Source organism: Euphorbia lathyris, chromosome 1, assembly GCF_963576675.1.
Source record: "Euphorbia lathyris chromosome 1, ddEupLath1.1, whole genome shotgun sequence".
NCBI classification, from domain to species: Eukaryota; Viridiplantae; Streptophyta; class Magnoliopsida; order Malpighiales; family Euphorbiaceae; genus Euphorbia; species Euphorbia lathyris.
This window is the reverse complement of record NC_088910.1, coordinates 27,976,556-28,048,644: the sequence shown is the minus strand read 5'-3', so window position 1 is coordinate 28,048,644 and position 72,089 is coordinate 27,976,556. Positions and strand designations below refer to the sequence as shown.

General features: G+C 36.3%; 1 protein-coding gene across 1 annotated transcript; it reads left to right on the top strand.

Moving 5' to 3' along the window:
- The first annotated feature begins 28,565 nt into the window (after positions 1-28,565).
- On the top strand, positions 28,566-29,790 carry LOC136225102 (carboxylesterase 1-like). The gene has a single exon (XM_066013410.1). The coding sequence runs from the start codon at positions 28,658-28,660 to the stop codon at positions 29,627-29,629; it is 972 nt and encodes a 323-aa protein (XP_065869482.1). The 5' UTR covers positions 28,566-28,657; the 3' UTR covers positions 29,630-29,790.
- The last annotated feature ends 42,299 nt before the right edge of the window (positions 29,791-72,089 follow it).

Sequence of the window (72,089 nt, the reverse complement as noted above, 5' to 3'; positions counted from 1 at the left end):
ACAAAATCTAAGGCAATTACCCCATGTTTCAAGAGTTGTCTTAATGCACTATGTCTAATGCGAATGTGTCTTTTCTTTCCGTTGTAGACACTGTTTTTTGCAGTACCCATGGCTGCCTGTGAATCACAATGAAGTGAGATAGGTGCATTAGATCTCCCCCACAATGGGATATCTGCCAATAAACTTCTCAACCAATCTGCTTCTTGACTAGCTAGTTCTAGTGCTATAAATTCTGATTCCATGGTTGAGCGTGCAATACAGGTTTGTTTACATGATCTCCAAGAGACGGCACCACCACCCAAAACGAAAACATAACCATTAGTGGAACACACCAAATCATTTTTGGATGACCAGAGAAGAAATATTGATTGGTGATGAAAATCGTAATTGTGTGTAAAAACTATATTTCCAGAAACTCTTTTTATTGAAGTTGAAAAACTGAACGTTGTAGTGGGCAACGTTGTGGAGAGAAAAACGTAGTGTTGAGTAAGAATAGGGATAGTGGAGATAGACTTGTAACTTCTTTAGAAATAGTCAAAAGGTTTAAAATATTAAAAGGCCAAAAATAAAATTCGGGCCCAGTCCAGTCGGGCGGGCGGGCGTCGCGCGAACGAACGAGCGAGCGCGCGCGTGTGGTTTATTTTGTAAAACCCACTTAACACAATTTAATAACACATAAAGCCCAACCCAATTTAAACCTTTCAACTTCCTCACAAGTTTCCCATGTGGGATACATAAAGTAGCAAGAGTAGTGGCAAATGACTAAAAGGCCATTTTCCTATTTCCCTTAAATCTCCAACAATAAAAAGAGTTTCTGGAAATATAGTTTTTACACACAATTACGATTTTCATCACCAATCAATATTTCTTCTCTGGTCATCCAAAAATGATTTGGTGTGTTCCACTAATGGTTATGTTTTCGTTTTGGGTGGTGGTGCCGTCCCTTGGAAATCATGTAAACAAACCTGTATTGCACGCTCAACCATGGAATCAGAATTTATAGCACTAGAACTAGCTAGTCAAGAAGCAGATTGGTTGAGAAGTTTATTGGCAGATATCCCATTGTGGGGGAGATCTAATGCACCTATCTCACTTCATTGTGATTCACAGGCAGCCATGGGTACTGCAAAAAACAGTGTCTACAACGGAAAGAAAAGACACATTCGCATTAGACATAGTGCATTATGCTTCTATTAAAAGGTTAAAAAATATGCATGTTATTGAAATTGTTAATTCTGAGCACGAAAGAAAATGTTCTATTTGTGTAGAAGCTAAATTTGCCAAAAAGCCTTTTCTATCTGTTACTAAGAGAAGTACTGAATTGCTTGAATTAATTCATTCTGATCTAGCTGACTTTAAGAATTCCATTAGTAGAGGTGGTAAAAGATGGTATATGACCTTTGTTGATGACTTCTCTAAATACACCAAAGTATATCTTTTAAGATCAAAAGATGAGGCTGAAAGTATGTTTCTAAAATATAAAATGGAAGTAGAAAATCAGTTAGATAGAAAAATAAAAAGGCTTAGATCTGATAGAGGTGGAGATAGACTTGTAACTTCTTTAGAAATAGTCAAAAGGTTTAAAATATTAAAAGGCCAAAAATAAAATTCGGGCCCAGTCCGGTCGGGACGGGCGGACGTCGCGCGAACGAACGAGCGAGCGCGCGTGTGTGGTTTATTTTGTAAAACCCACTTAACACAATTTAATAACACATAAAGCCCAACCCAATTTAAACCTTTCAACTTCCTCACAAGTTTCCCATGTGGGATACATAAAGTAGCAAGAGTAGTGGCAAATGACTAAAAGGCCATTTTCCTATTTCCCTTAAATCTCCAACAATAAAAACTATATTTCCAGAAACTCTTTTTATTGAAGTTGAAAAACTGAACGTTGTAGTGGGCAACGTTGTGGAGAGAAAAACGTAGTGTTGAGTAAGAATAGGGATAGTGGAGATAGACTTGTAACTTCTTTAGAAATAGCAGATTGGTTATCGTATTGCTGAACAATAAGGGACATAGCAGGACCGTTTGGGTCGACAGGGGGATCAGAAAGAACAACATAATCAAGGTCTAATTGTTCAAAAAATATAAGCATTTTCTGAGACCATCTTTTGTAATTGAGACCGTCTAATGGCTCTAATTTTGAGAGATCGGGAATATTTTTCGAGATTAGAGCAGACATGATGACGGACATAAATAATCGTTTTCAAATTGTAAGTACAAAAGAGGAGCAGAATAACTTACCGGAATGCAAACGCTGTGTCATGGACAGAACCACTGCGTTGAAAACGATTACGGCAGACTCTGGTGCAATCTGGAAGTCCGATCGTCAACCAAGGTTAACACAGCAAGCGCCGTCCTAGTGCACTCTAGGGCGAAGCTTTGGAACAACAAGTTTTGAATGCCCAGAGAAGAAATATTGATTGGTGATGAAAATCGTAATTGTGTGTAAAAACTATATTTCCAGAAACTCTTTTTATTGAAGTTGAAAAACTGAACGTTGTAGTGGGCAACGTTGTGGAGAGAAAAACGTAGTGTTGAGTAAGAATAGGGATAGTGGAGATAGACTTGTAACTTCTTTAGAAATAGTCAAAAGGTTTAAAATATTAAAAGGCCAAAAATAAAATTCGGGCCCAGTCCAGTCGGGACGGGCGTCGGGCGAACGAACGAGCGAGCGCGCGCGTGTGGTTTATTTTGTAAAACCCACTTAACACAATTTAATAACACATAAAGCCCAACCCAATTTAAACCTTTCAACTTCCTCACAAGTTTCCCATGTGGGATACATAAAGTAGCAAGAGTAGTGGCAAATGACTAAAAGGCCATTTTCCTATTTCCCTTAAATCTCCAACAAACAACATTCATGATTGAGAAGACAATTTGATGAATTATTTCTCAAATTGACCCAATTTATAATGTTAGGGCTAAAATTGCTTTTGTCTTCCAACGTTAGGGGTAAAATTGCATCATTTTAGACATAAGAGGTAAAATTGCTTCTAACCCAAAACGTTATGGGTATTTTTGCACCTTAACTCATAAATAGATTGAGATGTATATTTTATTGCATAAAAATTTAAATCAGAATATAACCCTAAATCTTAGGATTTAAGATGAGTTTACAAATCTGCATTAAAAAAAGTTCAATTTTGATAGAAAGAGTTTACACCAACAATTCCAAAAGAATGGGGATCTTGGCTCAAAGCGTTGACCAGATAGTCTGATGCCAATGGAGCTGAACGTTGGCTCAAAAACCTTAGGAGATTGATTCTGAAAGAAAATAGACAAACGTTTGGCAGCGGAAATATAAAAATTTTAACCTATTTCCTTTAACCAAGATCCGTTCATCGTTATTTCATATAAAGAGGGATAGAAGGAAATACCTTTTGATGTTCTATCTACTGTTGCAATCGAAGTGCCCTCAACTCTTATTCCGAGTTCACGAGCACAAAACAAAAACACAATTCAAACAAAGTTAGAACTCAACCGTATAATAGCAACCAAAGTAGATTGCCTCTAATTAATCAACACAAGATCAAAGAGTAAAGGAAAGAGAAGAAAATCAATTGATCGGAAGCAAGCAGTGAACGATGATCCACTATAGTAGGGGGTCGAAATTCACTCTCTCCGGGATAGCTAGGGCTGGCCGAAATTTACAATAAGGGGGGTATATATAGCCTCTTCCATCTAAACCCTAGTCAGATAGAATTAGGTTAATGAATAAGAATTTAATTCGGAATAAAACTCTTATTGTTATTATCTATAATTATATTTAAATATAAAGATAATAATAACTTATTAATAGGATAATAATAGAAGCAATTTAATCTCATTAAACCTCCTAACTTATTTATCCTATAATTAATTTAATTCATAATCATAATCTAATTATAATTGTTTAAATTAAATTAATTCCTTTATGTGTTTATAACACATAAATCGCCCCCCCCCCCCTATGCTACCGGGGCTTAGTGGACTCAGTTGGGCTTCTGTCAATTAATTAACATTTGTTTCTCTTTTGGGTTCCAAGTCTTATGTGTGACCCATTAGGTTCTTATTGCTTCTAGCCGTATACAATCATTAAATTACTTTTCTCAGAATTATATTTAATCTTTGTATAACGGAATGAGTACACGAACTGTGATTGGCAGATCCGAAACATTCCCCCAGAGCTATAAGAAGACAGGTTGATTCTGTCGTTGACCTTTCCGTATTAGTTGCAGTATAATTCGATCCTTCATCAACTACATCCTTGAACAGAATCTTATGACTATGGATAATGTCAAGTCATATATAGCGAGACGTTCGTTTTACTTGTACAGGCCGAGTTAACTCCAATTAGATAGGTCAAGTGAAATCTGCATTTTAAGTCTTAAGCTATCATCTTGCAAAGATTTAGAGTTAAGTCTTCCACAAGCGATCCTTGGACGTATCTCTCATTTATCAGGAGTGACAAATGCTCAATCCAATGTATAACTATCCTGCAATTACTTCCTATGATACCCAACGTCTGCCGTACACACCCAGAGTCATCCCTATTATGGATCGTGTTACAACAGGATCAAAGCATCACAATGCTTAATCCAGAATCACTAATTAACATTCCTTTGAGTCTTAGGATTACTTATACTTATTAATACCAATGAGATGAACAAATGACAAGGATAAATCTACCCATCATGTTATCTCAAGTCGGGTCCCCAATCCCAATGAACTCCTTTTATTGGATCCATGTAACTGTTCAGATATCTGCATATCTGAAGCTTGTGAGATCAGCTCTCTGTCTCGACAGAAAACATTGTTACATGCAAGTCTCAACAGTGTTGTGTCAATCCCTATTCAAAACATATCACTTGACTTGGGGTGGCTTTAAGTTTATTAGTTTATTATAATGTTTCGTCTCACTTCATGCTTGTATGAACACTTTATAATCACTTTAAATAAACTCAGGGATTTCCTTTTATTAGACTTATTTAGTTCTTTAAAAGAGGTTACAGTTATGAAACCATATCTTATTAAAACAAATGACATAAAGAACAATTCATTTACATTAGGTTTATATCCTAGAACAATTGTCTACAGGACACTAAACCCCAACAGATTCGACAATCATTAGCATGAAATTGAGTGCTAAAATTGTGGCTAAGTCAAAGGCAACAGATGGGCACAAATCTAAAAGTGATTATATGAGACCAACCTTAAAGGAATTTTCCAGTTCTCTTATGAGAATTAAAAATAATGAAGACTCACATACTGATGAGTTGTTGCAACTAAACAATGTCATCCTTCTAGATACTGTCCACCTATGTCGGAGTGGTCTCTAGAATATGCTCTGATGATCAAGTTAGTAAATAGGTGATAGAGGGAGAATGTGCTTAGTAGATTAACGGAGAGAGAAAAGGATCCATACTTAGATGTCGGTTACTCATATTTGGTTCAGTTCTAGGTGAACTTTTTTCCCTTGTACCAGCTTAAGCAGGAGATGAATTTTAGGTGCTAACCTTTCCATCCATGTCGGTCTTCTTCTTAGAGATCCACCTGCACCCAATGGGTTTTATCCCTTCGGGTGGATCAACCAAAGTCCACACTTGGTTAGTGTACATGGAATCTATTTCATAATTCATGGCCTCAAGCCATGCTTTAGAATCTGGACTGGTGAGAGCCTCTTCGTAGTTTTCGGGTTCGTCGTCTAACACGGGAACCTCATCATCATCTCCCACTAGAAAATCGTATCTAACTGGGAGTTCACGAACTCTTTGTGATCTACGAGTAGGTGGTGGCACTAGAGTCTCATCTAATGGGACTGCTTCGGGTTCACTGGTGTTTCTTCTTCTTGAACTTCATTAAGTTCAATCATGCTTCCCTTTTCTGTTTCTTCGAGAAACTCTTTATCTAAGAAGGTTGCGTGCTTGGATACTATTACTTTCTGATCATCTAGCTGATAAAAGTAATACCCCATAGTTTCCTTAGGGTATCCTATGAAGAAACATTTATCAGATTTAGAATCTAGTTTATCTGATGCTATGCGTTTTACAAATGCTGAACAACCCTATATTCTCATAAATGAGAAAGTAGGTTTCCTACCAATGAACAGTTCATATGGTGTGGAACTAGCAGATTTAGTTGGTACTCGATTTAGGGTGAAGAGGGCAGTTTCTAAGGCATAGCCCCAGAATGTCTTTAGAAGTAATGCTATGCTCATCATAGATCGTATCCTATCTAGTAGGGTACGGTTCCTCCTTTCGGATACACCATTGTGTTGTGGTGTATAAGGAGGTGTCCATTGTGAGCATATCCCACATTCAGTTAGATAATTCAGAAAATCATCCGAAAGATATTCACCACCTCGATCGGATCGAAGTATCTTTATTTCCTTTCCTATTTGATTTTCTACTTCATTCTTGAAGCATTTGAATTTCTCAAAAGCTTCGGACTTGTGTTTCATCAAGTAAACATAACCATATCTAGTATGGTCGTCTATGAAGCTTATGAAGAATCTGAATCCTCCTCTTGCTTGGACTGACATAGGACCGCATACATCTGAATGTATTAATCCTAGAGTGTCTGATACACGCTCGCATTTATTGCTAAAGGGTTTCTTTGTCATTTTACCTTTTAAACAGGCTTCGCGTGTTTCCAATGATTCACAATCAATTGAATCTATAAGCCCATCTTGATGTAGCTTAAGCATGCGTCTTTTGTTTATATGGCCTAAACGACAATGCCACAAGTAAGTTGAATTATCTAGCTTATGTCTTTTGGTATCAATTGTGAATACAGAAATTTTATCATCTAACACATAAATCCCATTTAGTGATATTCTTGAAAAATAGAAAATCCCATCTTTATAAAACTCGCAATGTTTGTTCTTTATTGAAATATGAAAGCAGTCATCAACAAGACAGCTAATATAAATAATGTTTCTAGACATTTCTGGAACATACAAACAGTTCCTTAATTCTATTACAAGCCTAGAGGGCAAACTCAAAGCATAATCTCTAATAGCGAGCGCAGAAACTCTTGCTCCATTTCCTACTCGCAAGTTTATGATTCCTTTCTTCAATTCCTTAGTCCGTCTAAGTCCCTGCATATTTATACAAGTATGAGATCCACATCCGGTATCTAATACCCAAGATTCATACTGTGAAATTGTATTTATTTCAATATAGAACATACCAGATGTTGAAGTCCCGGCTTTTCCCTTCTTGAGGGTGGCTAGGTACTCCAAACAGTTTCTTTTCCAATGCCCGTCTTCACCACAAAAGTGGCACTCTCCTTTGGGCTTCTTCACTTCCATCCCCTTTCCACTGGTGAGCATGGCCCCCTTGCCCTTCTTGGGATAGATAGGATTGGGAGGGTTCCCTTTCCTCTTCTTTGATCCCTCAATAGCAAGGGCCGGTATTCCCTTATTTTCCTTCGTATTGGGCTCGACTGTCTCGAGTATATTTGTAAGTCCTTCAAGAGAGGTTTGCAAGCTATTCACCTGGTAGTTCATGATGAACTGTGAATAACTCTCGAGGAGGGATTGAAGAAGCAAGTCCACACTTAGTTCATGATCCATTGCATCTCCAATACTAGAAAACTTGGTAATAAGGCCAATCACACAATGTGTCATTATAGATGTGCCCTCCTGCATCCTGCATCGATATAACTGCTTCGATATCTCGTAGCATTCGCACCGAGTTTGATTCCCAAACAACTCTTTCAGGTGAATGATGATGGAATAGGCATCCATCTCCTCATGTTGCATTTTCAATTCCGATGTCATCGATGCAAGTATGATGCATCCCGCGTGATCGTGATCAGCCTTATGCTTCCGGTAAGTATTGATCTCTTCGATGGGAGCATCATCAGCCGGGGTAGGGGGTATCGATGTATCAAGTACATACCCTATCTTATCGAACTTCAAAACAATTTTGAGGTTGTGATACCAGTCGGTGAAGTTTGTACCGTTCAACTTATTATCGGTAAGTATATTTTACAGATTGGTTTTAGTCATGATTTTAGGAGTGTTTTAATTTAACCTGAGAGTGAGAAAGAGTAAACGTATGTTATTCATTTGCTTTAAAGTACATCAATCTAAAATTATAGGTCTTTTAATTCATTTTAAATTGCTCCCACTATTTTCCCAAATTAATAGCCCTCCATATTAATTCGAAGAATTTCACAAATCCTTTAGTGAGCTAGGATCCTAACTCCTGAAATTTCACCTTGAGTTTACTCAACAAGCTAGCATCATTTGTTAGGTAGATTCATACAATCAATCACATCAACAATACAATTCCTAGGTTATTGGGTTACTAAGCACATTAGTAACTAATATGTTATTCATATTAATCCCAACCATATTGCCCATTAGTTTATGACAACATGAGTTTACCCATCCAATTATCATAATCTAATTTAAGTATTACCATATATTCATGAAAAATCGATTTTCGATAATCCAGGTGTTACCATAAGATCTCGAGCTTGAGTTTACTCAACAACCCAAAGGCCCCCAGTACTGCCGGCTGAATTATAATATTAGGGAGGGACAAACGATTTTAATAACTTGCTTATTTACTTAACTTTTAATTAGTGAGGGATTTTTATTTTAAGTCTCATAATCTAACCTAGTCTTGATTTGCTTTAGCATACATCAGACACATACATTGGCGTTATGGATATATTATTTAAATTATTCTGTTGAGCCAGAAACGGAATAAAAGGCCAAACCTAGGGAAATACTAACTATTACATATTTCTCTTTAGGTCCTCCGTCTTCTCCATGGCGCCTCGAAATTACATCAATATTAATTTCTATACTACTAAAGAAAACTTCAATTAACTTGAAGGGAATTAGATGAGAGGAGAAATTACAATAGATAGTAGATAGGCAGGACACGCATGTCCTATTTTAAAAATACCAAAAGACTAAATAGAGGGTCCAAATATGTCCATAACTCCAAACATACATAGACTCAATTGAATAAATTTAATTGGTTGATTACATAAAATATTTATGTAATATTTAGGTTAATCACATTAACTTGTCAAATTAACTTTCATCCAATTTTAATTCTATCAGTTTCGTATCTTCTATATTTAATCTAATTAAAATGTAACAATTACATGTTAGATTAATACAACCATACAAAAACTTTTGTTATGCATATCCCGGTTATTTTATTTTAATTCATTTAACATCTTTGATTTACAAATAAGTAAAACAAACTTTTAAATAAATTCTTTTATTCGATAATCAAAACAGAAAACTATTTATTTCTGAAACTCATATATATATATATATATATATATATATATATATATATATATATATATAAACTAATTTTTATTTTAAAACAATTTAAAAACTAATACGCCCTCGGGCCGGGCCCGTGACGGGCCCGAACACATGGCTGCTGCCGTTTGGCAGCAGCCATGCGTCTGGCCCGTCAATGCCTTGCGGTAGCGGCGGCCAGGCATAACCCGGTTGATGCCGCGAGGCAGCAACCGTGGAACAGCAGCTCGGGTTGCGCCTCGCGACGTAATTTTTAAATATAATATATATATATATATCAGTTTTAAAACGGTTTTAAAACGATTTTCAGAAAATAAGAAAACCTTTTAAATATTTTCTATTTTATCTTTAGAATTAATAAAACTAACTTTTATCAATCTAACTATAAAACTAATAGATTTTGTTATAATGATTATTTATCAACCAAAATAATTAGGAACATATGCATAATCAATTTTAATTAACAATTAATTAAAACTTATTTATCTTTAGAATTAATTAATCAAAACAGTTTTGTTAATTAACCTAACAATAAATATTTATTCAATCTGATTGAAAAACCTTTTAATTTTCATATATGAAATAACGGATATGACGTAGGCTCTGATACCACTGAAGAAAAATAGGCAAACGTTTGGCAGCGGAAATATAAATATTTTAACCTATTTCCTTTAACCAAGATCCGTTAATCGTTATTTCATATAAAGAGGGATAGAAGGAAATACCTTTTGATGTTCTATCTACTGTTGCAATCGAAGTGCCCTCAACTCTTACTCCGAGTTCACGAGCACAAAACAAAAACACAATTCAAACAAAGTTAGAACTCAACCGTATAATAGCAACCAAAGTAGATTGCCTCTAATTAATCAACACAAGATCAAGGAGTAAAGGAAAGAGATGAAAATCAATTGATCGGAAGCAAGCGGTGAACGATGATCCACTACAGTAGGGGGTCGAAATTCACTCTCTCCTGGATAGCTAGGGCTGGCTGAAATTTACAATAAAGGGGGGTATATATAGCCTCTTCCATCTAAACCCTAGTCACATAGAATTAGGTTACTGAATAAGAATTTAATTCGGAATAAAACTCTTATTGTTATTATCTATAATTATATTTAAATATAAAGATAATAATAACTTATTGATAGGATAATAATAGAAGCAATTTAATCTCATTAAACCTCCTAACTTATTTATACTATAATAATTTAATTCATAATCATAATCTAATTATAATTGTTTAAATTAAATTAATTCCTTTATGTGTTTATAACACATAAATCGCCCCCCCCCCCACCCCCCATGCTACCGGGCCTTAGTGGACTCAGTTGGGCTTCTGTCAATTAATTAACATTTGTTTCTCTTTTGGGTTCCAAGTCTTATGTGTGACCCATTAGGTTCTTATTGCTTCTAGCCGTATACAATCATTAAATTACTTTTCTCAGAATTATATTTAATCTTTGTATAACAGAATGAGTACACGAACTGTGATTTGCAGATCCGAAACATTCCCCCAGAGCTATAAGAAGACAGGTTGATTCTGTCGTTGACCTTTCCGTATTAGTTACAGTATAATTCGATCCTTCATCAACTACATCCTTGAACAGAATCTTATGACTATGGATAATTTCAAGTCATATATAGCGAGATGTTCGTTTTACTTGTACAGGCCGAGTTAACTCCAATTAGATAGGTCAAGTGAAATCTTCATTTCAAGTCTTAAGCTATCACCTTGCAAGGATTTAGAGTTAAGTCTTCCACAAGCGATCCTTGGACGTATCTCTCATTTATCAGGAGTGACAAATGCTCAATCCAATGTATAACTATCCTGCAATTACTTCCTGTGATACCCAACGTCTGCCGTACACACCCAGAGTCATCCCTGTTATGGATTGTGTTACAACAGGATCAAAGCATCACATTCCATCATCCAGAATCACTAACTAACATTCCTTTGAGTCTTAGGATTACTTATACCTATTAATACCAATGAGATGAACAGGTGACAAGGATAAATCTACCCATCCTGTTATCTCAAGTCGGGTCCCCAATCCTAATGAACTCCTTTTATTAAATACATGTAACTGTCCAGATATCTACATATCTGAAGCTTGTGAGATTAGCTCTCTGTTTCGACAGAAAACATTGTTACATGCAAGTCTCAACAGTGTTGTGTCAATCCCTATTCAAAACATATCACTTGACTTGGGGTGGCTTTAAGTTTATTAGTTTATTATAATGTTTCGTCTCACTTCATGCTTGTATGAACACTTTATAATCACTTTAAATAAACTCAGGGATTTCCTTTTATTAGACTTATTTAGTTCTTTAAAAGAGGTTACAGTTATGAAACCATATCTTATTAAAACAAATGACATAAAGAACAATTCATTTACATTAGGTTTATATCCTGGAACAATTGTCTATATGACACTAAACCCCAACAGATTCGACAATCATTAGCATGAAATTGAGTGCTAAAATTGTGGCTAAGTCAAAGGCAACAGATGGGCACAAATCTAAAAGTGATTATATGAGACCAACCTTAAAGGAATTTTCCAGTTCTCTTATGAGAATTAAAAATAATGAAGACTCACATACTGATGAGTTGTTGCAACTAAAAAATGTCATCCTTCTAGATACTGTCCACCTATGTCGGAGTGGTCTCTGGAATATGCTCTGATGATCAAGTTAGTAAATAGGTGATAGAGGGAGAATGTGCTTAGTAGATTAACGGAGAGAGAAAATGATCCATACTTAGATGTCGGTTACTCATATTTGGTTCAGTTGTAGGTGAACTTTTTTCCCTTGTACCAGCTTAAGCAGGACATGAACGATGTTCGAGGCAAGTCCGTCCTGGACATGGGTAGAAGGGGCGTCTGCCTAAAGGTCAATGAAGGGAGAGGCTTAAAAGTAATATTTTTCCTAAAAAAAATAAAGGTTTTCAAATCTCAAAAGATGTAGTGTTTATAGAAATAATTCTAGGCCTAAACAAATCTAGGGCACTTAGGGGCGCAAAATAACATTTTTATATAAAAAAAATACAAAAGATGCAACGATAATAATTTATAATCCTTAAGCCTAAACAATAACAACACATAATTTGATGACTATATTTTCTTATAATAATTTTTTTAATGATGTAGATGTTTTTTAGAAATGGAAGTATTGCAAATGACTTTCTCAAATGTGTTGATGTAGATGTTTTTTCTACTTGTACTTATATATTAGGGTCCTCATTTTCTACTTTGCCCTTAGGCCTCTAAAATCTCAGGATCAGCCCCAGTTCGAGGCGACTACGAAGGCTTTGTTATTGCACCTTGGGCCTTTTAGGTTTATGTGGCATGCTCTGTCCAACAAGTCATGCTTGAGATTTGGGCCTGTTGGAAATTAGGCTAAGGTATAGCAGCGGAAATATAAAATTTTTAGCCTACTTCCTTTTAACCATATGATCCGTTAATCGTTATTTCATATAAAGAGGGATAAGAAGAAATACCTTTCGATGATCAATCTACCGTTGCAAACGAAGTGCCCACAACTTCAAAAGATATGGAAACTGTTTACCAATCTTCCCCTATCCGAAACAGACCTTCCAGACCTCCGAACGACAATCCCTTCGGTGGAAGAATATGTCTAGAAGCTACTGTCCAAAAATCGCGACGATCCGACGGTTCAATCTCCGGGAATCCACGAAATAGCGAACTGACCTGATGTATGTGAAGAAAAACGAATTTCTCCCTTTTGTTTGTTTTTCCTTCTTTCATGAACACAGTGAGATTAATTTAGAATCAACCGTATGAGATGCAACCAAAATAGATTGCCTCTAATTAATCAACACAAGATCAAAGAAAAAGAAGATAGATGAAATTAATCGATCGATGGAAGCCGTATGAATTCTTGTCCACGAACTAGGGGAGTCGAATTCTCTTTCTCTCTCTAAGCTAGGGATTTCGAAAATCACTAGGTGGGATTAGGGAGCATTAGTCGAAATTCTCATGTAGTAGGGGGTATATATAATCACTTGTATCTAAACCCTAGTTAGATAGGAATAGGTTACTTAATAGGAATTCAATTCGGAATAGAATTCCTAATTATTATCTCACTATATATCTAATATATCTAGGATAATAATAAATAACCTTATTGGATAATAATAGGAGTATATTAATCTAATTAAAACTCCTAACTTAATTATCCTTTAATTAATTTAATTCACAAACCTAATCAAATTAGGATTAATGGAATTAAAATAATTCCTTATTATTTCGCCCCCCCTTCTAACTAAATGGGCCTTACTGGGCTCAATTGGGCTTCCATCTATTAATGACATCCATCTCTCTTTTGGTTCCAAGTCTTATGTGTGATCCATTAGGTTCTTACTACTTCTGGCCGTATGCAACTATTAAATTAATTTCTTCAAGAATTATATTTAATCTTTGCATAACGGAATGATGTACTGAGTATGTTATTGGCAAGTCTGTAATCATTCCCCCAGAGTCCGTTAAGAAGACAGGTTGATTCTGTCGTTACCTTTCCGTATTAGTTACAGTATAATTCGATCCTTTATCAACTACATCCTTGAACTGAATCTTATGACTATGGGTGATGTCAAGTCACATATAGCGAGACGTTCGTTTTACTTGTACAGGTCGAGTCAACTCAAATAGATAGGTTAAGTGAAATCTGTATTTCTTACTCTTAAGCTATCACCTTGCAAGGGTTTAGAGTCGAGTCTTCCACAAGTGATCCATGGACGTATCTCCCATTAATCGGGAGTGATAAATGCTCAATCCAATGTATAACTACCCTGACATTACCTCCTGTGACACCCAACCTTTGCAGTTCACACCCCAGAGTCATCTCCGTTAAGGATCGTGGGACCGCAGGATCAAAGTCTCACATTCAGTAATTCAGGATGACCAATTAACATTCCTTTGAGTCTGAGGATTAGTTATACCTATTAATACCAATAAGATGAACAGGTGACAAGGATGAATCTACCGATCCTGTTATCTCAAATCGGATCCCCAATCCTAATGAACGACGTTTCACCGGATCTATGTAGCTGTCCAGATATCTGTATATATGAAGCTTGTGAGATCAGCTTTCTGTCGGACAGAAGACATTGTTACATACAAGTCTCAAAAGTGATATATCAATCCTAAACATATCACTTGACTTGGGGTGGTTTTAAGTTTATTAGTTTATTATAAAGTTTTGTCTCACTTCATGCTTGTATGAACACTTTATAATCACTTTAAACAAACTTACGGATTTCCTTTTATTAGACTTTATTTAGTGCTTAAAAGGGATTGCCTTTATATAGTTATAAAATATATATCTCATTAAAAACAAATGATATAAAGAACAATTCATTTACATTAAGTTTGTATCCTAGAATAATTGTCTATAGGACACCAAACCCCAAGAGGGCCCATATGCTTTAGTGAAAGTTCCCCCTTTTGGTTAGTACGAGGCACTTGGTGTGAGTCTATCTTGGAAGGGGGAGGGGTTGGGTCTTCTTTAACCGTGTTGTTTTCATGGCTCTAGGGATTGGGTTCTCGAGGCGATTGTGGAATGTTGAGACTGTTTTTTGTTGCTTAGTGTTTTTTTTTTTCGATTAATACACGTGTTTCCCACATATGGGTGTGGCAGGTTAACGATTTATGAACTCTCTGTAGACACATGTTTTAAGTGTGGTAGGGGTAATAATGGATCCTTTAGGCATACTAGTTACTTTTTGAGACACTAGTTGTCTCTATTTAATGGATGCTAATGTTGAAACACAATTTCCACATTGATTTTGATTATGACAAAAATATTAAATTAAATTAATATCTCCATAATTACTAACACATTAAAATAAAATGTTGATTTATTTATACTAATGTGTTTGTTGAAGTGTTTGATAATATAAGCTTTAGTTCAAAGAAATTGAGATTAGGCCTTAAGGCCTAAATTCAAGCCCACTTCACAAAGGAGTGTGAAACAAAGCTTGAGCCTAACCCTTAGAAGGATCCAGAAGCCTTCCATTCATCTCAAAGATAAGATCATTTCCGAAAGACAAGAATCAAGCCACGTTGGACAAGATCAACAATGTTGGACAAGACATAGTTGACTTCTGTACAATGCCGATAGTAGATAAGGAAAGTTTCAGAACCAACAAACGGCTTGTCTCCTGGTCAACCTGAAAACTCTGCCTGATTTGGTTAGATCAAGAAGTCTGCCTCTGACCAACTCTGGAGCACAGTGCAACAGACAAAGACAACGGTAAATGATAGAAGATCATTGGCTGTTGACACTGGCCTCTAAGTACTGAAAATGATAGTCGAATGTTTTCCCTCTCAACGGTTATTTTGAATTTCGAATTCAACCAGCCTCAAGTGTCAATTATAAAAGGCCTCTCATTTGCGACATTGAAACTTGATCTTCAATGCACAAAAACTCTGAGTGATCTTTCCTTGAAGTTCCAAGCAAACCAAAGCAAAGCAAGAACTGTTTACACACACCTTCATATTCTCTTGTGTAATCTTTTCTTTAAGCTCATTCAAAGTGTTCTTAGTTTAGAACAAAATTATCAATTCTTTAGAATAGTTTGGAAGCTCTGTTTGTTCGGTATTTAGCAAATAGAGTTAGATAGTTCGGAGTGTAGGATTATAGAGGAAGGTACTCTGTAATTGCACAACAACTATTGTAAAGGTTTGTGCTCTACCAGAAAGAGCTCAGTAGTGGATTAAAGCTTAGAAGATGAATTCCGGGGACTAGATGTAGGCAGGAGGCCGAACCAGGATAAATCTGCTAAGTATCATTCTCTAACTCTTACTCCTTATAACTACTTGCATTTAATTCAGAACCATTAAGCTAATCAGAGTTATATCTTAAACGTGCAAAGTTCGGAAGTCTCCTAAGCATTATCTTCCGAACCAAGGACAAAAGCAATCTTAGTTGGTAATAAACTAAAGTTGCCTCTGAACCTTAATATTTGCACTCTGAGTTGTGCTGCTGTGGTGTGAGAAACGTTTTACACTTAGCAAATTTTTCAAAACTGTAATAATTCCATTAATCCCCCATCTGAAACTAATTCTCACATAACTAAGGGACCAACAACTAATAAAGGTGAGTTGGTCTTTCACGACCACTTATAATTAGGCCTTTTATTAACTGTGTTGATTTCTCTCTCTTGTGGTTTAAATTTTATTCTTACAAACTTTGTTCTGTATTTAGGAGTGTAGTGTCATCTTCATTTTTCTGGTGAACATTTTGTGACATGTTTTTGTAGTTTCTTGGGAGTTTTTCTAAAGGCGACTCTAAGGTCAGTCCCCTTCGCTTTCTTCTCCGTATTGCTTTTGTGCTCATCACCTACTTCTTGGTCCCTACAAATTTACACCAAAATTTTAGTACCATGTCTAGTATCCAATACTATGATGTAAGAAATAGACTAACAAGTTTTATAACGAAGATACCTGAGTCAGAGGTTGGGCCTCCATTCCTCCTTTTGCCCTTTTAGGAAGACATGACAGTCTCGTTTCCAATGCCCTATCATGTAGTAATGGAAACAACCTTTGTCCTCCTTAGACTTCCCTTTGGGCTTTGAAGGAGTTTGGTGATCTTCCTATTGGGCTGAACGCCCCTTTGCCCTTCTTGGGGGAACACTTTAGCCTTATACTCGCTCTTTCCATATGGAGCATTACCTCTTTGCACCAGTATTACTAGAGTTGACTTTTTGATCGATTATTCAGATGTATTGAGCATCCTGTGGATCTTAGCAACAATCTTATCCATCACTGACATGTTGTAATTCGTGATGAATTGATAAAAAAAAGTGTCTTATAAGCACCTAAGAATGAGATCAATAGTTAATTCCCTAGAGATGGGCTTCTCAAGGGTATCAATATACCCTTTCATCTTGAGTACATGAGCAATAATAGGAGTTCCCGGTGTCATCTAGTAGGAATTAAGAGTCTTGGTCGCTAAGAAATATTCTTAACTAGCCAAGTCCTAGAACATCTCCTTGAGATTTACCACCATCACATAGGCTTTGGTCTATGAACTACTTCTGCAGTTTTAGGACCATTATGACCGGCATGAAGCTGGTCATATATGTGGAATACTTCCTATGCAACTCATAGGTATCCATAGTGGCTTGGGTTGCATTTCGGGCCGGTGCATTTGGAATGGCCCAGTCCGGACATATTCCTTGTGCTCTTGAATGAGAACTATCCTCAGGTTACGAGCCCAATCATGGAAATTGCGATCGTTCAGTTTGTCCTTCTCAAGGACAGAACGTAGGGAGAAAGAGTTTGTGTTTGCCATTTTTATGTATGGTTTGTTTTTATCATGCCTTTTTAGGTTGAAAAATACATTTTTTTAATACAAAAACTGATTTCTTAGGATTTAGCATATGTAGTATTTGATTAAGGTTTGGGAAAAATTACCTTTCACTTTTGGTGGAGCAATCAGAGTCCTTGAACAAGACATGCGAGTTGAAAAATGAACTCACTCTACTTCGTCACTTGCGGAATGAGAACTACTTCTTACAATCGTCGGAATCAATTCCACGTATCCGGATCAACCATTATTGGCCGAATATGCAGTACAGGGGGCGACTTTTTCTTGAAAGAAGAACAATTTGTTTCCTTTTTTTAATAAGTAAATGTGGAGGCTTAAAACTTAAACTTAACGTGGGTTTAAGTCCAACTTAACATTTATATATTTATTAATAGAAATAATTAATTAGAAAATAAAACCCTAGTCTAACTAGGTTAGGGCGGAGGGCGGCACATGCTAGACTAGGTTAGTGAAGCCTTTTCCACCTGATCCACTATCCACTCGCTCAGTTTTGTCCCCATCAAATATGAGACAACAATATGTGCAGCACCGACGACATCCAAGCTCGAAGACATCGGGGAGGCAAGTTCCGTCATGTATGATATGTCCATATCATCAATGGATTCTCAACTCCAAGCTCAAGAGGTTCAAGACGGATATTAGCCAATCATGATTCTTGTGAAAAAGAAGTGGCAATTCAATTTATTTCTGCCAATCAGTAGCTCAAAGAAGTTTATTAACAACGGAAGTGAAGTCACGAATTCATAGACGGAGTTAAACCAATTTCAGCAAGCAACAGATCTATACGGATACAAATACGATTCAACTACAACATTTTTCAGGAATAAACTCAAATAAATTGCAAATCAAGATCGATTTTCATACAATTTAAATAAAATGGCAGCAACTATTTTGTTTAACTAAGCAGGATAAATTGATTGCAAATTGATCCTAGTTACGAACGAAAATAAAGGCAGACACGAGCGTACTCAGCATCAACAAGCATAGCGTGATTGACGAGAATTTCAGCAGCAGCAAAGCATATCAGTCAAAGACGAAGCAAGCAAAAAATCTAGATTGCAATATCAGAAAATGCAGCAGCAGATTAGCATGTCTTGTAATTCAAAGAAAAATTCAACAAGTCATCCAGAAATTCCATCACATACTGTCGATTTTCATACCAAATTTACATCGGTGATCTTTATTTTCTTTCTGAATGAACCATCAGAAATCATGTGTGAAAATGACGAGGAAGATGCAAAGAACATAATTTCAGCTTCAACAAAATCGGTCCTGACGGGTAAAATAAAAAAAATAAAAAAAATAAAAGACTTATTTTATATGCAAAATTTATTTTCAAAACTTTTACACATAAAATAGGGGGGCAATTGTCGGGGGGTAATTTAATTTTTATATTTTTAGCATATGTTATAATTTTACTCTATATTAAGATCAAAAACTAATTTTACTCTATAGTTTTTTTTATTTAATTAAATTCATCTATCAACAAAATAAAAATGTGATAAAAAAATAGAAAATAATATCAAAAGATTATTATAAAAAAAGAAAATAGAAATAAAAAGAAAAGACAAAGAAATAATAAAAGACCTACCCTTACCTAAACTTTTCCCTACAAAAAAAAATAATAAAAATCAGGGGCAAATTTGCCCCATTTTTTCAGCAACCCGTCCAGCAACTTCGACAATGAAACGCATCCCGAAATAGCAAGATATCGGACAACCATTTTTTTTTCAGAAAGTTCGGGATGTTGGCTTTCCGGAATGTCCAAAACGGAGCTGTAACGAAGTCGGTAATATTTTTCAAAGAGCATTAATGCAGAAAAACGGGTTTGAACTTGTCTACCTATTTCAGAAACATATTTCACGGCATTACCTTCATTTTTCCAACTCCCAACTCACCCATTTTCTTTTTTTAACTCATAGGAAGGTAATGGGATCATGTATGAGAAATTTAAGGGCCACTAACATGAGATTTGTTGCTCAAAATCCTATAAATAGAGCTCAACTCTTTCATTCCAATCCCCACTCAAAATCAATCAAACACGGAACAACTCAATTTGTCTCTCAAAATCTTTGCCAAAATCGGCCATTTTATCAATCCTTAGGTTCGTAACAATCGTTCTTCAGTATCTAATTAGTTTAAGCAAGCTCTCAATTTCCAGAATTAGTTCTTTAATCTTCAATTCCTCAACAAAGCTTCCAATTTTCAGAAACTTCAAATCCAAAATTCTCCTAGTTTAATCAATCAATTCTCAAATCGTTTTTTTGCAATCTCTTAGTTAAGTCAGTAAGATCATTACCCAATTCTCGATTCAAGCTCTCTTAGTCTAAATCAAATTTCACCATTGTTATATTCTTCAAAGCTTCAAGCATTTTTCGTGAAACCGAGATCACCGAAACCCAATTTTTGAGTAATTCTTAGTTTACACACCTATTCTAAATCATGTTTAGAAACTTTTTATTGATCTCAATCAATTAAAAAGACCGAGAAACAAGCTTTTGAGTTTTTCATCATTGAAGAATTCATCAAACAACTTTTCTGGTGAGCCGTATTCCAAATTTTATTTCGAGTTCGTTAGCCAATCATTTTATCTCAAATTAATTTTAATCTCCTTATTGACATCAATTCTCGATTTCTCAATTTTTATTTCGTAAAAACGACCCCCCTACAGCCTCTTTAATCGTCTTTAAAACACCCTCCGCGAAACAGAATCAAGCTTTTGGTTTTTTAACCATCAAACAACTATTCTGTCAGGCCCGTTTTCAATAATATATTTCGACTCCATTACTAGACGTTTTTCTGAAATTCCAGTTATAAACCCTTCATTTGCACACCAGCTTTAAATAATAGCCTTCGTTTCGCTATAATCCGACCTCTACAGCTCCCGAAATTGAGCCAGAAAGTCCCACGAAATCACTGTTTTTATTCCACAAAGTACTGCTGATTTATTAGCTTGGTGGTAAATTTCTGCTCAAGTCCCTGAACTCTCTAAATTGCTCTGAATTTTCCCAGAATTATCCGGACACCGCAACAGCCCCCGAGCCGATTTTCTAGAGTTCCAATCCTTAATTTCACACATCCCAACGACATCAAAGAGATCGGTTAATTTTATTTCATCCCGTATATATTTGTTTTTATGACTTATTTATATTTCTAGCTTGAAAGTTGTCGTTTTTAAGTTGTAATTTTTATGTTTGATGCTTATTTGTAATACAAAAATATTAAAAACTATTTACAAAATCAATAAAAATATAAAAGAAAATTAAAAAAATTATATATTTGTGTCGTTCTATTGCTTTGTTTTTTGTACTTATATTAAAAAATTATTTTTCCGACCGACCTGTCAAGTAATGTCAGGACCCAAGACTGTTGTTTTTATTTTCAGTCCTTCTAACGGTCGTCGATCGTTTTTCTTTTAGAATTGAAGTAATTTAGACGCATTTTATTTATTTTATTTATTCAATTACCATTTTACCCTTTGAGAACTAGCTTCTCTGGCACGCCCGCATTATTTTTACCATTTTTAATCCCCGCAAACGCGTATCAAGGTTGAAAATTGGGATATTTCAAAAATATCGCCAACAATTTTTGGCACACCCAGTGGGACTCGAAACAAATTTTTTTTATTAGTACCGAAAATTTTTCACCAATTTTTTTCCTATTTTTAGGCTCAAATTTCCTTCCATTACTAAATTATTTAACCAGTGCTTTTGTGTGGTATTTTATTGCTGTGATATTCTATTTTAGTGTTTTATTTCCACACATTGCTAAATATTATTTGTTGTCCAAGATGCCACCAAAGAAAAACACAGGTCGGGAATTACCCATTCCGGAGTCTGATGAAAATCAGAATAGGAGCCAAGACGAAAACATTGGCGCAAATGTACCCGAAGGTTACGTTGCCGAAACCGTGAGGCATTTAGAAGATGTTCATCGGACATCAATGCCACAACTGGACTTCAAGACATGTTTTGCGCGACAAGAGGCTCATATGCGCAACCTAGAAAGGCTTGTGGCCGAGATGGTGCAAGTTTGTAGATAACCCAATTTGGAAAACAGGATTAATAATCTCACTGATGAGATTAATAGAATCCGAGATAGGTGTGCTTAAATTTATACTAAAAATTTGAATTCTCACAATGCTTCAGATAACACGAGGGAAGGCACTCCCCAAGGCGACCCATATAGGCCACCGTCTAATCGTGAAGAAAACATGAGATTCAATGAACGAGGAGATCGAAGAACCTCGGAGCAATTTTCAATACCCCAAATGCACCTCATTTCAGGTCTAACACCGGACCAAATACCCACTTAGAGCACTATGGTGATAACAACACCCGTGGTTTGGGGGGCACGTGGAGAAATCAAGACCGTGATCATACTCGTGATAATAATAACGTGTCTCGTGTTTCAGGTGTGAGAAGCGAAATATGCAATGAGCAAAGGATAAGCAATGTATTCGAAACATTGTGCAAGAAATTTATGGACATACGGTCCGTGAAGTGTACCGCCCGGAGTTTTAGAAAGCCTATCCTAGGGAATACGACCAACATTATCCATTTCCTCACAATTTTAGGATTCCCGATTTTTCTTTATTTTTAGGTGAAAATGGACAATCCACCATCGAGCACATTGCTCGATTTTCATTCCAATGCAGTGGGATTAGCGCGGAGCAAGAATTCGATATGCTTCATTTGCGCTTATTTCCTAGATCATTAACTAGACCGGATTTTACATGGTATACGACGTTGCAACCTGAATCTGTTAGAAGCTGGGGACGCATGGAACAATTATTTCATGCTCAGTTTTATCGAACTGAGCCCGAGGTATGTGTCGCCAAACTATCTCGTATGGTTCAGCGCTAAGGTGAGTCTGTTGAAGCTTTTATTAATCGTTTCAAGAAAATGAGGCATAGATGTCGAGTTAATATTCCTGAAATAGAATTTGTTAAAATTGCTCAACGTGGCTTAGAGTTTGAAAATAGGAAGAAATTGCAAGGCATTGATTTTTATGATTATTATGAACTTGTTGCTAAAGTATCGGAATATGAAGAATTAATGCATGAGGATAATCGTAGGAAGAAAAATTATGTAGGTAGTTACCATCAGGATATAGAAACCAATGAAACACATGAGGTAGCTATAACCGAACTAACTAGAACAGGATCCCGCGTTTGTCCAATGCTAGCAAAAAGTCCAAAAGCTCCCGAAGTGGTTAAACGAAATATGAATGTACAATATACATTCGATGTTTCTAAAAATGAGGAACTTTTTTATTATTTGCTAAAGGAAGGTTTCATCACCTTACCTCATGGACATATTATTCCGTCTAGAGATGATACCCGTAGAAAAACTTATTGTAAATATCATGATAGATGGAGCCACGACATACAATCTTGCCTTGTTTTTAAGAATGCGGTGCAGGATAGAATAAACAAAGGCGTGCTTAAATTTCCTGAAAAGAAAGAGATCATGTTGATTGATGAGGATCCATTTCCAGCCGCTACAATGATAAATGCAACTTCCATCGAGATGCCACCTTCTAAGCGTAATTTCCATAGCAACACCTTGAGTCGGAGAAAAGGGCGCCCCGACCACCCAAAGACAAAAAAAATTTGGGTACCAAAGGGCACTTTGCCAACCGCCAAGGAGAAAGAAAAGCCACGGAGAAAACGAAAGCCAATAAATAAAAATAAAAGTGGCGCAAACTAAGGTCGATCACGCTTTGTTACTCCACCGGCGCAAGTTCCCTTCGAAAAATGGTTCATCAATCGACATAAAAAATTTCCACAACCTCTCTCAAAAAATGCAAAAAGAAGAATAAGAAAGAGAGAGGTAGAAAAAAGAAGGAAAAATGAAATGGAGTTGTCTAGTGTCGATTCTATCAACATTTCGAAAGAAAAAATAAAATAAAAGAAAAAAGTGGAAATTCATGTCAGAGACTTTTTGATCCAAGTTGGATGTGCTGCTACTTCTCTAATTTTACCAATAAATTTCAGAAGTGAAGATACAAAGGAGGAAAGAAACAAAGTCCAAGAAGAACGACGAAGTGGTGTTACAATAAAATCTTCATTAGAAGATCGGATGAAGCGGGTTTATTTTGACAAACCCACTCCGAAGATGACACACCATATTAAGCCATTACACATCAAAGCACACATTGATGGCAAGCCTTTATCGAGAGTTCTAGTTGATAATGGTTCAGTCGTTAACATTATGCCATTAAAGATGGTACTAGCTCTCGAGAAATCCGTAGGCGACATAATGACGTCAGAAATTTCCGTCTCAGCTTTTACTGGTGAAATTGCTAAAATCTATGGGATTTTACCTGTGCAACTTACTGTCGGTACCCAAACCACTATGGCGGCATTTTTTATGGTGAACTCTACGGTAAGTTATCAAGCTTTGCTCGGTCGAGATTGGATTCACTCTAACTCATGCATTCCGTCATCTTTGCACCAACTTTTACTACTTTGGAAAGGGGTGACGTTGAGGTGATTTGGGCAAATGAAAAACCTATTGAGACACATTCGGATATGGTGGAGTCTCGATTATACGAAGATAGCATTGGTCCAATCAAGACCGAGACTAAAGGAAAAAGCAAGTCATGCACTAATCAAGTGAAGAACATCTTCAAGACGAGCACCATTTTATCTTACCATAGGCCGATTGACAATGAACCTCTCATCGAAGAGGTTCAATGATCTCGTCACAACCGAAGGACAAAACGGTGGCATCAGCCGCTATTAAAAAAAATAAAGATGCGACAAGGTACGAGGTGCCTTTTATTTTTTGTTTTGTTCCGTTTTTGCATCATTTTACATTTTAGTTCTTTATTTTAAGCCGTTAATTAGCATCATTAATATTTTTAGTGTGCTTAGGTTTAATTTAAGCATCCATTTCAAAAAAAAGTGTAAAAAACGAAAAGACAAAAGACATAAATGAAAAGAAAAATAAAAATGAAGAAAAATAATAAAAGTCTGTCTACATGTCCCAAAAAATATGAAAAAAGAATAAAAGAGCTGTGAGAGATCGGTGTAGCCTTTTCCACCTGATCCGATGTCCACTCGCTCAGTTTTGTCTCCATCAAATACGAGACAACAACATGTGCAGCACCGATGGCATCCAAGCTCGAAGACATCGGGGGGGGGGGGGGGAAGGTTCCGTCATGTACGATATATCCATATCATCAATGGATTCTCAACTCCAAGCTCAAGAGGTTCAAGACGGATATTAGCCAATCATGATTCTTGTGAAAAAAAAAGTGACAATTCAATTTATTTCCGCCAATCAGTAGCTCAAAGAAGTTTATTAACAACGGAAGTGAAGTCGCGAATTCATAGACGGAGTTAAACCAATTTCAGCAAGCAACAGATCTATACGGATACAAATACGATTCAACTACAACATTTTTCAGGAATAAACTCAAATAAATTGCAAATCAAGATCGATTTTCATACAATTTAAATAAAATGGCAGCAACTATTTTGTTTAACTGAGCAGGATAAATTGATTGCAAATTGATCCTAGTTACGAAGGAAAATAAAGACAGACACGAGCATACTCAACATCAACAAGCATGGCGTGATTGACGAGAATTTCAGCAGCAGCAAAGCATATCAGTCAAAGACGAAGCAAGCAAAAAATCTAGATTGCAATATCAGAAAATGCAGCAGCACATTAGCATGTCTTGTAATTCAAAAAAAAATTCAACAAGTCATCCAGAAATTCCATCACATACCGTCGATTTTCATACAAAATTTACCTTGGTGATCTTTATTTTCTTTCCGAATGAACCATCAGAAATCATGTGTGAAAATGAGGAGGAAGCTGCAAAGAACATAATTTTAGCTTCAACAAAATCGGTCCTGACGGATAAAATAAAATAAAATAAAAAAAATAAAAGACTTATTTTATGTGCAAAATTTATTTTCATAACTTTTACACATAAAATAGGAGGCAATTGTTGGGGGTAATTTAATTTTTATATTTTTAGCATATGTTATAATTTTACTCTATAGTTTTTTTATTTAATTAAATTCATCTATCAACAAAATAAAAATGTGATAAAAAATAGAAAATAATATCAAAAGATTATTATAAAAAAAAAAGAAAATAGAAATAAAAAGAAAAGAAAAAGAAATAATAAAAGACCTACCCTTACCTAAACTTTTCCCTACAAACAAAAAAGAAATAATAAAAATCAGGGGCAAATTTGCACCATTTTTTCAGCAACCCGTCCAGCAACTTCGACAATGAAAACGGATCCCGAAACAGCAAGATATCGGACATTCATTATTTTTTTCAGAAAGTTCGGGATGTTGGCTTTCCGGAATGTCCAAAACAGAGCAAAACGGAGCTGTAACGAAGCCGGTAGAATTTTTCAAAATCATTAATGCACAAAAACGGGTTTGAACTTGTCTACCTATTTCAGAAACATATTTCACGGCATTACCTCCATTTTTCCAACTCCCAACTCCCAACTCGCCCATTTTCTTTCTTTAACTTATGGGAAGGTAATGGGATCGTGTATAAGAAATTTAAAGGCCACTAACATGAGATTTGTTGCTCAAAATCCTATAAATAGAGTTCAACTCTTTCATTCCAATCACCACTTAAAATCAATTAAACACAGAACAACTCAATTTTGTCTCTCAAATTATTTGCCAAAATCGGCCATTTTATCAATTCTTAGGTTCGTAGAATTCTATCTTCAGTATCTAATTAGTTTACGCAAGCTCTCAATTTCCAAAATTAGTTCTTTAATCTTCAATTCCTCGACAAAGCTTCCAATTTTCAGAAACTTCAAATCCGAAATTCTCTTAGTTTAATCAATCAATTCTCAAATCGTTTTTTGCAATCTCTTAGTTAAGTCAGTAAGATCATTACTCAATTCTCGATTCAAGCTCTCTTAATCTAAATCAAATTTCACCATTGTTATATTCTTCAAAGCTTCAATCATTTTTTCGTGAAACCGAGATCACCGAAACCCAATTTTCGAGTAATTCTTAGTTTACACATCTATTCTAAATCATGTTTAGAAACTTTTTATTGATCTCAATCAATTAAAAAGACACAGAAATAAGCTTTTGAGTTTTTCATCATTGAAGAATTCATCAAACAACTTTTCTAGTGAGCCGTTTTCCAAATTTTATTTCGAGTTCGTTAGCCAATCATTTTATCCCAAATTAATTTTAATCTCCTTATTGACATGACATCAATTCTCGATTTCTCAATTTTTATTTCGTAAAAAACGACCACCTACAGCCTCTTTAATCATCCTTAAAACACCATCCGCGAAACAGAATCAAGCTTTTGGTTTTTTAACCATCAAACAACTATTCTGTCAGGCCCGTTTTCAATAATATATTCCGACTCCATTACTCGGCGTTTTTCTGAAATTCCAGTTCTAAACTCTTCTTTTGCACACTAGCTTTAAATACTAGCCTTCGTTTCGCTATAATCCGACCTCTACAGCTCCCGAAATTAAGCCAGAAAGTCCCACGAAATCATTATTTTTGTTCCACAAAGTACTGCTGATTTATTAGCTTGGTGGTAAATTTCTGCTCAAGTCCCTGAACTCTCTAAATTGCTCTGAATTTGCCCAGAATTACCCGGACTACGCAACAGCCCCCGAGCTGATTTTCTAGAGTTCCAATCCTCAATTTCACACATCCCAACGACATCAAAGAGATCGGTTATTTTATTTCATCCCGTATATATTTGTTTTTATGACTTATTTATATTTGTAGCTTTAAAGTTGTCGTTTTTAAGTTGTAATTTTTATGGTTTATGCTTATTTGTAATACAAAAATATTAAAAAATATTTACAAAATCAATAAAAATATAAAAAAATTATATCGGTGTGTCGTTCTATTGCTTTATTTTTGGTACTTATATTAAAAAATTGTTTTTCTGACCGACCTATCAAGTAACGTCGAGGCCCAAGACCGTTGTTTTTATTGTCAGTCTTTGTAACGGTCGTTAATCGCTTTTCTTTTAGAATTCAAGTAATTTAGGCGCATTTTATCTATTTACTTTATTCAATTACCATTTTACCTTTTAAGAATTAGCTTTTCTGGCACGCCGGCATTATGTTTACCATTTTTAATCCCCGCAAACACGTATCAAAATTGAAAATTGGGATATTTGGAAAATATCACCAACAATTACATATTTACATTAATTGAAAATTTTGAATCTGGCAACTGGGTAGTTCAGCCATTTAAATATACGTGACAAATGAGAAATTAAAAACTCAAATTTCATAAGCATGGATAATAGATTGAAGGAATTGATCACTGGCCACACGATTTCTGTGGTTGTGGAGTTAACTAAAAGAAAAAAGATTTTTGTTTTGTTGACTGCTGAACCAAAATTTTATTTGATAATATAAATAAATAAATAATTTAATTCCTTTCAAATTGAGTTTCCATCCAAAAGATTATGTTTAATGTCTTACTAAGTGACCCATTTATCTATATACACTGGTTTAAAGTGATATAAATTACAATTTATTAAATAAACAAAATCAATCGATGCAGAAATGCAGAAATGGTGGTTATAGATTTTAATCAACCTATCTTCAAGTCTTATCACAACCTCATTCTTGATGATTATAATAACCTGCCAACATTGTGGTGCAATTATACCCATAATGTTGGCAGTCAAAAGCAATTTTATGGACATTTTTTTAAATTTTTCGTTTTATAATTTTATCGTTGATTAATTTAAAACATGTTCATTTTAGACATTTTAAATCTGAACAGAAACAGCTCAATATAATTTTACCAAACACTAGTAATTAAACAGCTAATAACGAACAGCTAACAGATTATTGCAACTGCAAACAGTTAACAACAACCGCAACAGTTATTAACTAACAGCTGAACCAAACAGACCACTGAGTATATTCAATAGTCAATCAAATTTTTGTGCAGTAACAGATTGAATTAAGCCTAAAGTGTATAAAGTGTGGCTTCATCAACAAACCCATAAAACAGAACTAGTTTCTTAATTTCCAATATCTATGGCAGAAAACCAAACAATTCCCATTAATTCTTCTTTTCCTGATCTCAGAAAATTGATCGTTTCAAATCCAGATGGAAGCTACACTCGTCTTCTTCAACTTCCTACTGTACCTCCAAATTCATCTTCCTCTCATGTCCTAACTAAAGACATCCAAATTAACTCTGTTAACAAAACATGGCTCAGAATTTATCTTCCTCGCCACATACTTGATTCTTCATCCAACCGCCTCCCTCTCTTAGTCTATTATCACGGCGGCGGCTTTATTTTCACCACTGCAGATTCAACCATTAACCATGACTTCTGCATCATCATGTCTCAACGGATTGATGCTGTTATAGTCTCCGTTGAGTATCGTTGTGCGCCTGAACACCGCCTTCCGGCTGCATACGACGACGCTTTTGAGGCACTGGAATTTATCAAGTCTTCTCAAGAGGATTGGTTGACTCAATTTACTGATGTATCCAGATGTTTTCTTATGGGCACTAGTGCTGGTGGAAACATTGCGTATCATACGGGGCTCCGAGTGTGTAGATCGGGTCGGGAGTTGGAGCCATTGAAGATTCAAGGATTAGTACTTCATCATCCGTACTTTGGCGGGTTGGAAAGAACTGGGTCGGAGCTGAAAATGGGTAACGAGTGTAGTTTTCCGCTAGATGGGAATGATTTTTTGTGGGAATTTTCTTTGCCGGTCGGGTCGGATAGGGATCATGAGTACTGTAATCCGATGGGTTCAAGTACAAACTCGTGCCAATTTATTCGGGAAGCGGGTTTGCGGATACTTGTGTTGGGTTGTTATGGGGATCCATTGATTGATCGACATATGGAATTTGCTAAAATGTTGGAAGATAAGGGTGTGATGACTGTAGCCCATTTTAGTGAAGGTTGTCATGGTGCGGAATTGATGGATTCGTCCAAAGCTGAGTTACTATTTCTTATTTTGAAAGACTTTTTTTTTTCCGGAATGCAATGAGAGCCTTCAGCTGTTGCGGTTGCTGTTAGCTGTTTGCAGTTGCAATAAGTTGTTAGCTGTTGATGTTAGCTGTTTAATTACTAGTGTTTGGTAAAATTATATTGAACTGTTGTTGTTCGGATTTAAAATGTCTAAAATAAACATGTTTTAAATTAATCAACGATGAAATTATAAAAGGACAAATGTGAAAAAATGCTCATTACGTTTACATAATTTTACTCTTAACATCTAAAATGATGCAATTGTTAGGGGTAATATTGTTTTTGTTTGTCAATATTAGGGGTATAATTGCACAATTTTAGACGTTAAAGGTAAAATTGCTCCTGACTATAAATATTAGGGGTATTTTTGCACCTTATCCTATTATAAAATAAAAAAATGGTACACAAATTAATAAAAACAATCTATATATAAAATAAAAAATTGATTGAACGCAATAAAACCTTGTTCTTCCGGTAATTATATTGTAGAAATATAAATAATGTTAAAGAATAAGCATATTTTGTGGAAATAAGAAGGATAATTTTGTCAATAACAAATAACTATAAACAGTTGTTTATGAAAAGCTCCAAATAGGAGTTTTTCATGAAATGCTCCAAAACGCTGCAGTTTCTAGAGAAAATGTTAAACGTTGCGGTTATATAAACCTAACCAAACGCTATATTTCATGCGGGTTCTTCTAAAAAGCTGAAACAAACACTCTCGAAATATGGGAAAAATTCTACTATAATTTCTATCTATTAATCTTAATAATTAAAAAATATGGTAAATTTCAAATAAAACTCCTGTGGTTTCACTAATTTTTAGATAAATGATTGTGATTTACTTTTCTTCAAAGTAAGGACTGAGGTTTTCAATTTTAGCATAATAAGGTAATTTTTCGATTGATACTACTAAAATCACTCTTGACAATTTCAAAAATGACATTTTAAAAACTATGAATATTCTAATCAACTTTAATTCTTCAACTTTTTTACTTTAAGATTATTTAGATAATGTTTGGTAAAGAGAGAGAAAGTTAATATTTAGAGAGAGAAAGTTCTAAAAAAGATGATTTTCGAAAATCGAAAATGTAGTTACATAGCAAATATGACATTGAGCAACTTTAATTCTAGAAAATTTTCATTTTCAGATCGTTAAAGATGGTTTTAATAGTATTAATCTAAAAAGTCATTGTTTTATTAAAAGTGTGAAACATCAATCCTCGTTTTGAAAAAAAGTAAATCACAGTCTTTTATCTGAAAATTAGTGAAACCACAAGGGTTTTATTTGAAATTTATCCAAAAAATATGATAATGTGTAATTTTTTCCTACCAATTAAAAATATCAAATCATGAATAAATGTATTTTACTAATTAAAATCAGATTGAGTGATTAAAAATATCAAGTTGATTAGTGATTTTAAACTTGGTCCTAATATATGTAGCAAATTTAACTCTCAAACCAAATTATCACAAAAACTATCAAAAAAACATAAAATTGAAACAAGTTTTCTATTCATTTTGAAGATATTCTAAACTTTAAAATTTAGGATGAATTTACAAATGTTCTATTAAATAAAAGTAAATTTTGGATAGAATCGCCAATTCAACTCTCAATTTATAGGTTAATTACATCCATTAAGATTGAAGTTTTAAAAAGTTATTAAACTTTATTTTATTTTAATAAAATCATTCCACTTTTATTTTTATTTCACCAATTTCTAACATAAAAAATATCTGAATTATAACATGACAATTATATTAAAAATTTTAGGTATGATATGATAGTTAGATTATATAAAAAAAATATTTATTATTTACTTAATGAATTGCTTGAAACTGTTGCGTGACATTAAAAAAATATTTTTTAGGGGTCATGTGGTAATTATATGGTTGTCATGTTATAATTAGCAGAATCAGTGGCGGAACCAAAGGGGGCTAGTCGGAGCTGGAGCCCCGATTAACCGCCGAAGTTTGGTTGGAAAAAAATCGAAACCCCCCTCTATCTCATCTGGCGGCTATCTGCAATTAGATTAAAATATTAAGGTGTTATAAGTTGAAGAAGAGTTGTAGTATTTTCTTTTATTTTATTTGTTTTAAACATGGAAATGATGCAGTTTATAAGATTGAAACTCACTGTTTCACTTACCAAAGTATAAATGTAACACCCCTTTTTAAAAACCGTCAATTTCGAGACCAATAGTAAATTTCATTTAATATACTAATAAAACTCAAAAACGCAGTTCCATTACCTTTATAATTGCACTCGAATAAGTTCAAATAAATAAAACCAAACGTTTAAAATTGACCAAAAGTGTAGACAAACTATACTATTAATAATATAAACCTAATAATGACGACTTTACATACTGGTCGATCCATACGAGCATCGCTAGTCTTTTATACCTGAAAAGTGGTGGTGGCAAGGGCTGAGCTGCCGACTCAATAAGATAGGTAATTAAATACACAGTTCAACCACACGCGCATACAATTCAGTTTACATGCATTTAATAATCATTAGTTATCAAGCAAAGCATTCAATAGATAATTAAAGGGTAAATTCTAAAAAAAACCCCTGTGATTTTATGTTATTCCAAAAAAAACCCCTGTGATTTCATGTTATTCCAAAAAAAAACCCTTGTGGTTTGTTAATACAAAAAAAAGGACTGTGGTTTGCGCCGTTACCCGAAAAACGGAAAATGGCTTAACACCGTTAAAGTGCTGACGTGGCACAAGGGTAAGGTTGGAAATTCGAATTTTTTTTTATTTTTTTATCTTCTTCTTCTTCTTCTTCTTCTTCTTCTTCTTCTTCCTTCTTTTTTTTTCTTTTTTTTAAGTTTCCGGAAATCTGGAAATTTTCCAGAAATCTGAAAATTTTCCAGATTTCTGAAAAATTTCAGAGTGTCCGAAATTAAAAAAAAAAGAATAGAGGAAAAAAAAAGAAAAAGGAAGAAGAAAGAAGGAAGAAGAAGGAGGAAGAAGAAGAAGGAAGAAGAAGAGAGAAGAAGAAGAAGAAGAAGAAGGAAGAAGAAGGAAGAAGAAGAAGAAGGAAGAAGAAGAAGAAGAAGGAGAGAGAGGGAAAAAAAATTCGAATATCCAACCTTACCCCTGTGCCACGTCAGCACTTTAACGGTGTTAAGCCATTTTCCGTTTTTCGGGTAACGGCGCAAACCACAATCCTTTTTTTTGTATTAACAAACCACAAGGGTTTTTTTGGAATAACATGAAACCACATGGTGTTTTTTTAGAATTTATCCATAATTAAATTATTATTAATTTATTCAAAGGCCCTGCTTACTCTAGTCTAGTAATACCCAATGGTTGCTTGGCCAATAAAATCATATTTCGGGATACCCTGTCGTAACAAATACCCAGTATCCCATCTCATATCTCTAGGTACCCTATCGTAACAAATACCCGGTACCTTAACACCATGTCGTAACAAATACCCGGTGTTTATATTTCACGTGATCACAATATTCATTTTTCTCATTTCAATCGCAACCATTGAATATACTATCCTAGATAAGCTCTTATTCTTATAATTTTCCAGTCTTTCAGTTTATCCAAAGTTTATCAACGATTTCCATTCTATCCCCAAAAAGTCTCGATCTAAAATCCATTCATGTCCTCACAACTACCAATATCAAAATTCAATTCATTCACGTCACCGTAGTCATTATAAATATATCAAGTATACATGTCAAGCATATAAATCAATCCATAATAAATTATTACACCAAGTCAAATATAGCGCCAAAACAAACAGGAACACATACTATATATTTAATTAACCACTTATACATGTCAACACAAAGATGGAACCAATAAACAATTTATCTCAACCAATCAACATGGCAACAAATATATAATGAAAGGTACTGTATATTTAATTAACTACTCACCTCGAATATCCAAAGCAACTTTAATTTCCCAACAAACTCTTCTAGCCTATCATCTATTTAACTCCGATATCTAAAATAATTTAATGACATTAATATAACAATTATGCATTCAAAACAATTATTAGGATTATATTATATAAATAATGATTGTCTTTATATATATATAAAGTTTTCTTTCCAGAAAACTTGTTTCAAATTCATTTCATATATATTTATATTTATACCATGAATAGATTAAAACAAACATAATCATGGCACTATAAAAATTGGAAAGTGAAAACTCACCACTTTCTATGGTTCTATATTTAACCATTTAATCAATTAAAGAATTAAAGATGGTTTGCTTAACATTTATTAAAAGTAATAAACAAAATAATAAAAATGGAAAATCATCGCACCTGTAAAAAATTGGGATGAATGCTGGCCGTCGAGAGGAAGAAAACAACTGAGAGCCTCTTTTTTTTCGTGTGTATATATATATATATATATATATATGAGAGGGCTCTTATGAGAACCCATTCCTAGGTGAGAACTCACCTTAGGTGAGAACCACCCAAAACTACGTAGTTTTGGGTAGAAAAAATTAAAAAAAACACTGCTGCTTAGGGGGATTAAACATGAGACCCTATGTTTACACTCCACACAACTTACCACTGAGCCAATTGCTTTCCTTGTAATTTATGTCGCGCGCTGATAAATATACTATTGCCCTTGTAGCTTCTATTGTTTAATTTTGATGCATGCTATTAAATGTGCATAGTAATACATTATTAATAGAAAAAAAAAATTTGCATAATAATGAATTATTAATAAAAAGAAAATGTCCATAATAATGAATTATTAATAGAAAAAAATCCAAAAACATGCTCAAATTTCTTATTTATTTAATTCCTTTATATTTTTGTAATTTATGTTATATAAGAAAATATATTTTTTTAAACATACGTTAGAACATATATTTTAACTTTTAAAACACGAACTATGAAGTTTAGAACGTACGACATATTTTTTAGAACATACGTTATGTTTTTTAGAACACGTGTTATGTTTTTTCGAACATGAGTTATAAATTATATTATAGAACAAATGAAAAAACGATCCAGATATCTACTGATTTTTTAGAACATTATACTTAATTTTTAGAACACAAACTATATATTTTTTAAAACATACGTTATAACATATATTTTAACTTTTAAAACACGAACTATGAAGTTAGAACGTACGACATATTTTTTAGAACATACGTTATGTTTTTTAGAACACGTGTTATGTTTTTTCGAACATGAGTTATAAATTATATTATAGAACAAGTGAAAAAACGATCCAGATATCTACTGCTTTTTTTAGAAAATTATACTTAATTTTTGGAACACAAACTATAAACTTTAGAACATATGTTATGTTTTTTAGAACATACGTTATGTTATTTAGAATGTAAGTTTTTTTTTTAACAAAAAAATAGCCCATATATTTACTATTTTTTTAAAACATTATCTTAATTTCTAGAACACAAATTATAAAGTTTAGAACATATGTAACAATATTTAGAACATCGTCCTTAACAATTTAAAACATAAATTACAAAAATATAGAGGAATTAAATAAGGGTAAATTCCAAAAAAAATCCCTTTGGTTTCACCGATTTCGCAAAAAACCCCTGTGGTTTGTTTTTACCAAAAAAAAGGAGCGTGGTTTACGCCGTTACCCGAAAAACGGAAAATGACTTAACAGTGTTAAAATAGAGGGGTAAAATTGGAAATTCCAAATTTTTTTAATTTTTTTTCTCTTTTTTCTTTCTTCTTCTTCCTCTCTTTCTTCGCCGACTGCTCCGACTTCGAACTTCTACTGCTCCGACTTCGCACGGAAATGAAGGACGATGATGCTCCTACACTTATTTCAATTCCATCGCCGACCTCCACAACATCCACCCCGTATCTACATCAGCGAAGAAGGACATCTTAGACGCCGACGGTCTTTTTGGTAAAGTCCGGTACAAATCCCAACCAATCTCACTCAAATTTCCTAGCCTGAGAGTGTTCGTCGGCGGTGTGAACAATTTTACAGGCTCTATTCCTGTTTCACTGGCCAATGCTTTAGCACTTGAGGTAATTGATTTTGCTCAAAATTCTCTTACTGGTACAATTCCTACGAATTTACAGACATTGGCTCTCAAATGGTCCACCAGTAATCTCTCTCATCTCTCCGACGATCTCGACTTCCAAATCCACGACGATGTTCTCGACATCCTTGTAATTTAATTTCTCGATCTTTGTGTGATTTGAAAAATTTCTTGAGTTCTGATTGATTTTGATCTGATTTAGGATTTGATTATGGAATTAATAGGAAGTTGAGGAGACTTCCAAAGTGGTGAGGCATATTTCCAGATTTCTCTGGAAATTCCAGATTTCCAGAATCGGAAATCTGGGAATTTCCAGATTTCTGAAAATTTCCAGAAATCTGGAATTTTCAGATTTTCGATTTTGGAAATCTGAAATCGAAACAAAAAGAAACAAAAAAAAGAAGAAGGGGAGAGAGAGATGAATAAAAAGAGAAGAGAGAGAGAGAGGGGAAGAAGAAGAAGAGGAGTAGAAGGAGGAGTAGGAAGAAGAAGAAGAAGAAGAAGAAAGAAGAAGAAGAAAAAATAAAAAATAAAAATAAAAAAATAAAAGAAAAATTGTTTTTCCAAATTTACCCTTCGCCACGTCAGCATTTTTAACGCCGTTAACCCATTTTCCGTTTTTCGGATAACGGCGTAAACACGCTCCTTTTTTTTTGGTAAAAACAAACCATAGGGGTTTATTTGGAAATCGGTGAAACCACAGGGGTTTTTTTTAGAATTTACCCATTAAATAAATAAGAAATTAGAGCATGTTCTTGGTTTTTGTTCTATTAATAATTAATTATTATGCACATTTGTTTTTTTCTATTAATAATTATTATGCGAATTTAATCAATATTAATAAGTGCATGCATCAAATATTAAACAATAGAAGCTACAAAGGCATTGGTATATTAATCAGTGCGCGACAGAATACACAAGGGAAGCAAATGGCTCAGTGGTAAGTAGTGTGGAGTGTAAGTGAGGAGGTCAGGGTTTGAAACCCAGCACAACATCAGCGTTTTTTTTTATTAAATTTGACATCCAAAACTACGTAGTTTTGGGTGGTTCTCACCTAAGGTGAGTTCTCACCTAAGGGAGGGTTCTCACTTGATCCCTCCCCTATATATATATATATATATATATGGGTTCATTCTTAATGGTGATTACATTTTATCACCATATATGGTTACTATATTATAAACCATTAGATTTTAATCTAATGGTTTAAAATTTAATTAAGTTATTTATAAAATCTAATGGTTTAAAATTTAATTAAGTTATTTAATATAAGTTTGACTTTTTTTTATGTTACTACATTATAAAAAAAACCGATTAATATAACATTAACTAGTTACTTATGTTTCCAAAAAGCAAATAAATGGCATGCTTTATCCAATGCACCACTTAAAGCTTTTGGTAATAATTCCATTTTAAATTGCATTTTTTTCAAAAAATATTATACTTCTCTAAAAAAAACATTATATATTGTATAAAGTATATAGTTATAGAATATTGTTAAGATAAAGAAAATTAAGAAATATGTTATATTTAGTACTCCGGCCATTCTATTGTATAGGTTATTCTAACAAATTAGTTTTTTTCCCTAAATATAAATTATTCTAGGATTTCAAGAACTTTTAGTTTAGTTTTTTGGTTCAAATATTAAATTTTTTGTATTGGTATATGTATTTTTTTAATATTCCAATGTTTATTCCCCAATAGTGACATGAGAGAGAATTTTTGTTAGTTAACCAGTATATTTCTTAATTTGTGTAAAATACCCTAAAATGTCATATATAATGGAATGGATGGAGTATTAAAAAAGTAAGGTCGATTGGATAGTGTAGGTCCCATGTAGGCGTTTAAAATTGAATTTTTTTTTCAGTTTCTATTAGGTCCCGTGTAAGCGTAAATTTCCTAGAAGCTGCCCGGAGCCGTTTGGGCAACGATCAAAATAAAAAAATGTTCTTTTTCATTATTTTTTGATTTTTTTTATTATAATTCACTTTTAAAACACTCTCACATGTTCTTTTGGCAAATTTTGTTTACTATTTTCATATATTTTTGTTTAATTATATTCTCTACTTGTTTTCATGATATGATTAAACATTTTAAGGACAACATTTCATAGTTTTCAGTTAATTATATTAGTTATGCATATTATTTTTTACTTGTTTCAATAATATTGTTGTTGAATTTTTTTTGTCACGTTTTAAAATATATGTTACAAATATACATGTTTTTCTATAGTAAATCGTTCTATATTACTATTTTTAGATAGTATATTACATATTTTAATTGAATTAATTTTTTTTAAGAAATTTTAATTGCATTTATATAACAAAACACAAAAATGCAAATCCGAATAATCCCCAATTAATTTCCGACTAATCCTTAATTAATCATCAAAGGGCCTATCCGTCTACCGTCTGACTAGCGCCTAACGTTTTCTACAACTTTGATCTCTTCTTAAAAAAAAGCATGTTATCCCAGTGTGTTTCAATTCAATGTTCTTATACTTTATCATTTTTGGATAAATACAGATTTACCACGTTGCATATGAAATGTAGTAATTTACCTCTAAAATTGCTAATTTTATTCATACATAATAAAAAATTTGAACTGAGTTGATTTGAATATTAATTCACCTTTTAAAAAAATGATTCAAAACTTGGGGTAATTAGGAGAAAAACGGATTTTTAATCCTCTCTCTTACCTTTTCTAAAAATAAAATAAAATACGTCAATACCGATAAAAATTGATTTTGTTTGAAAACGTTTGAGAGTAAACTTGTATCTTTTCGTACACTAGGAGTAATATTTCGTATAATATTTATTTTATGTAGTATTTATTAGGAGTGCAATCGAGATGAGCTTTGACGTACTCATGTTTGGCTTGACATAAAATAGACAAGCTCGAGCTCAGTTTGAGCTCAACATCTTATTTGAGCTTGGTCATTAAGAAAATTATTTGACTGTGAGATTCTCACGAGCACCTTGTTTATTTGTTCATGAGTTTTGCTCGCAAGCACCTCATTAATTATGTTTATGGACTTTGGTCGTGAACAATTCATCAATTATGTTTACATGCTATATAGTTTTAAAACTTATAAAACTAGAGTTTCATACAAATTACATATCTCTCCTTATAAAAATACTATTATTAAAAAAAGAGTCAAATCAACCTTGCTCACGAGTCTGTTCATAAACATTATAATCGAGTTTTTTTCATAAGCTTATTCACAAACCTGTAACGTAACATAACGTAGCGTAACGTAACGTAACTTATTGTGACTTAGCGTAACGTAAGTTAATATAATGTAACGTAATGTAATATAAAGTAACATAACATAACGTAAATTAACTTAATTTAATGAAACTTAATGTAACTTAGCATAAAGTAACGTAACATGACGTAACGTAAATAACATAGCGTGACGTAACGTGACATGACGTGACGTAACGTAACGTAACGTCACATAACTCAACATACTGATGCAGAATATAAAAATAAAATATCATAGTTTTTCTTAATATTGTTTGAAACTGGTCTAACTTACCAATATTAGAGATAAAATTACTCTTACTTACTAATATTAAATTTAAAGTTGTCATATTTTAAATATTTTTACACTTTATAAAACAAAATAAGGAAGAAACATGTGCAATTTTATTTTAACGGTTTATCTAACATGTGCCTCATGGCACATGTTTAGCTTTAATGGATTAAAGCATTAATTATGTTTTTACGGTTTTTTTTTACCTAAGTATAGGGTAAATTACATCTATGGCCACTGAAATTTATTATTTTCACATTATGACTACTCAACTTCATTTCTTCCCGGTATGATCATTGAACTTTACACTTTTTAACATCAGTGGCCACTTAACGTCTCAAAACAACCATTGAAGGCTAAAAATAAAAAATCCAAAACCTCAATTGAATTTTAATTATTTTGGTTTTTTGGTGGTAAGTAATTAAATTTGATAAGGCCTCAATTGAATTTTTTTTAAATTTTCAAGAAATTAAAATGAGGGCGGCCTCTTGCCAAATAAATTGGTAGGGGAAGGCTTGCCCCCAGAACACCCTTGTGGTGGGACCCCTCCCCGGACCCTCGTTCAGCGGGGACGCGTAGTGCGACCGGGCCGCCTTTTTTTTTCAAGAATTAAAGTTCCTTAAAATATCATTAAGGCTTTGGATTTTTTATTTTTAGCCTTCAATGGTCGTTTTGAGACGTTAAATGGACACTGGTGTTAAAAAGTGTAAAGTTCAATGGTCATACCGAGAAGAAATGAAGTTGAATAGTCATAATGTGAAAATAATAAATTTCAGTAGCCATAGATGTAATTTACCCTATACTTAGGTAAAAAAAAACCCGTAAAAACATAATTAATGCTTTAATCAATTAAAGCTAAACCTGTGCCATGAGGCACAGGTTAGATAAACCGTTATTTTAATACATACTTTATGAATATAAAGATTGATAAACAATAACGGAAATCAATTTTATATAATTAATTACAACCTAGATTTTTTTCAAAAAATAAAAATAAAATTATAACCTAGAATTTCATAAAAAGAAAACACAATCTAGAAACTAGGAAGGAATTAATGCTAGCTAGTAGAAAAAAATAGCATTAATTAAAATATAAAAAAGAAAAAAAAAACGTTTATATATCTCAAGGTCACAGTAGTCATTTTATTAAATAGATATTATCTAACCAAATACTAACATTATCCTTTATAATTAATTTTTATGTGGAAAAAATATACAATGCACATGTTCCCATATTATTTTTTTTTTTTGACAACCAATGAAGCATATATTAAGAATCAAGAAGAAGCATATTACAAATAAAATCAGGGGTACAGAAAACCACTCACCCCGATTTAAAGGTAAAATACTACTTCTAGCTAACAAATGAGCAACCGAGTTTGCAGAACGACGGACAAAACGAATAGAGCAATTAAATGACTCGTTCAATAAAAAATGACAATCATTGGCTAAGGCGTTAAAAGGAGATGAAACCTCTAACGGGCGGGCCATAGACTGTACCACAATTAAAGAATCTGATTCAATGATTATATCCTTCCATCCGCGGTCTTTGATCCAACTGAGAGCTTCACGGACCGATAGCACTTCAATGAACGATGCATCTTGATAATTCTGCAAGGTTCCATTTTTAGCTGCAACAAACCGGCCTAACTCGTCCCGAACAATACACCCAAATCCAGCCACATTCTCATCTGCAAAAGACGCACCATCCACATTCAGTTTTAGGAAGCCTGTTGGAGGACTCTGCCACACCGTCGGGCTTGGCACAACCGGACTGCCTGAAGGAGAAACCGGCGCCTGCGCTTTCTTCCAGGCCTGTAGAAAGGAACCGGCCAAATGGTATAGGATCGAGGCTTGTGAATCCTTCCGATTCCACACAATGTCATTTCTATAGCACCAAATAATCCACCATAAAACCGCTACAAGCTCAACAAGCTCCATCGGTTTAGAAAAAATCGAGCTCCAATAATAAAAAATGTTATGAAATTGGGTTCCCACATCCCCAATAGGCGAAATAGTCCAAATAGCTCGAGCCATAGTACATTTGAGAAAAATATGAAAAGAATCTTCCACCGCCCCATGACAGAGCTCGCATAAATCTGAGATAGGAACCCTTCGGGCTTTCAGCGCGACTTTAGAAGGGAAACAGTTAGCAAGAACCCACCAAAGAAGGTTCTTAACTTTAGGGGGCACTTTAAGATTCCAAATTTTATTCCATACTGGAGAATCAATAAACCAACTTGTTCTAGCTCCAGACATAAGCTTTCGGTACCCACTTTTAACTGTATAATTGCCCCGTCGGTCATCCTTCCAATACCACACATCATGATCAACCCGATTAGATAAGGGGATACGGAGAATAAGTTCTGCATCCCGAGGAGCAAAAATGCCCGAAACTAACCCAACATCCCATGACCGCCGACCCTCCTCCATAAGATCAGCCGCCACTTCCACCCCTAAACCATCCAATTTTTCACTTTCAATATATGGAAAGTGATCGTCAGGGAGCCACGGGTCATCCCAAATCCGGACCTCACCACCCGCCCCTACAAACCTACGAATACTTGACCTTAACAACTCTTGAGCACCCATAATACTACGCCAGATGAAGCTAGGCCCATCAGATAACGATGCATCAATAAAAGAACTATTCGGATAATAAAGAGCCTTAAAAACACGAGCCACAAGAGATTCAGGATTTGAGCTAAGTCGCCAACCTTGTTTAGCCAATAAAGCTAAGTTGAAATTATGCAATTTTCTGAAGCCCATTCCACCAACTTTTTTAGGGTAGCACAACTTATCCCACGATTTCCAATGTAAACTACCTTTACCCGAACCATCTGATCCCCACCAAAAAGAATTCATCAACTTCTCTAGATCATCACAGATATTCATAGGAAAAAGGAAGAGACTCATAGCATAAGTAGGAAGCACCTGCACCACTGATTTGATCATAATCTCCTTTCCTGCTCTTGATAGAAATCTGGCTTTCCAACTCTTCAATCTAGACCGCACCATGTCCTCAGCAAAGCCAAAAACCTGAGACCTATTCCTTCCCACCACCGAAGGTAGACCCAGGTACTTTTCCGGGAGGGCTACAGTGGAAACCCCCAAGATATTACTAGTTTCTGCACACACACCATCTGGGCAGTTTCGACTGAAAGATATAGATGATTTGGATAAATTTATTTTCTGACCAGAAGCACACTCATAGTCATTTAGAGCTTGTTTAATTGCTGAAGCTTCTGATCGATTGGCTCCGAAAAAGAAGTAACTATCATCAGCGAAGAACAGATGAGAGATTGCTGGCGCTTGGTCCGCAACAACACAACCCCGAATCCGACCCTCTGACTCCAGCCGAGATAAGTAGAGGGAAAGACCCTCCGCACAGATAATAAAAAGATATGGTGACAGCGGATCCCCTTGACGGAGTCCCCTCTGTGGAACAATAGGGCCCACTACATGCTTCCCATGGACAACCCTATATTTAACCTTTGTAACGCACTCCATTAATAGATTAACAAAGCTTGATGGGAAACCAAGTTTCAATAACATCTCCTGAAGAAATATCCATTCCATCTTGTCATATGCTTTAGACATATCAAGCTTAAGAGCAGCCATACCACTTGAAACCCTTCTAGTCCTCTGATGGAGATAGTGATTCACCTCAAATGCCAGCATAACATTATCAGTAATTAGTCTGCCAGGGATAAAGGCACTCTAGGACGGAGATATAAGAACATGAAGGACTTTCTTTAACCGATTAGCTAAAACTTTAGAAAAAATTTTGTAGATCACATTACAAAGAGCTATCGGTCTCAGATCAAAAACCATCTCAGGCTTCGATTTCTTAGGGATTAATACAATATTGGTTTCATGAATCTCATCAGGAAACACTCCAGACTTTAACCATAACAAACAAGCTTCAGTAACATGACCGCCTACTACATCCCAAAATTTCTGATAAAAACCAGGGTTAAAACCATCAGGTCCAGGGCTTTTATCAGGGTGCATTGAAAACAAGGTTTCTTTAATTTCCACAGCATTAAACTCACCACAAAGCATATCACAATTTTCCACAGACAATTTCGGCATCACATTTTCAATAATAGGCCCCAAAACACAATCATTCGAGGTAAAAACCTGAGTAAAGTAAGAAAGAATAACAGAATCCAAACCTGCACCCCAGCTGCGCCATTCGCCATCTGCATCGCGAAGCCTCACAAAGCTATTCTTTTTCCTCATATTATTAGCAGCTGCATGAAAAAATTTTGAATTCATATCACCACCAGCCAGCCACAATTTTTTTGCTCTTTGCTTCCAATACAATTTCTGTTGGTACAGGATATTTTCCAGCTTTTCCTGAACTTCTAAGAGTAACACCTGACCTGCCTCATCGACGCGATTCTGCAGTCTTTTAATCTCAGCTCGACACTCCACAAGTTTGAAAGAAAACCGACTGTGTAACTCGGCTCCCCACTGATACAGCGCCTGCCCGCACTGCTCCTGCTGAACCAAAATGTCAGCCGAGGCATTCACATTCCAGGAGCTTACAATCCGTTCACGACAATCCGGTTCTTGAGTCCAGGCAGCTTCGAAACGGAATCGACGAACAAACACCCCTTCACTAGGGGTCAGACACAGCACAAGAGCTGAATGGTCAGAGACCGGAGCTTCCTCGTTAATAACTTTGGCCGAAGGAAACAATTGAAACCAGCTGGATGACGCTAAACCCCGATCCAACTTCTCTTCAACAAAATTATGATAGCCTCTGCTCTTTTCCCAAGTAAACGCATGCCCAATCATAGGGACCTCGAACAGATTACATTGCTCAATCACATCAGAAAAACCATTAACCAAATAAGGTGGATGTCTGCGCCCACCACTCTTCTCACTCTGTAAAGCCATGTCATTAAAATCTCCAATAATTACCCAAGGCAAAGAATGATTACTACACAGATCCCGGATCATCTCCCAAGAATATGACCTTCTAGAACGCTCAGGAAAACCATAAAAACCGGTTAATCGATACTCCGGCAAACCCAGTAAAGAGACTTTGACATCAATAAAATTTCTAGAAGCCCGTAACAAACTGACTGATCCATTAATTTTCCAAAGTAAAGCCAAACCTCCACCTTGGTTAATAGGATCAATGAAAAAGAGACCAGAATAAGAAAGACTACGCTTTATTACCTCAACTTTCTCGCGGTTACATTTCACCTCCATCAGAAAAATAAAGTCAGGCTTGAACCTAGCAACTAGGTTCTTTAACATACGAACTGTTCGAGGGTTGCCCATACCTCGACAGTTCCAGCTTAACGTACTCATTCTCCTCGGCGGGTCTGGTCTCTAGAGCCCGCCTGCTGTAAGTTTTTTGATCCAGACACTATTGGTGTTGTATCCACCACCATATCAGAGGTTTTATCCTCAATCACCTCCTCTTTTCTTATCCTCTTTGACTCCATTACAACAAGGCTATCCTTCTTATCTCCTTGCTTTGAGGCTGTCCCCTTATTATTTTCAAACAAAGAAACAGTATTCATCACTGTCTTTGTTCCAACTCCTTGTTTCATAATACCTCCAATATTATGAATCACTCTAATAAATTTAGACATTTTTCAAAAGTACTTATGGATGGGTAATACCCATTGAGAAATAATATATATATATATATATATATATATATATATATGAGAGGGCTCTTGCGAGAATCCTTTCTTATATGAGAACACTTTCTTAGGTGAGAACCACTAAAACTACGTAGTTTTGAGTCTAAAAATTAAAAAAAAAACGCTGCTACCATGAGGGTTCGAACCTTGGACCCTTTGTTTACACTCCATATTACTTACCACTGAGCTAATTACTTTTTCTGTGTGTTATGTCGCGCGCTGATTAATATACCACTCCACTTCTAGCTTCTATTGTTTAATATTTGACGCGTGCACTTATTAATATCGATTAAATGTGCATTATAATGAATTATTAATAGAAAAAAAGAAACGTGCATAATAATGAATTATTAATAGAAAAAAAATCCAAGAACATGCTCTAATTTCTTATTTATTTAATTCCTCCATATTTTTGTAATTTATGTTTTAAAATGTTAAGGACGATGTTCTAAATATTGTTACATGTGTTCTTAACTTTATAATTTGAGTTCTAAAAATTAAGTATAATGTTTTAAAAAAACAGTAAATATATGGACCATTTTTGCATTTGTTCTATAATATAATTTATAACTCATATTCTAAATAACATAACGTATGTTCTAAAAAACATAACGTATGTTCTAAAGTTTATAGTTTGTGCTCCAAAAATTAAGTATAATGTTCTAAAAAAATCAGTAGATATTTGGATTGTTTTTTCATTTGTTCCAAAAATATAATTTATAACTCTTGTTCGAAAAAACATAACACATGTTCTAAAAAACATAACGTATGTTCTAAAAAACATAACGTATGTTCTAAAGTTTGTAGTTTGTGTTCCAAAAATTAAGTATAATGTTCTAAAAAAATCAGTAGATATTTGGATCGTTTTTTCATTTGTTCCAAAAATATAATTTATAACTCATGTTCGAAAAAACATAACACATGTTCTAAAAAACATAACGTATGTTCTAAAAAATATGTCGTACGTTCTAAACTTCATAGTTCGTGTTTTAAAAGTTAAAATATATGTTGTTTCAAAAAAAAGTTAAATTATATGTTATAACGTATGTTTAAAAAAATATATTTTCTTATATAACATAAATTACAAAATATAAAGGAATTAAATAAATAAGAAATTAGAGCATGTTCTTGAATTTTTTCTATTAATAATTCATTATTATGCACATTTCTTTTTTTTCTATTAATAATTCATTATTATGCATATTTAATCAATATTAATAAGTGCATGCATGAAATATTAAACAATGAAAGCTACAGTGCGATGGTATATTAATCAGCGCGGCACATATCCCACAAGGAAAGTAATTGGCTCAGTGGTAAGTAATTTGGAGTGTAAGCAAATGGTCTAAGGTTCAAACCCCCATAGTAGCAGCTTTTTTTTTTAATTTTTAGACTCAAAACTACGTAGTTTTAGTGGTTCTCACCTAAGAAAGTATCCTCACCTAAGAGGAGGTTCTCACTTGATCCCTCCCCTATATATATATATATATATATATATATATATATATATATATATATATATATATATATATATATATATATATATATATATATATGGAGTTGGTTAGGGTTTTGGACAAAATAGGAATTTAACATCTTATTAATTACACTTATTTATTTTTTTATATAATATTTTAAATACATACATTCCCTAAAAGATAAAAGTTATATATAATTTTAACATTCATATTACCATTTCCATTACTTATTTTATAAATAAAATATACTCATATAGATATAATAAATGTCCATATATAATTTTAAGGGCGTTACAATAAAAGTGAAATTATATCCAAATCTCCTCCCACCCGTTAACCTAGCTTTCAAATCAAATGTTGTATTTTTACATTCATTCTACTTTGAAGCCATTATTGATTGCTTAGACTTCTTCTTTTTCCCTTCCTGTCATCATAAAAGAAAGTCTCTCCAAGATAAATCTCTTTTTTTTATTCATATTTGATGGGTTTTTTTTTTAAATCTATATTGATTTAATGTTTTAATTACTTATTAGTTAATTAGTTTGGAAATTTCTCCATCATTTGTTTTTCATTTTTTTCTCTATAAATATATATATATATATATATATATATATATATATATAATTAATTAATTAATTAATGTACTCTAAGGATTTTAATTTCTTAATTAATTGATGATGATGCTTATTTTGATTTTTAAATGGGTTTTGCTATTTGTCGCCCCCATTTCACTTATTGTCGCACCCTTTTGTACAATATCGCCCTTCTCATTTTTCATTGGAAAATCTCATATTCTCTCTATCTCGTGGCTAGTCGCTGATTTGAGGAAAAATGGATTCGAAAACTCCGGAGAAGGACGATTTCGAAGACGAGGTAAGCAAGTAATCCTAAAACCATTGAAATTTAACGAATTGAAATCAAAACGAAATTTTTTTTTTGGTTGAATTTTGCTTAAACGGGTGGTGGACCCGTTTTACTCTAGGAAAAAACGGGTCCAGAACCCGTTTTTTCCTAGGAAAAACGGGTTCCTCACTTGTTTTTCCTAGGGGAAAACTTGTGGCCTACCCGTTTTCCTCTAGGGAAAACGGGTCTGGTTTTATCCCAGGGGAAACCTGGGTCCGGACCCATTTTCCATTGGGGAAAACGGGCTGGCCACTCGTTTTCCCCTAGGGAAAACAGGTGAGGAACCTGTTTCCCCTAGAGAAAAACGGGTTCTGTACCCGTTTTCCCTAGAGTAAAACGGGTCCACCACCCGTTTTCCTTAGGAAAAACGGGTGCACCACCCGTTTTCCTTTATGAGAAAACGGGTGGTATTAATGTTTTTTTTTATTTTGATAAATAATATTAATAAAAATTATGCTTAAATTATGAATTTAAGATATACTTTATAATTTTTTGAATTGTCAATTTCAGACTATATGCGGGACAATATTTAATGTTTTGATACACTATAATTTATTAATTTGAATAGCTTAGTATGTAAATCATAATTATTATAAATGATACGTTAATAATTATCATTTACGTAAATTTATCTAGTTTTATTCATAAATTAATATAGGTATGGCTGGAGTTTACGTTAACATTTAATGAATTTTTATCCGCAATGTATATATTTATTGAAGTGTTAACAATGTTTAAGATTATTATAAATTAGAAATATTATGTTAACGTGTTTTGTATCATAACAACTGATTTTTAGAATGCTAATATTAATTGTATTTCACCTGGAATTTACGTGCTTTGTACATGTTAAAATATTTACAGCTAATATAATATGCATTTACTTTCAGGTGCCATTAGAAAATGAATATGGCGACGGGATTGATTATTCTGTCCATTTTCAAACGGATATTGTGTTTCCTACAAGCTCTGACGCTATTGTATGGGCTAAAAGCATTGTAATTGCGAATGGATTCGAGCTAGTAATTTCATCCTTCAAACATGGCGGAAAGCAAAAGCTCTTGAAATGTTCACGAGGTCAACGTTATAGAGGAGTTATGCAGATTGCTGAAGATTGTTTAAAAAGGAGAACTAAAACTAAAGCGTGTCGATGCAGATTTCAGATTAAAGCCATACAATACTCAGACGGTTCTGGTTGGAGGATATCGGCTAAGACTGGGCTAACAGGTATGCACAATCATGGAATGATTGTTTATCCAGAGGGACACAGACAAACAAGCGGACTCAGCCCCGCCTCAAAAAAAATTGTTTGTGATATGAGTTCGGCTCAAGCAAAGCCGTGTGCTATATTGGCATCAATACAGGAAAAGAATCCAGGGGACCATCAATAATTAAAGATGTATACAATTACAGGGAAAGATTGAGGAAGGAAGGGTTTCAGGGCAGAGACGTGGCTAGTCAATTCTTTCATCTAGCATATGAAAATGGGTACGTTCATTCGACATTATCTGATCCCGATTCTGGTGTGTTGACGCATTTGTTTATGGCACATCCAGAATCAGTATCATTATTTTGGACGTATTACTGGTACGTTGGCATTGATTCAACCTATAAAACTAACAAGTATAAAATGTCATTTGTTGAAATTGTTCGGATGAGTCCATGTAACACCAACTTTAAGATAGCTTATGCAATTATTAAGGATGAGACTGAGTTCATCTATCATTGGGTCTTAGAGAATCTGAGGTCTTTGATTGGCGTTGATGTTAACCCGACTGCTATCGTGACTGATCGGGAGTTGGGGCTGATGAGTCCGATCAGAGAGGTTTTCCCACAAATAGCACACTTGCTGTGTACGTGGCATATTAACAATGATCTAGAAGATAAAGTTTACATATTACTAAATAAAAATAAGCAATATGCCAGTACATTCAAGAACGGAAGATGGAGAAGGATAATGTAATCCCAAACTGTAGATGAATATGAGAAGAATGTGAGATTGATGACGGATATGATGTCGAGGCAATACCCACGTGTTGTCTCCTACGTCCAAGATACGTGGCTAGTGCACAAGGAGAAGTTCGTGGTTGCATAGATGAAGAATGTACTACATTTTGGAAACACAACATTGTTGGTCCCTTATAACATTACAAGTATAGTTCCAAGGGGGTTAGGAACTATTTAAAAATTTTAAGTTAGGGCAGACTTCTTTTTCGTGAGAAAATGGTTTTAACAGCGGCGCTGAGTGAATAGCAAGATACTGGCTTAGTCAACTGGTGACTAGGTCAGTTTCTTTACTTGAGTCAGGAGATAGCACTTAGAGTCTATTCTTGAGCTCAGATATTCAATGCGCACAACTCAGCTTGACCTCTTTACTTGGTCAGTTTTTTGTTTAAGCAAGCAATAAGTATATAAAGGAGTTTAAGGTTAGAAATATGTTACTCAGCAGATTTATCCAGGTTCGGCCTCCAAGCCTACGTCCTATCCCCGGAACACGTTCCGAGATTTCGAATTCTCTACTGAGCTCTTTAACGGTAGAGCATCAAACCTTTTACAATCTTAGCAACTGAGTATAACAAGAGTACCTTCCTCTATACCTCTACTCAATCCTAATCTCTCGCTGAGTACTATAACCGAGTACTCAGCCTCTCCTTTCTAATTCTAGAAATGATAAGTGTTTGTCCTAAACAACGATTGCTAAGACACCTTAGATGATTGAATAATCACTCTAGACTTTTACACAAAAGATATGAAATTTAGTGTAAGATTGCTTTGCTTTTTCTTGCAGAACTTTACGTAGAGATTTGGTCAGCGTAATGGCTTGATCAAGTTCTGTGTCGAATGAAGCAACTGAAGGGCTCTATTTATAGAGACGTCTGAGGTGTCGGTCATTTCGAATTTCGAAATAACCGTTGGAGGGAAACGGCTTCCTATCGTTGTCATCCTGTCTTGCTCAGAGCTCTCGGCCAATCAGATTTGAGTATCTTCTGTCCTTGGTCAGCTTTTGGTCAGCTCGACAGATTGTCTCTCCATTTATGGTAAGGTCAACTGGAGAGCATTCTGTGTCTTCTGAACTTTACCCAAAGTGGAAACACTTTGTCTGGAAGTTGTTCTTAGCCAGCTGCTGTCTTGTACTCTTTGTCGAATCAACTCAGCAGCTTCGTCCCGAAGTTGTTCCACGAAGGTCTTCTAGATCCTTCTTCCGCTGAGTTGCGTTTTGTACATAACGACAACGTTTTGACATACGCGGGCCGAGTTGCCTTAAACTGTTTGACTTGGGCTTTGACTTCCGTATTGGGCTTTGGGCCTTTTAATCTTTGTGTCTTATAAACAATTTAACTCAACATTGAACAAACACATTAGTAGAATAAATCAAAGCATTTAAACTTAGTGTGTTTAGAATATTTTTTTTTATATAAGAAAAAAAAAAAATATATATATATATATGTATATATTTTAATTACACTTAAACAATTTTGTCAAATCAAAATTATGTGGAAAGGTGTTTCAACAAACTCCCCCATTTTGATGTTGGCAAAACTATTCAGCGAAGAACTCAGTATTGAGCTCCCCCATGATAGTTGACCTATTATAGCTTAGCAAACTCCCCCGTCAGGGTTGAGCTACTGACTTAGTTTTACTCTAAAAATTTAAAGGTTTAATCGAGTAAGTCTAAGGTCAGTTTTCAGATATAGGTCAGCTCATGAAACATATTCTGTTTTACTCAGTGTTTAAGCGGAAGTTTTAACATTCAGAGGGCGCTGAGTAATTTGTTGTTCAATGAGTTTTATAAGAAAATGCTTTATAAACGTACAAGTCAATGTCAAACATGTTATTAGCATTGGGTACAATCAATAAGTTTTATAAGCATTAAACATAGTTGATGTACTTGAAGATACATAATAACTTAATACTCAGCATCGTAAATAATAACCCATAACTCAGGTTTGGGATAAAAAGATGCAAGTATTGATATTAATAGAAGTAGTCAGCGTATACAGCAAAAGAAAAGCATAAACATAGAGACTACAAACTTAGCATAACTGAGCTAGCCTAATTTCTATTTCTTTTTCTTTTGCTTGGACTGACTATGCTCATGCTGTGTTCTAGCATGTTCTTTCTCCCCCGTTTTGTCAGCATCGAGAGGAGGAATCCTAAAAGCATCAGTTAAGACGGCTCTGGTCAGTTCGGTGGACAGCGCCTTAAGTCTATCGGCGCTTTCATTTACACCGTCAAAAATAGCAACTCCATCATCTGAGACCTCTGCGGGTATATTAAGTTCAGCAGCGCTGATCATGCTTACTATGAAAGCTTGAGATTTACCTATCCAGGTAAGTGCATCGGACAGACCAGCAACGACTTGATGAAATATCTTCAGTAAGGATGTGTCGTAGTATTGACGCTGAATGTTGCTGTGACGTACATGGTTGAAGGTTTGTCTGGTGACAGACAATATCTCATTTTGCTTCATGGCGTCAGTATCCATCTCTTGTTTGTTCAAGTTCAACAATCGAACAACCTCTCCAATTTGCTCCACTGAGCATTGAGAATAGGAGACCATTTGCTCGTTGGTCTTGATTTGCTCGGTGTGAAGATGAGCAAAGAGCATTTTGACTTCATCAAAAGTGGCATATCGTGTGTTTGCAGCTGACAAGGTCTGAACTTGACCTTGAAGAGTGTTGAGGTGTTGAACAATTGTCAGCTGGAGCTCAGCCAGCTTTGTGATGGAATCCTGCTTAGGTTGCTGTGCTTGAATGGAGACTATGACACTCAGCAGATCCTTGAATCCCTTAACTTCATTGAGAAGCTGAGTTACGTGGGAGAGCTGAGTTGTCTCAACAGTAGAAGACCCAGCATCAGGTGGAGTGGATTGATGAAGGTCTTTAATTAATGTTTGTACCGAGTCGATGATTCTTTTACCAGACTCGGTGGCATGCAAGTAGCTGAGAGCCTTCATGAATTTGCCTAGTTTCCTCAGTATGACCGGTTGGAAGAGGAGTCAGTGGAATAACATGGTCAGTGACTGGAAGTCTGTTTTCAATCTTCACTTGAGTCTGGGGTAGAGCTGATTGATCGGCAGAAGTGTTGATTGGAGAAGAAGTAATCCGAATGCTGTCTGTGCTGACTGGAGCAGGAATGTCCTGAGTCAGCACAATCCTTATAGTAACAGCATTGACGGGAATTGGCTCCACTTGGCTTGTAGAGTTGGCAGAAGCATTCAAGTCGGCGTGTTCCTTTGGTGAAGAAACAGAGGCTTGCTTTTCAAGAGAAGCCGATGGAGTAGAAGATGGTTGTTTTCTAAAAAATTTCAGCTTGAGTGTAGAAGGATCCTTGGTCAGCTTTTGGATAGCAAAGTCAGGGACAGTTGGTTTTTGAACAGGAGGGTCAATGACAGACTTCTGACTTGCCTTAACTAATCTCCTTCTGGGAGGAGGAGTGTCAGCTTGGATAGATTCTCCTGAGTGAGAAGGAGAAGTTTCTTCTTGATCAGCATTAAGCTGGTCAGCTTGTTCTTGTTCTTGATCAACATTGGGTTGGTCAGGTTCTTGTTCATCTCCAGCAGCCAACTCAGTGTTGGTTTGCTCAGCATCAACCTCGCTAGCTGTCTCCTCGGAGTCAGTATCATCCTGACCGCTTGCTTCTTCTTGTTCATCATCTTCTTCACTATCGCCATCTAACTCTTCCTCAACTTGTGCAATGAACTGATCGTCCAGATGTACATCATCTTCTTGATGCACAGCTTCGGTTCCTAGACACTGTGTGTAGTGATAATCACCAGGAACAACGACGTCAGTAGGGATAGCATCGATAGGGGTCAGCTCTGAAGACTTATTCTTCTTCAGGGGATGCTCTTCTGTTGCAGGCTCATCTTGCCTGCTCCTCTTTTCAGCTGACTTAGGTCTTTCCTGACCTTGATGAGTAGCTGACTTCTGCTTCTTAGTCATAGGCTCAGCTTTCTTCGAAGGTGTCCCGACAGCTTTCCTCTTTCGGGCAGCTGGAGCCTTTATCCTTTTGCTTTGCTTTGGAGCTGTTTCCTCAGTTTGTTGTTCAGCAGCAGCTTTTCCTTTCTTTACTGGCTGATTGAACTTCAAAGCCCTCAGCGAAGCAGCGGTTATCTCAGATCCTCTAGCCTTAGTTTCATCAGATAGATCAATTTGATGATCTAAGAGGATTCTGGTGATGAGCGAGCCTAGCCTGAGAGTTCCAGTGCTCCTTTGGAAGCCAGCAATCAAGAATACTAGCATGTTGATCGGCTTGTATGTCAGCATATGCCATATGAAGCATTGCTCAAAATTCGTTGCTGAGGTAGTGCAGTTGATCTTGGGATAAATGAAGAAGGTCAGTAGATAGTGAGCCATCTTTTGGTGCTGACCCATTGAGGTGCTTGAGACTTCTCCAAAGTGGCCAGCGGGCTTACAGAAGGTGGTATCGTACCCAGTTCCTTCGTGATCCCCAGATCTCCTCAGTTTTGTTCCCTCATTCTTTAACTTCAGCAAGTTAGCAAGATAGGTAGGGTTTATGAAAATGGTCTTTTCCTTTACCACAGTTACTAGATAGTCCTGGTTATCTTCAGCAACTCGGAGATTGTGGTAGAACTCCCTTACTAGGTCAGGATAGGTGTGATCCCTAATGGAGAACAGCTCGGTCCAGCCATTTTTCGATATCCATTCGCAGAAGGGTTGCTCGGATGTCACGAAGGCCTCAGAAACCCATCGTGAGAAGTGTATTTTCCATTCCCTCACGTCTTCGAATACCTTGGTATAGGTTCTGGCCTTGGTCGGCTTACCCTTAGAGGAGGTAGCTTGGCCAGCTTTGCCTTTGCTCGGCATAGTGACCTTGGTGGTTTCAGGCAAAGTAGTTTGCCTGGAGGGTTCATCGGAACTGGTCTTAGGGTGACCGGCACCGGAGATGTTGACGGAAACTCTAGTCATTGTTTTCGAAAAAGGTTAGGAAGCTTTTAGAGTCTTAGAGAGAGAGAGAGAATGCTTTGCCAGAGATTTCGTTAAGTGTAAAGAAAATAAAAATGGGGATTTACCCATTATTTATAGCGGTGAGGAGTGGATTTTATCGAATCCATGTGTCAGTTTTGCCTTGGGATTGTCAACCGACAAAGATCCTGGCTTTTATGACACATTCGGCGCATACGTCATCCTAGGTGGCTATTCACGTGCTTTTGCATTAATTACAACGGATCTTATACTCAGCGTTTAGAATACTAAGCGTTTTAAATTCTGAGTGGTCAGTTTATACATACGGATGATTTCTCAGTTTGAGATTACTACTCGGTGTGCACATTTACTCAGTATTGATATATATTACGTTAAGTACTCAGCATAACAATCACTCAGCATGCATTTGCATAAATCATTCAGCGTAGTAATTCACTCAGCATAAGTTTACATTTAGAACAGGAATTTACTGAAGAGGATTAAACATACCAATGGCTTCTCTTAATATGCTGAACTGTTCACGAGCCAGTGGCTTTGTGAAGATATCCACAAGCTGCTCATCCGTTGGGACGTAGGTCAGCTTTATCTCACTCTTGAGTACATGGTCTCTAATGAAGTGATGCCTTATGCTGACATGCTTCATTCTGTTGTGTTGAATTGGGTTCTTTGATAGATCAATTGCACTTTTGTTGTCGCATTTGACCTCAATTGTCTTTGTTTGAACACCATAGTCTTCAAGCTGTTGCTTAATCCATAGGACTTGAGCAACACAGTGACCAGCAGCAATGTACTCAGCTTCAGTGGTAGACAAGGCTACTGACGCCTGCTTCTTGCTGAACCAGGATACAAGACAGCTTCCTAATAAGTGACATCCTACTCCAGAGGTGCTTTTTCGTTCTAGCTTGTCTCGACCATAGTCAGCGTCAGTGTATCCAATGAGTGTAAAACCATGAATGTTGGGATACCATAAACCTGCGTTCACTGAGCTTTGCAAATATCTAAGGATTCTTTTTACAGCTATGTAATGAGATTCCTTAGGGTTAGATTGATATCTAGCACAGTAGCATACTGAGAACTGAATGTCCGGTCTACTTGCTGTTAAGTAAAGTAGAGAGCCTATCATACATCGATACAATTTGCTGTCTACCGACTTACCATTCTCGTCAGCGCAGAGGACAGTGTCAGTGCCCATAGGAGTGGATATTGGCTTGCAATTTTCAAGATCATATTTCTTCAATATCTCCTTGGAATATTTAGCTTGACTGATGAAGATGCCATTTTTCCCTTGTTTGATTTGAAGTCCAAGGAAGAAGTTGAGTTCTCCCATCATCGACATTTCAAACTCAGTCTACATTTGCTTGCTAAATTCCTTGCACATTGACTCATTAGTAGCACCAAAAATAATATCATCAACGTATATTTGAGCCAGCAGGGTATCTTTACCCTTTCTTTTAATGAATAAGGTTGTATCAGCTTTGCCCCTGACATAGTTTCTAGTCAGCAGGAAACTGGTCAGCCTCTCATACCAAGCACGTGGTGCTTGCTTGAGGCCGTACAGAGCCTTTTTGAGTTTATAAACGTGGTTTGGGAATTTAGGATCCTCAAACCCTGGAGGTTGATTAACATAAACTTCCTCGTTTATAACTCCATTAAGAAATGCACTCTTAACATCCATTTGAAACAGTTTAAAGTTCATATAGCTTGCATAAGCGCATAAAATCCTAATAGCCTCTAGCCTTGTCACTGGGGCAAAGGTCTCATCGTAGTCAATACCTTCTTGCTGACTGTAGCCCTGAGCTACAAGCCTTGCTTTGTTCCTGACTACGTTTCCTTGCTCATCCAGCTTGTTGCGGAAGACCCATCTTGTTCCAATGGTCTTCTGACTCCTTGGATGTGGCACTAGCTCCCATACATCGTTTCTTCTGAATTGGTCAAGCTCCTCTTGCATTGTGCTCATCCAGAATTCATCTTCCTCAGCATCAACGAAGTTCTTAGGTTCCTAAACTGAGACGAAGGCTACATTGCTGAGGTACCTCCTGAGTTGGTTTCTTGTCATCAGGGTATTCTCAGCGGCATCAAAGATTGCACTCTCTGAGTGCCCTCTTGGAATCCTTATCTCCTTGGGTAGATTGATGTCTTGTGCTATCTGTGTTTCAACAATCTCTGCAGGTGAAGACTGGTCAGTGAAAACAATATTTGGTTCACTTTTACCTTTGGTCAGCCCTTGAGGGAATGACTCAGCGGCTGTATCTTGATCAGCGGGTGCTGAGTGTGGATCATCCTCGGTCAGCGGCAAATATCTTCCTGTAGGTTTAGTTTCGTCGAACTCAACATGTACTGACTCTGCTAAAACTTGAGTTCGTTTATTGAAAACTCTGTATGCTTTGCTGTTTGTTGAGTAGCCTAAAAAGATAGCTTCATCAGCTTTTGAGTCAAACTTAGCTAGGCTATCTTTGGTGTTTAAAATAAAACATTTACAGCCAAAGGCACGAAAGTATCCAATGTTGGGCTTTCGTCCTTTCCAAAGTTCGTAGGGGGTTTTCTTTAGTATAGGTCTAACAAGAGCCCTATTAAGAATATAGCACGCTATGTTAACAGCCTCTCCCCAAAAATACTTTGGAAGCCTATGCTCACTCAGCATTGTCCTGGCTATTTCAACCAGTGTTCTGTTTTTCCTTTCAACAACCCCATTTTGTTGAGGCGTTCTAGGAGCAGAAAAGTTATGGTCAATGTCGCTGGCTTCACAGAATTCAACAAACTGTTGATTTTTGAATTCTCCACCATTATCACTTCGGATGTGAGCCAGTTTTAGGTCTCTGTCATTTTCAAGTTTTCTAACCAAATTTGAAAATGTCTCAAAGGTCTCATCCTTGCTACTCAGCAAGATGACCCAAGTGTACCGAGAGAAGTCATCTACAATGACCAAGGAAAATCTTCTTCCACCCAGACTCAGCGGCTGGACTGGACCGAAGAGATCCAAGTGTAGTAATTCTAACGGACGCTTAGTTGAGACAATGTTTTTGCTATGAAAAGATTGTTTGGTTTGTTTTCCAGCTTGGCAAGCGTGGCATAATTGATCTTTTTCAAATCTAAGTTCAGGCAGTCCCTCAACCAATTGCTTTCTTGCTAATTTGGCCAAGAGGTCCATGCTTACATGACCAAGTCTCCTGTGCCATAGCCAGGAATTTTCTTCCTTTGAAACTAAGCATACAGTTTTTGAAAACTTTTTCTCTAAGTCTATCATAAAGACATTATCAATCCGAGGGGCAGTTAAAATTAACTCATTTGTTTTTCCCTCGTATATTTTACATCCAGTAGCATCAAATATAACTTTTCTCCCATTGTCACATAGTTGAGTGATGCGGATTCCGGAGAATCCTCACTAAGGGATAAGTGTACCCCGTCGTTATCAAGTAATAAATTTCTGTTTTAAGTCCAGGTTATCGTCCACAGGATTTATTTCTGCAAGTACCAAGCTACTCGGTCTCGGATGTTATCTAGGCTTAGGGGGCTTTGAGTTTGGTTTGTTTAATTAATCTACTCCTAGATTGAATTATACTAATCCTAGCTAAGTTATCTAATTCTAACTAAATTATCTAAGTTATTCTACGCCTAACTAAGTTACTCTACCCCTAATTGATCTTTTACCAAAGCAATTAACTGAATGAACATGAAGGAATACGATGATAACAATGATAGAATGGTTAAGCAATTGAATTGAAACTAAGTCGCTTGTGTCCAAGGCGATTAACCCGACCTATCCTCCTAAAGTCCCTAGTTCGTGATTCCCTTGTAAGGCCGAAACTAGCTCTAAGGCTCAGTAATTTGGGCTTAATCTTCTATAGGGTCGTCAATCCTATAGGCACTGACTAGGTCAGATTCAGCTCGCAATATGTGCCAACCTAATTTTGGGATTATCGAATGAGTTAAACCAATCAGACAAAGCGTGAGACAAAGATTAAAACATCAAAACAATTGAATGAACAAAAACTATATTATATATCAAAGATGAATGTATTGTCACGAAGTTACAATAAACCTAGAATTCATAACATGTATCAGAGGCTAGACAGAATATAAAAGAAGAAAAATCCCTTTCAGGGAACCTGTCTACCAATGCAGGCGTCTTTCTAGGATTTAAGGATGGAGCTTGAGTAATCCTCGGTGAACGGAGCTTCGAAGGTATCTTCAATGGAGGTTTGAAGGATATGGAGGAGGTGGAGAGGATTTCTCAAGGTGGAAGCTAAGCTAATTACAAAAGTAAAAGATATTTAATTTACAATTGAAAATTCCTATTTATAGACGCGTCTCGGGGCTCGTTTTGACCTATTTTCGTGTCCTAGTTGGTGTAGGAAGACGTGGGGCCGAACGTGGCTTCGTGGGGGCGGAATTGGTCTTTTTGACCAATTCCCGCAGGGCTGCTCGCCGAGCAGGAAAGGCTGCTCGGCGAGCAGGGCTGCTCGCGCCGAGCAGCCCCCTGCTCGTGCCGAGCAGCCCCCTGCTCGTGCCGAGCAGCCCCCTGCTCGCCGAGCAGGCGCCTGGTGGCCTGCTCGGCGAGCAGAAATGGCCCGTGGGGCCCTGTTCGCCGAGCGTTTTCGCCCGAAGCGCGCTCGATCAAAGCTCGATGAGTTCCGCGACCTTTTTCGTCTGACTTTACACCTGCACACGCATAAAAACTCCGGAAAACATTAGTCCAAAAAGCCAAATTGATCCGTCAATCGCTTATTTTGAGCAAACGCTTCGGTTGATGCGACTTTTGACGGACCAATTAGCTTCAAAAGATAACGGAATTCTAATACGCATGCTATTTCGGCCGTATTTGCCTAAATTGATTACAAAACGAGCCTAAACGACGAAAAGTAAATAGAATGTTTTCAGTTCCTAACTAACTCACACAAAAGCATTTAAATGCGAGAATTGCTCGCTTATTAACCAAATAACTCTAAAAACCGTCCTAAAACCGTACCCAAAGATAGGGGTTTTTGACCCCTATCAAACCTCCTCGCACTTAAAACTTTACTTGTCCCCAAGTAAACTAAAAACTAAACCCGCCATCACAAGCAAGCTAGAAAACTTCCCAGTTTGACTAGGTGCTTGACACAATTTCGAGCATCTGTAATTACATGCATTCGGAAATACAAAGTAGAGACACGATATCCAAAAGCCGCATTTCAATTACAATAGGTCATAGTTTTAAGCAAAAAGGACACATGTTCAATTAAACGAGCTTGAGGGGATCGCTAAGTAAAACACCTCACCATAGGTAGTTCACTCATTCACACAATTTTTGGTGGCTAAGGTGTTTACTCTCGGCTTATGTTCTTGCTTAGGATTACATTGATTTTGCACGTTCATTCGATTTCCTCTACTATGCTATATGACTCTGATGATATCAAAAACAACCTCTAATTGGGGTTGTAATGTGGTTAGAGGGTTAAAGGTACAACAAAGGTTAAATGTTCTAATGCTACAAAAACAGAGTTAAAATGGCTTTAGCAAATATGAAGTGACTGAGCTTTTTATTCATCCCTTATTTTTTTTCTTTTGGGATGCTTTCTTGAGACGTTTTTGATTTTTAGGAACTGGGGAATGGAGTTCTTCCCTTTTGTTCGTCTCTTTTCTTTTCTTTTTCTTTTTCTGTTTTTCTTTTCCCCTTTTTTTTTCTTTTTTTGGGATAGTGATGCTCATTCACTTCTTAGCCTTTTGGCTTGCTACTGTAATGCCATAAACAAAGATAAAGCGCTAGAAGAAAACAAAGGCTCAATTCGAGCTTTGCAAAAACAAAGGTTAAGTGGCGAACCAAATTGTGGTTCGCAAAAACGGGTTAGAACGAAAGAAAAATCTACAAACTACAAAAATGTCGGCTCAAAAGGGCTTCCTAGAGTGGATGAAAAAGAAAAAACAAGGTAAAGAAAAGGGTTAATTCTAATGAGGCTGATTCATCGTTTATCATCTCAAATCATTGCATGTAGGTTCAACACAGTATTAGGTGCAAAATCTGTAATCTTCCACAAGTCAAAGCATTCACACAAAAATGTCAAGAAAAAGAGCTTTTTGATGTTCGCTCTTAGGCTCAAATTCAGCTCACAATTCTTTGGGTTTCAATTTTGTGTTTACTAGTTTTCCCCAAACTCAAGTTTAATATCACATGCCTTCAATTCTTAAGTTATCTACCTAAGTAATGATTTTAGCATTTCTTCAAAAGTAGGGTCTAAATGCAAACTGTAGCTCATGCTTTTACAGATACAAGGATTGTGTCCTACACCTAAACTAGTTGTCATGCAATCTTAGATTCGGTTCTCAGCCCTCAAGGACAAATAACGAAGTTTAGATTCGAAGGAGGTTCACGGTTTTAGGTCCTAAACATGCAAAAACCTAAATAAAGCAAAAATAAAACACCAAAACGCAAACCTAAACTAGACACGACGCAACAAAAATTTAAAAATTTATACAATTTTTGTAAGTTTGTCTACCCCTCCTCCTCACACTAAAAATATGCAATAAGTTCCAACATTGCATCATAAATCATGAAGTACGAGTGTAAAAAGTTAGGGTGGAGAAGACAACTTACTGATCGGCCGGGGGGTATGGCCAAGGCATGTTGTAGCGCTCGCAGTAGTCTGCCGCTACGTACTCAAGACCCGAAAGTCTTCGGTCCATGTTCTGTTCAAAGTTGGTGAACCGTTGGTCCATCTGTTGAACAGTGTTAAAGGTCCGTAGGTTAAGATCTCGCATTTCTGCCATCATAGTGTTGATGGCTTGGAACTGGGCCTCCGTCCCCGACGCTTGGTGTTCCCTTTGGTCTCCTGCTGACGCAGGTTCTTCTTCCTCAGGTTCTTCATCCTTTCGCTGTTGTGGAACTCGTGCTCTTTTTCTTCCTCCTCCGCTGGAGTTTGCTCCTCCGGTTGGGTTCCTATTTAAGACTTCTTGAAAAGTAGATTTCTCCAAAAACTTGGAGTTGAGCAAAGTAGGATAAATAGCAATTTCGGGATTATCTAAATTCTTGAATTGGCTCTCAAGTAGGTTGGTAACTAAGTGCCCAAGACCTAGGGAACCACGTTTTCTACTTGTTTGGCTTGAGAAGCCTTCAAATATGGCCTTGACATTGTCCACGCGTTTGTGGTTGGCCACACACCATAGTATGAGCAATTCCGTCTTTGAGACTTTATTGCTCTCATTTTTGCCCAACAAGTTATGGGCCACAAACTTGTGAACGAGATTGAGAAGTGGGTCTAGGAGAGCGATTGGGCTAGCAGTCTGGGAGTTAAAGGCTGATATGCATGTGAGTTGTTCCCAAGCTATATCTTTTGTTATAGGCTTCTCAAAGTCTGAGATCGCCTCTGGGTGATTATAAACTCCCATTAGGGCTGCTAGTGTGGTGGCATCAAGGCAGTAAGGTTTACCGTTTAGCCTAAAGGAATGCTTCCCACCGCCCAAGGGTAGCTCCTTTTTCCAAGTGGTCAAGAATTCTATGGTAAAATTGTGATAAACCGGAGTCTGTGTTGTGGCTAGTCTATGCCAGCCGTGGAATTTGAGGATTTCATTGAAATCCTTCTTTAAGCCTAGACTCGATAAATAGGTTTGATCGACAACTACATGTGTAGCAAGGTCTTGCTTGGAAAACCTATCATACAAAAGTCCCTCACGTTCATCAATAAGACCAAAGGGTGGATCATACTTAGCTTGGAGGCTCTCGTCGAACTCGACCTCCGATTCGGCTTCGTTCTCGACGACGACCTTAGCTTTTCCTTTCCGACCCATATTTCCTGAGGAATAGACCAAAAAATGGAAGAGTTAGAAAATATTTACAAGTTTCAACATAAACCCCCAATAAACCATTCATAGGCAACAATCATAGCTTTAGGCACTTAGGGACTAAACCATAAGTATTTGCTCCCTAAGTGTTTTACCCGAAATTCACAAAATTCATGCAAAATTGAAGATACCCAATGACTAAAACATAAAAAAGAATGCAATTCACAACTCTATTGACAAGTTTCTAACTATAATTTGAATAGTTGAACTTTGAGCTAAAATGGGGATTTTGCCCAAATTGAGCAATTTCTCCAAATATTCACAAATTGAGAATAGAATTCATACCCAAACTATAGATTAATCATTATGCTAACATAAATTGCAAGGAAATCAAGAATTTAAAAGCAAACAAGACATTAATTTGAGAAAAGAGAAAAAAACCAAAACTTAGGTTTTTCTCAAACCTCAAAAATTATCACCCTAAGCTAAAATCTAAGCCTATAAACATGTTAGAAATAAAAAATAGGTAAAGATTCATACCTTATATCTTGAATTCGGGTTAGAATGAAGAATTTGGGGGGTTAGGTTTTGAAGAAGCAAAAGAGGAAGGAGAAGGGAAGAATGGAAGAATATGATAAAAAGAGAGAAGAGAGAAGGGAAGAAGAAGGTGGGGAATGGGATGATGAGTCACCCCCCCCCCCCCTTTTTTTCTTTTCTTACTCTTTTCTTTATTTTTATTCTCTTTTTTTTCTTCTTTTTTTCTCTCTTTTTTTTGGTTCGGGATTTTAAAAATCCCGAAAAGCCCGTGTCGGCCGAGCCGGCTGACTCGGCCGACCAGCCCGGTGAGTTGGGCAGCGCCTAACTCGCCCGGGTTGGACGAATTTTTTTTTTTTAATAGAGTGCGGGGGAACAAAGTTTGACAGTATAAATAAACAAACGAGATCAAAATTCAATTAACCAAAATAATAAAAGGAAATAAGAGCAAAATAAAAAGAAAAGAAAATGCAGAATCAAATTGTTCAAACTTTGGATTAAAACCGAGGAGAACCCGATTTCTCCCCCTTACTCAATCCTTTCTCAGGATCTTTGGGTTCTTCTCCGTTGTGCTCGGGAGAGAACCCTGTGGCCTTTCCTGTCTGTCCCTATTAATCTGAGCCACCTGATTGCTCAAGTCCTTGCAGAAGGCTTCGTTGTTGGCAAGCCTAGCTGAGATCTCCTTCAGAAGAGTGATCACTTCGTCAGATTCCTTAGGGTGTTGCACTGGCCCTTGATTTTGTTGTTGGTATGGGGGCATGCCAAGCCCTTGCTCTCTATGCTCTTGAACTAATCTGTTAGGAGGTCGAAGCACATTCTGATTTGAATTCCCGTAAGAGAGGTTCGGGTGCTGAGGCCTCCTGTAGTTGCCATTGTTGTTGTAGGAGTTGTAGTTGTTGGGGTTACCGTTGTTGTAGTTCTGATTGTATCTCGGCTGCCCCCCAACGTAATTGACCATCTCCACCCCATCTCCAGCGAAAGGGCTACCTGCTTGACAATCCTTTCCATTGTGGTCGCCGCCACAGTGCACGCAGGTAGGAGGTCGGCTAAGCGTAGCCAACAGTACATCCATCTTCCTACTCAAATCTGCAACAGCTGGATTTTGTTCCTGTTCTTCCACAGCAAATACCCGTTGCCTAGTGGGGCCGGTGAGCTTCTGTTCTTGCCACTGCACACTCTTTCTGGTCAGCTCATTAATCATGTCATATACCTCTGCCGCTGTCTTTCTAAACAAATCTCCACCCGCTGCGGAGTCGACAATGGCTCTGTTGGTGGGTGTCAGTCCGTGATAGAAGACGCTTACTAACTGATGCTTAGGTATGTCATGATGAGGGCACATGCGCAGTATTTTCTTGAATCGAGTCCAAGATGTGTGGAGCGCCTCATGCTCGGGTTGGTGGAAGGATGTGATCTCACCCCTGAGCATTGCTGTCTTCGAGGGAGGGAAGTAGTAGGACAAGAATTCCTTCTCCAACCCTACCCATGTTGTGATTGAACCAGGCTCCAGTGTTCTCAGCCATTCCAAAGCTTGCCCCGTCAGAGAGAATGGGAAAAGTTTCAGTCTAGCAGCATCTTGGGGGACCCTGTTGGTCCTTGCAGTGTCTGCGCACATTAGGAAGTGATCCAGATGATCATTCGGGCTTTCATGTGCTTCTCCTCCAAACAGTCCAGTCTGTTGGATCAAGTGAATTATACCAGACTTGATTTCATATGTATTTGCCTGAATGTTTGGAGCAGCATTGCCTGACAGATGCTGATGTCGGTGCGGTGCCAAGATCTCACTCATCAGACGAGTGTCGGTTTCTGGTCTAGTGTTCTCAGGGTGTCGCTCATTGTTCCGTTCATTGTCAGTCATCTTGAGAGGCTTGATAGGCTCGATGATCTCATCTTGCTTCAGCTTTCCGATTTGTTTGCTCCTGCGGAGAGTACGTTCAAGTTCAGGGTTAAGAGGGACAACTGGTATTTTCGCTGATCTCGTAGGCATACGCTGAGAAAAGATAAATACAGAAATAAATGAAAGCTGAAAGGAAATCATACAAATCATACAGTTTTGTACAAGTATAAGAATGGTATAGATAAACATATACAGACACGTATAGGTAAAGTTGATAGCTACATGTTCGTACAAATGAATACACACAAGCGCAAGTACAAACAAGGATGGTTATCATAAATGAGTATATACAAATAAGTGTATATAAACAAGTATAAAGGGTATAGATACATAATGGAAAGAATCATGATTATCAACAAGTGTATATATATATCAAGTGTATAAATGATATTAACAAGGAAAGTATCCACAAAGAATGCCTAAACTAACAAGTCGACCCTTGGTTCGATATTGCAGAAGAAATAAATCCCCGGCAACGGCGCCAAAAACTTGATGCGGATTCCGGAGAATCCTCACTAAAGGATAAGTGTACCCCATCGTTATCAAGTAATAAATTTCTGGTTTAAGTCCAGGTTATCGTCCACATGATTTATTTCTGCAAGTACCAAGCTACTCGGTCTCGGATGTTATCTAGGCTTAGGGGGTTTTGAGTTTGGTTTGTTTAATTAATCTACTCCTAGATTGAATTATACTAATCCTAGCTAAGTTATCTAATTCTAACTAAATTATCTAAGTTATTCTACACCTAACTAAGTTACTCTACCCCTAATTGATCTTTTACCAAAGCAATTAACTGAATCAACATGAAGGAATACGATGATAACAATGATAGAATGGTTAAGCAATTGAATTGAAACTAAGTCGCTTGTGTCCAAGGCGATTAACCCGACCTATCCTCCTAAAGTCCCTAGTTCGTGATTCCCTTTTAAGGCCGAAACTAGCTCTAAGGCTCGGTAATTTGGGCTTAATCTTCTATAGGGTCGTCAATCCTATAGGCACTGACTAGGTCAGATTCAGCTCGCAATATGTGCCAACCTAATTTTGGGATTATCGAATGAGTTAAACCAATCAGACAAAGCGTGAGACAAAGATTAAAACATCAAAACAATTGAATGAACAAAAACTATATTATATATCAATGAATGTATTGTCACGAAGTTACAATAAACCTAGAATTCATAGCATGTATCAGAGGCTAGATAGAATATAAAAGAAGAAAAATCCCTTTCAGGGAACCTGTCTACCAATGCAGGCGTCTTTCTAGGATTTAAGGATGGAGCTTGAGTAATCCTCGGTGAACGGAGCTTCGAAGGTATCTTCAATGGAGGTTTGAAGGATATGGAGGAGGTGGAGAGGATTTCTCAAGGTGGAAGCTAAGCTAATTACAAAAGTAAAAGATATTTAATTTACAATTGAAAATTCCTATTTATAGACGCGTCTCGGGCCTCGTTTTGACCTATTTTCGTGTCCTAGTTGGTGTAGGAAGACGTGGGGCCGAACGTGGCTTCGTGGGGGCGGAATTGGTCTTTTTGACCAATTCCCGCAGGGCTGCTCGCCGAGCAGGAAAGGCTGCTCGCGCCGAGCAGCCCCCTGCTCGCCGACCAGGCGCCTGGTGGCCTGCTCGGCGAGCAGGCGCCTAGCGCCCTGCTCGGCCACCAGGGGCCTACTCGGCGAGCAGGCATAGCCTGCTCGGTGAGCAGGCCTCCAGAGGCCTGCTCGGCAAGCAGAAATGGCCCGTGGGGCCCTGCTCGCCGAGCGTTTTCGCCCGAAGCGCGCTCGATCCAAGCTCGATGAGTTCCACGACCTTTTTCGTCTGACTTTACACCTGCACATGCATAAAAACTCCGGAAAACATTAATCCAAAAAGCCAAATTGATCCGTCAATCGCTTATTTTGAGCAAACGCTTCGTTTGATGCGACTTTTGACGGACCAATTAGCTTCAAAAGATAACGAAATTCTAATACGCATGCTATTTCGGCCATATTTGCCTAAATTGATTACAAAACGAGCCTAAACGACGAAAAGTAAATAGAATGTTTTCAGTTCCTAACTAACTCACACAAAAGCATTTAAATGCGAGAATTGCTCGCTTATTAACCAAATAACTCTAAAAACCGTCCTAAAACCGTACCCAAAGATAGGGGTTTTTGACCCCTATCACTGAGCTATGCTGAGTAAGTTATATTTGAGTCCGCTGACTAGGGAGACTGACTCAATAGTAGGATTACCTCCGATGGTTCCTGACCCTACTATCTTACCCTTTTTGTTGTCTGCAAAACTTACGCTTCCTCCTCGTTTACGCTCAAACGTGATGAACTGAGTTTCATCACCAGTCATGTGCCTCGAGCATGCGCTGTCAATATACCACATCTTTGACTTCTCAGCACACCTCAGGCTTACCTGCATTGTAACTAGTTACTTTTAGGTACCCAATTCTTTTTGGGTCCTTGCTTATTAGGTTCAACAGGTAAAGCATCATATTTTATTTTATGGCGACATACTTGGACAGTATGGCCATTCTTTCCACAGAAGTCACAGCTGACTTTCCGTTTAGGATTTCTCACTGACTGGTCAGCACCCCAGTGCTGAGCATGCCAGCACACCTTTGTGGTGTGTCCTTTCTTCCCACAGAAGTCACACTGGACATTCCGCTGGGGATTCCATCTCTGCTGACCAGTACTTCGGTACTGAGCGTTCAGAGGAATATTTCTTTTGTTTTGAACCTTTAGTTGGTTCTGGATATTTGTGACGTCCTTTCTCAGTTTCTTTGAATCTGATTGGACTTCAGAGATAGACTTATGTATGATCTCTATGTTATCATGCAAAGTTGAGTTGTCCTGAAGAAGGAATCTGAGGTCACTTAGCTTGACCTCTTCAACCTCGTCACAGCGCCTGCTGAGTGCTCTAATTTTCTTATTACACTTTTTGACAAGTGTATAGAGGTCACTCAGGGCATTACCCATTTCGTTTCTGAGCTGAGAAAGTGATATTACCTCATTTGATTGCTCCTCATCATCAGATGCAATAGAGGGGTCAGCATGCTCAGAGACGCACGGCTCAGCAAGTTCGTCAGCCATGAAGCATATCTTCGCTGACTCGGTGGCCTCAGCTTCTGTTGATGAAGACTCATCATTGTCGCTCCATGTTGCCACCATTGCCTTTTTGCCGTTCTTTTTTTCTTTCCTCAACGTGGGGCAGCTTGACTTGATATGGCCAGTTTGATGAAATTCAAAGCATGTAATGGGCTTTGAGTTGTCCTTCTTGTATTTGCTGTCGCTGGACTCAGCTTTATACTTATCAAACTTTCTGTAAGGCTTCTTAGAATATTTGTCATTCTTTCTGAACAGCCTTTTCATCTTCCTTGTGAACATAGCCATCTCTTCATCATCTGTTGAGCTCCCATCAGTGGAGTTAGCTTTCATGACAAGAGATTTCTGCTTCTTGTCTTCAGACTTTTCCTTCACCTCGAAGTTTTTCATTGATATTTCATGGGTCAGCAGCGAGCCGATGAGCTCATCATATTTGTAGGTGGTTAAGTCCTGAGCTGTTGGGGTTTAGTGTCCTATAGTCAATTGTTGCAGGATACAAACTTATTGTAAATGAATTGTTCTTTATATCATTTGTTTTAATGAGATATATGTTTTATAACTATATAAAGGCAATCCCTTTTAAGCACTAAATAAAGTCTAATAAAAGGAAATCCGTAAGTTTGTTTAAAGTGATTATAAAGTGTTCATACAAGCATGAAGTGAGACAAAACTTTATAATAAACTAATAAACTTAAAACCACCCCTAGTCAAGTGATATATTTAGGATTGATATATCACAGTTGAGACTTGTATGTAACAATGTCTTCTGTCCGACAGAAAGCTGATCTCACAAGCTTCACATATATAGATATCTGGACAGTTACATAGATCCGGTGAAACGTTGTTCATTAGGATTGGGGATCCGACTTGAGATAACAGGATGGGTAGATTCATCCTTATCAACTGTTCATCTCATTGGTATTAATAGGTATAACTAATCCTCAGACTCAAAGGAATGTTAATTGGTCATCCTGAATTACTGAATGTGAGACTTTGATCCTGTGGTCCCACGATCCTTAACAGAGATGACTCTGGGGTGTGAACTGCAAAGGTTGGGTGTCACAGGAAGTAATTTCAGGGTAGTTATACATTGGATTGAGCATTTATCACTCCCGATTAATGGGAGATACATCCAAGGATCGCTTGTGGAAGACTCGACTCTAAACCCTTGCAAGGTGATAGCTTAAGAGTAGAAATTCGGATTTCACTTAACCTATCTTTTTGAGTTGACTCGGCCAATAACGAGTAAAACGAACGTCTCGCTATATGTGACTTGACATTACCCATAGTCATAAGATTCAGTTCAAGGATGTAGTTGATAAAGGATCGTATTATACCGTAACTAATACGGAAGGGTTAACGACAGAATCAACCTGTCTTCTTAACGGACTCTGGGGGAATGATTACGGACTTGCCAATAACATACTCTGTACATCATTCCGTTATGCAAGGGATTAAATATAATTCTTGAAGAAATTAATTTAATAGGTTGCATACGGCCAGAAGTAGTAAGGACCTAATGGATCACATATAAGACTTGGAACCAAAAGAGAGATGGATATGATTAATAGATGGAAGCCCAATTAAGCTCAGTAAGGCCCAAATACTAGGAGGGGGCCGAAATTTATATATGTTAGGAAGGAATTAATTTTATTCCATTAATCCTAATTAAATTAGGATTATGAATTAAATTAATTAAGAGATAATTTAATTAGGAGTTTTAATTAGATTAATATACTCCTATTATTATCCAATTAGGTTATTTATTATTATCCTAAATGTATTTGATATATTATAAGATAATAATTAGGAATCCTATTCCGAATGGAATTCCCATTAAGTAACCTATTCCTATCTAACTAGGGTTTAGATACAAGCTAATATATATGCCCCCCTATAGTGAATTTTGACTAAGCCTAATCCCTCCCCTATATGTGATTTTCGAAATTGCTATATTAGTGAGAGAAAAGAATTCTATTCCCAAGTTCGTGAACTAGAATTCATACGGCATTCCATCGATTGATTAATCTTATTCATCCCTCTTTCTCTTTGATCTTGTGTTGGTTTGTCAGAGGCAATCTATTTTGGTTGCATCTCATAAGGGTTGATTTCATCTTAGCCTCACCGTATTAATCTTTGTGTTTGGAATCTCGGAGAAGAATTGTGGGCGCTTCTTTAACAACGGTAGATTGTTCATCGAAAGGTATTCCTTCTTATCCCTCTTTATATGAAATAACGATTAACGGATCCTATGGTTAAAAGGAAGTAGGCTAAAATTTTTATATTTCCGCTGCTATACCTTAGCCTTAATTTCCTTCAGTGGTATCAGAGCCATCGTTAAATCCGTTATTTCATATATGAAAATATAGAAGTTTTCAATAGGATTGAATAAATATTTATGGTTAGGATTAATTGACAAATAGTATTGATTGATTAATTCTAAAGATAAATAAAGTTTTGATTAATTGTTAATTAAAACTGATTATGCTTATGTTCCTAATTATTTCGGTTGATAATCATTATAACAAAATCTATTAGTTTTATAGTTAGATTGATATAATTAGTTTTATTGATTCTAAATGATAAAACGGAAATCTATTGTAGTTTTTCCTATTTCTGAAAATCGTTTTAAAATTGTTTTAGAACTGATATATATATACATATATATATTTAATATATAAAAAAAATATGACAGCAGCCCGAGTCGCGCCTCACGGCGCGACTGGCCGCTGTCACGCGGCTGCTGCCTCGCGGCAGTGGCCGCGTGCGACGCAGGGCGCCGCTGGGGCAGCGCCCCGCGTGGCCAAAGGGGCTGCTGCCAATCGGCAGCAGCCCGCCCTCAGGCCCGGTCCGATACCCACTTGTTTTTAAATGTGTTTAAAATCGTTTTATGTTAAATGTAAATATATGTTTCAGAAATTAATAGTTTTCTGTTTTGATTATCGAATGAATAATTTGTTTAAATGTTTGTTTTTACCAATATGTAAATCAAAGTGTTAAATGAATTAAAATCAAAATAAATGGGACGAGCATAATCAACGTTTTATATGGTTATATTAATCTAAGGATTAATATAAAGATACAAAATGATTAGAAGTAAAATTGGATGAAAGTTAATTTGACGAGTTAATGTGATTAACCTAAATATTACATAAGCCGGTTATGTAATCAACCAATTAAATTTATTTAATTGAGTCTATGCATGTTTGGAGTTATGGACATATTTGGACCCTTTTCTAGTCTTTTGGTATTTTTGAAATAGGGCCTGCGAGTCCTGCCTTTCTACTATCTATTGTAATTTCTCCTCTCATCTAATTCCCTTCAATTCAGTTGAAGTTTTCTTATAGTAGTATAGAAATTAATATGTAATTTCAAGGCGCCAAGGAGAAGACGGAGGACCTAAAGAGAAATATGTAATAGTTAGTATTTCCTTAGGTTTGGCCTTTTATTCCGTCTCTGGCTCGACGGAATAATTTAGATGATATGTCCATAACGCCAATGTATGTGAATGTATGTATGCTAAAGCAAATCAAGACTAAGTTAGATTATGAGACTTAAATAAAATCCCTCATTAAAAAGTTAAGTAAATAAGTAAGTTATTAAAATCGGTTACCCCTCCCTAATATTATAATTCAGCCGGCAGTACTAGGGGCCTTTGGGTTGTTGAGTAAACTCAAGCTCGGGGGTCTTATGGTAACACCTGAATTATCGAAAATTATTTTTCATGAATATGGGGTAATACTTAAATTAGATTATGATAATTGGATGAGTAAACTCATGTTGTCATAAACTAATGGGCAAAACGGTTGGGATTAATATGAATAGCATATTAGTTACTAATGTGGTTAGTAACCCAATAACCTAGGAATCACATTAAAGATGTGATTGATTGTATGAATCTACCTAATGAATGAGACTAGCTTGTTGAGTAAACTCAAGGCGAAATCTCAGGAGTTAGGATCCCAGCTCACTAAAGGATTTGTGAAATTCTTCGAATTAATATGGAGGGTTATTAATTTGGCAAAATAGTGGGAGCAATCTGAAATAAATTAAAAGGCCTATAATTTTAGATTGTTAAACTTTAAAGCAAATCAATGACATACGTTTACTCTTTCTCACTTTCAGGTTTTGTTTAAACACACACTCTTAAAATCATGACTAACACCGATCTGCGTTACATCCTTACCGATAACAAATTGAATGGTTCAAACTTCACCGACTGGTTTCGTAACCTCAAAATTGTTTTGAAGTTCGAAAGGAAAGGGTATGTACTTGATACACCGATACCCCCTTACCCAATGGATGATGCTCCCTAACAAGAGGTTTATGCTTACTTGAAGCATAAAGCTGATGATGATCCAGTGGGGGACATCATACTTGCATCATTGACACCGGAAGTTAAAAGGCAACTACATTCAGATATGGATGCCTCTTCCATGGTCAAGCACCTTAAAGAGCTATTTGTGATAGAAACTCGGTACGAGCGCTTCGAAATAACCAAAGAGTTATATAAAAGCAAGATGCAGGAGGGCACATCTGTTATGGTACATTGTGCCAAGATGATCAGAATCATAACCAAGTTTTCTAGTATTGGAGATGCGATGGACCATGAACTAAGTGAAAACTTACTTCTACAGTCCC

Coding starts and splice junctions, on each gene's coding strand:
- LOC136225102 (XM_066013410.1), top strand. CDS start 28,658: ATGGCAGAAAACCAAACAATTCCCATTAATTCTTCTTTTCCTGATCTC.